The 72089-nt window shown below is 39.3% G+C and overlaps 1 protein-coding gene across 1 annotated transcript; it reads left to right on the forward strand.

Annotated features, from left to right (window-relative positions):
• Nucleotides 1-4004: 4004 nt before the first annotated feature.
• LOC124723016 lies at nucleotides 4005-42743 on the forward strand. The gene is made up of 2 exons (XM_047248192.1): nucleotides 4005-4646; nucleotides 41446-42743. The coding sequence occupies exons 1-2, from the start codon at nucleotides 4109-4111 to the stop codon at nucleotides 41757-41759; spliced, it is 852 nt and encodes a 283-aa protein (XP_047104148.1). The 5' UTR covers nucleotides 4005-4108; the 3' UTR covers nucleotides 41760-42743.
• Nucleotides 42744-72089: the final 29346 nt, after the last annotated feature.

Below are 72089 nucleotides of genomic sequence, written 5' to 3' on the forward strand. Positions count from 1 at the left end.
ATAATATATTTGTCCAATGAATACCCGTTTATCATCTGCATTTCTTCTCTGTGTAGCAATTTTAATGGCCAGTAGCGTAAATATCTAGGTATTACAATTACAAACAACGTCAATTGGAAGGAACACATAGAAAATGTGTGGGGAAGGCTAACCAAAGACTGCGTTTTATTGGCAGGACACTTCGAAAATGTAACAGACCTACTAAGGAGACTGCCTATACTACGCTTGTTCGTCCTCTTTTAGATTACAGCTGCGCGGTGTGGGATCCTTAACAGATAGGACTGACGGAGTGCATCGAAAAAGTTCAAAGAAGGGCAGCACGTTTTGTATCATCGCGAAATATGGGAGTGAGTGTCACAGAAATGATACAGGATTTGGGCTGGACATCATTAAAAGAAAGGCGTTTTTCGTTGCGATGGAATCTTCTCACGAAATTCCAATCACCAACTTTCTCCTCCGAATGCGAAAATATTTTGTTGACACCGACCTACATAGGGAGGAACGATCACCACGATAAAATAACAGAAGTCAGAGCTCGTACGGAAAGATATAGCTGTTGATTATTTCCGCGCGATATACGAGATTGGAATAATAGAGAATTGAGAAGGTGGTTCGATGAACCCTCTGGCAGACGCTTAAATGTGATTTGCAGAGTATCCATGTACATGCAGACATGTCCGATGGAAGTTGCATCGTACTTTGGAATAACACAGGCACTGCAATGTCATATTTATCCTCCGACACCGGGCAAGCGGCTTTCAGCTAAAATGTCTCCCCATACGGAAATATACATATTGGATGTACGAGTGCATGCTGTAGACGCTTTGGAACTCTGGGTAGAGCCGTGAGTCGTGCATGGATAGCCAAATGGTAAGGCAGCCGCTCGTGATCAGCAGGAAATCTAGGTTCGAGTCCCGGTCCGGTACAAATTTTCATTGTCGTCATTCCATTCTACACCTGAAGGTCCTCCATATTCGCAACTGCGAGTACATTTAACCCTTAACTCACGAGGTGTGGTGTCTCAGAGAGCGCAAAAAGTTTCGAACTCGCTCTCCAAGGCCAGTTGTGGTGGAATGCTTCTATATTCCCCCTACCCTCTTTAAATTGCCAATCCTACGATGTTTTGTTGTCAGTTGCGTTATCGCCTTCTGTGTTTATTGTTGATACGTGTTACTGATACGTGTTGGAGTCTCCTAGACCGAGCCTTGTGAACTACCTACCTGTTGTCTTCAGTACGGTACCGTATAGCTCACAATGTGTTTGCACGAATGTGTTATTTTTAACTTTACCGAGTTTGATGAAATTGTTAGTCGGTCTATGGAGGAAGGTGTCAGTGATATAGATCAAGAAATAAACGAAAAAGGCGACGATTTTACATTAGCCAGTGATCACAGTTCTGTTATCGAAAAGAGTATCATTCAGAGGAAGAACTTCAGGAAAGCTGTGACGGAGATCCGTCTGTTTCTTCAATGAAGTACTTAAATTGTCTGTTAAAATCGAATGTGTTCTGAGTTATCATAAAAAATTTAGTTCCCAACAATGAATGTCAATTTGACAGACTTTCTCTTTGTAATTATCGGGTGGAATTTCTATGCGCAAATTTAAACCTTGGAATTTAGTTTTATTTGGGAATTTATTTGCTACAGAGATTGTATAATTTTTCAGAATGTAAAATTCAACAGTTTATTTATGTGTACTATTTAAAAGAACCACACAAAATTATGTGCTTTTGTGTGATAAATAGAAAATGCTGCAGGCTTTGTTTAGTGCAATAAAACAAACTAGAAGCATTTAAACAACAATTAAATAACTGTAAAAATTAATGTTATATAGCATAAATTAAAAATTTCAAATGATTTTTGCCTTAAATCTCGGTTTAAACATGGGGGGGGGGGGGGGGGGGCAGAGACCCCAACTCGTGGTATACGTTACAGAAAAATCGCCTCGCGAGTTAAGGGTTAATGTATATATTTTTGGGTCTGGCCGTGAGTCTTGCACGGATAGCCTAAGGGTAAGGCGACCGCTCGTGATAAGTGGGAGATCCTGGTTCGAGTCCCGGCACATATTTTCGTTGTCGTCAATCCATTATACTGCTGGTGGTTGTCCATATTCGCAATTGCGAATCCATTTCATGTACTTCCTAGCGACTGTAGTCACCTCAGCGCATGTTCCTTCGGACATATATGCACGTTAGAAGGGTCATTGCATCGTGTTTCAGAACAACACAGGTACTGCAATATCGAAATTAAGCAGCGTTGGGCCCAGCTAATATTTGGATGGGTGACCGACCGAGGAAAACCGGGTGCTATTGGTTTTAAGGACACGCAAGTTGCCGAAGTGGCGTCCAATTGAAAGACTTACACCGAGCCGTGGTGCCACACGACATTTCTTTTTTGTATCTCGGTCACATCCTTGCCTATTTTAATTGTTCATTTTAACTGGGAAGTGACAAAATACACGCTGAGATAATCGGTTGACTTGAAATGGAGAAGGGAATGGTCAGTGCTAGAAACTCGTTCATTTAATACGTCATCTGATTTCTAGTCACACGCTTCCGTAATTTCTTTCTCGAGACGAGCATAAAATGTTCTTTCTAAATACATTAACCGAGTCCTTGGTTATTGCCATGAATTCTGAGTACAATTGGCCTTGGAGAGCGCCAACTTACACCATCGGCGGATGTGCTATATACGTCCATCTAGTTCTACTAGTTCTCACATAAAAGATCAATTTATTAGCTTTTTAATTTTCATATTAAGATAATTTTAGATGTCTTCTTCCCGTGTTGCAGCCGGCCGATGGTGGCCGAGCGGTTCTAGGCGCTTCAGTCTGGAACCGCGCGACCGCTACGGTCGCAGGTTCGAATCCTGCCTCGGGCATGGATGTGTGTGATGTACTTAGGTTAGTTAGGTTTAAGTAGTTCTAAGTTCTAGTGGACTGATGACCTCAGATGTTAAGTCCCATAGTGCTCAGAGCCATTTGAACCCTTGATGCATAATTTGGTTACTACTGTAACTAAGGTTTCCATACGTCCGGGTTTCACTGGATTTGTCCTAGTTTTGAGGACATCTGGGGTCATGTTGGAGGTTTTTATACGATTGCCTGGGGTAAAATCGGACCTTTTTATATGGAGATATTAGGTTGATTGGAAATAGATTTTAATAAAATCTTGGGTAAATTCTCTGAATTAAGACTGGCGCGTATTTAGTTTCTTTCATTTTGTATTAAAAAGAAAAACCTTGTCGCCGACAGACTGTATGTTTCCGGTATAATAACCCGATTTGACCGAAATGTCGGAGTTTCGGAAGTCTTTGCCCGGGGTCACCAGTTTAAATGATAGCAGGCTTAACTGTAACTAGCCGCCTGTGTGTCTAAAATTTAAACGTGTAAGCCAACTCTGAAATTTATGGGTAGTAGTGTCTTGCTTCTGAATAACAAACGCTTTTCCCGAGCATCATCCCATAAATAGAAGACGAAACTACTAGTATAATATGTACCCTTCATTATAGATCGTACGTTGGCTTTCAGAACGCAAATGGAAACGTAAGGGAGAAATATCCAGAAAGATAGTAGAAGGACATAAAACAAAGCAGCCATTGCTAACAGCCAAGTAAATTTAAAAATATATAATGTCGAAAGTTATAAGTACACACTACGGTAATACCAACTAAAAGAACGCAATGTGTTGTGTTGCATTGACCCGTAACTACCTTAAATTCCCCGGGTCGGCCTTCTGCGCAGCAAAGTATCTAGAGTCACAGATACTCCGTTCCGTAAGTCATACAACCAGACTCAAAATTATTTATTTTCTATGCTATTTGATGCTACTATATTTGCATATAGTGTTTAATAAAGATTACTTGGTTATATACACATAAGGACGACTATTATTTGACTGTCCCGTAAGTAACACTGAATTAGTCTTGCATGCGACTTTAGTAGTCAAGCGAAATCGAATAATTGTCAAACACTTAAAAGCGTATGTGTTGTGAGTAGGAGGCGCACTGGATGTCAGTCTGGTGTGTAGTGGTGGTGTACCTCGGAATGAAATTGTAACAGACGTAATCGAAAGTTTGTCTCTCGTGAGTTATTGCTGTAAATTAACAGAATGCTGGTGCGTGACAGGATTTTTCGTGTTCTGATATTTCTAAAATTGTGTTGTTTAGTATGTTGCTATAAATCGGACATTATGATCACTGATGAGGGTATTGTTACGCGCGATCAAAATTCAATATTGAAAGTTAATAGAAGCAATGGAATTTCACGAAATGTGGATAATTTGCTGGAAGAGTGTGAAGACTACTGGGTTTGCTTTACATATAGGATGTTAAATAACATAAGCGATATAATGAAGACAAATAATTTTCATTTGACAGAAAGTATTTCATTAAATCGTATACCGGTACACAGAAACAAAATGGAGAATGAAATTATGTCTGTTTACGACGAACAGAAAAAGTTAATAGCAAGTGCAGGTAAAGGCTATGGACAGCTGACGGCGGCCCTTATAAACAGTACACTAAAACTTTTTAGAACACATTTCTTAACGTGGAACGTACTACCTGGAGTGAGTCTTAGGGTTTACCGAAACCTGGAACATGATGGTGCTTGGGACGCTGCAGTGGAACTTCAAGAAAGCAAACAAGGTAAATTTTATTGCCACACAAAGAGCTTTATTTTTGTGGAAATCAGGACTTGATCGATAGCCTTTTTAGTCCAAAAGATGTTGACACAAATTCACATCTTATTTTGGTTTTCTTCGTGTAGGATTATTTCTCTAAACGTTTGCAATTTTTTTAGTATTCTATGTGCCGTGTGTTGTCAGTGTTCACAGTGACCTTTCTGTAATTTCACTGGCAAATGTTTTTCAAAAATGGTTAATAAATAGCAAAGTTTCCATATGGTGGCAGAGAGCTGCCCTATTTCTGTTGATAAACATGATTGGACAAAGTGAGTATATCTTATGGTCGTCTTTGTCCTGTTTATTATTATAGAGGTTTTATTTATATTTACTTATTTATCCATCCATCCTTCCTGTGGTAGTGATACTGAATACATCAAGGCATACTTGGATGTATTAAAAAGTATTTCGTAGGAACATTTTTAAAAAACGTAGATCCCCAGGCATTTGGAAAAGAGATGTTTTTACATTGACTTTGCAGAAGAATCTCGTGTTCAAAAATTCTGTATAATTGTATCTAAGAACTCATTTATACTGTATTAACTGGCTGAGACCAGATGACATCTTAGTTTTTGTTTGAAGGCAGACAGTGTTTTCAAGTTCTTCATACTGCTTGGAAGTTTCTTATAAAATATACATCCGTCTATTTTAGGTTTTTGTCACACAGCTTAAGTGTGTCTATGTACATGCAGCAGTTTTCTTTGCATTGAGTGCTATAATTATGTATATTTGTTAATCATAGCTGTGCGGTTTATTTTTAAGAACATAATAGCAGTGTCAGTATGTGTAATTCGTTGAATTCATTTCTGCAGGACTGCTTTGGTGACAGCTTTGCAATGTATCTAATCACTTTCTTTTGCAGTTTAAGTACTCTCCCTGTGTGTACACTAGCTGCACTGCCCCACACAGGTGTACAATAAGATACATGCAGATAAATTAGACCACAATACAGTTTTAGTAGCAGATAAATTAGACTACAATACAGTTTTAGTAAAGTGCCCTGATCAACAATCTGAGAAATATAGTTGTGCTAATTTTTTAGCATAATTTATCTATAAGTGTTTCTCGTGTAAGGAAACTCCCCATCATCAATCCTAGAAACTTCTGGAATACTTGAGTCCCCAAGCTTGATATCAAGATCTATTTTGACTTCCTTATTTGCTTGTATTCTAATGAAAGTTGTTTCACTTCCGTTCGAAAAAAGCTTCATCCCTCAAAATATTTGTATGCTCTATCCATCTTTAAATATGCCCTCATTAAGAGCCTTTCCAGATTTACTGGGGACTAGTAGAGGTGTCATCAGCATGTGATCACTGTTTCATTTACAGCTTCTGGCATGTCACTTACATATAGAATAAATAGTAGTGATCCCAATACCAAACCTTGCAATGTCTCATGTTTTACCTTTTTGAACGTTGAAAACAAATTTACCCACCTGTTGCTCACTTTATATTTTATTTCTACACATTTTTGCCTATTTTTAATAAATGTCTCTATAATACTGTTCGCTCTGGCTCTTATACCATACAGGTTTAATTTTTCTAACGGGACTATGTGACACACACAATCAAAAGCCTTTGATAGTTCTAGGAATAGACTACAAACTTGTTCCTGTTTTTCCAATACCGCGACTACATATACTGTGAAGTCTGCAGCTCCTGTCTTTGTAGATCGACCTTTTCTGAAACGGTGCTGTGCCCTATTTGTTATATTATGTTTCTCTATGAAATTTACTGTCCTATCCTTTATGGTTATTTTTACAAATTTAGACAGTTCAGAAGTGATAATGATATATCTTTAGTTACAAAGGTGCCCTTTATCTCCCCCTTTTCATGTACGGATTACTTTACATTTCTTTAAGCAATTTGGAAATATTCCTTCCTGCAGTATTAAATGTATAAGGAATTTGACAGGTTTTGCTAGGTATTTGGAACTATAGTCAATTATTTTGGGAGACATGCTATCTAATCCAACAGAATTTCTTTTAAAGTATTTAGTTATACCTATGACTGTTTCATATTGCACTGGCCTGTTGTTTGACAAGTCTGTTTACAGTAGAAGGATGTAGCATGTCATCTGAAATGCTTACATCTCCATATTATGCAGCTAGTCATTCTTGGCCTAGTTCTTTAAAACCTTCACCAGAAATAGAAACAAAAGGTCTCATATGTTTGACACATACTGCAGCACATTTTACTTTTATAATATTTTTTATTACTGTCGGTATTCCTTAAGGTATTCTGCTCAGAGATACAGCCCTCCAAAGATGACACTGTGCATATCATTTTGAAGGTGCGAATTTTGGAAAAAAATTTAAAATGCAGTATCTCTAGAACAGTTCTAGATATTTTGTTGGCTACTTTTATTTGAAAGATAATTGCTTAATAATTACAAAGAAATCCTCCATTGGACTTACCTGTCATAGTTCTTTTACTATACCATTCTGAACTTTTTTATACTTTATGCAAAAAAAAATTTCAAAAATGCAAATCCATAATTCTCCCCACCACCTGTCGATTGGTATTGTATAGTTCTACATTCCCTGAAAAGGAGAGCTTCCACTTTTAGGTTGAGGAGGTTTCATAAACAATTGAAATTTTTTCCATACATAAAACCTGTTTTATCATCACATAACAGGCTAATAAAGATCAAAACCTACCCTTATTTAACATAATTTTAGTTTTGGAAGATGACTAAGAGATACGTTTTTCAAGCATTTTAAATGGTTCCAAAATGTATGTGAAAGGTCCAAAGACTTAAAGGTTTCAATTTATAAAACTTCTGTGCACTCTGTTTTGTATTGAAATTAGCCAGTCAAGGAACTAAAAATGTGTTCAATTGCTTCAGTGTCTTCCTTTGATATAGAGTGATGTCTTCCTGTTGAACCAATAGGAACTGGAGCACTTCACAATCTTCAAAACATTGTGAAAAGGAACTGAGCACTGATGGTGTTGTTGCAGTCCTTCAGCTGGAAACCTATATCCATCAGCTGGACCATGTGGTAGCATAAATTTCACTATAGTTTCGAATAACTTCTAACTGGTGTCTCTAATCTCTGCAATCCACCAGTCAGTCGTACACACATGCCACAAACATCCCCCTTCTCACTCAGGTTGTGAATCTGAATATTATCCTGCTGTTTCTGAGGTATTCGCTGAACGAACGAAATTTCTTCTTTCTTGTTCTTTAAAGTGCGTGCAATATGAGTTTGCCCATCACTTAGAGTCCAAAAATGTGTCTTCTGAATTTCATTCACAGAAGTAGTTTGTTTGGACCATTCTTCTTTTTTTTCTGCTCACAGAATTCTTCTATTTTGTCTTAGGACAAAAGAATGAGGGCTGTGGATGTGTGAGATTTCAAGACACTTGTAAAATCCTCAGCATTCTGAATCACAGCTGTATTTGGTCTGGAAAGATTTTTTTTGTTAGCATGGTGCTTCAGCAGGCCTCCTACACCAACCCAAGGCCCCTCCTCGTGACCAGTAGCACTGTATACCCAGTCAGTTGGCACAAGCGACTTACTCAATTCCAACAGCTGGTAACGATTTTTAAAGTGACTAGGAACACCATCAGAAATAATTACCTTCTCTGCCCATGTTTGCAGTTGAAGGATTTTGTGTATTGCTAGCAAAGCATGTGCTGAGTCATGTCCTGTGTCATCACTTATAACTACAACAATTGTGGTCTTGTTCTGAAAATCTATCACTCCTGTAAAAATTGAAACCTGGTCATTACTCCAGTGATACCCTCGTACTTCGTGTGGGAGAATTACAGACCAGTTCTCAGCAAAATCACAGGGAAGCACTAAACACAGTTCTTCAGCATGTACACACCCTTTCACTTCTGCAATGTGTTTTGTTGCAATTTCTTCAGGTGTTGATGTGTTCTGCTTTCACTGACCATTTACCAAGTTTATCAGTGAAACTGTCAAAAGCAATAATTTTCATAATTAGCTTATTTTCCTCCCATGTCACATGTGTAATTTCTGCTGAGTTATCTGCTATCTGTTCCAGGCCAAGTGTCTGTAAAGACAGTCCTCCCTTTCCAGGGTAGTCATCACATTCTTGAAATAAACAAGTTTCTCCTTTATGTCACAGACGACTAATAACTTCACACGCCCGACCAAGGTGTCATATGTCACATGCTCCAGTAAGTTGTTTAAAGTTACCACACAACGTTCAAAATTCGTGCAGTACAGACATGAACAGACATCTCTAGGTGGGTGTGGAACTACCCACTTAGGTTGTAATGCATAAAATTTTAATCTTTGAATATGTGAAGTTGTATAGTTGCTCCTATAAATTGCAAAAGTTTCTTTGATACTGTGTCATGTACCTCTTCACTTTCACAACTTTTTGACCTTAAACTGTTACACGTGTAGTCTTTTTTTGTTGGTACTCTGATGGGAACAGCTCCATTTATCTTCAACATAAAGTGACTGCACTATTTGAACTTGAGCTGCTTCTACAGGATGGCCATAATATTGATCTGGTCTTCCAGAGACTCCTTTTACAGACCTCTAATTTCTTTATTTGTCTACCATGTACTTTGATACTGATGGAACATGGTTCAAAATTGTTTTCTTTGAAAATGTCTATGGAATAATAGTTAAAACTTGCACCTTTTCACTGTAGGATGCACAATATTCAACAGCTGAATTAATATTTGTGAAAAATTCCTGGCAAGAGGTGCAAGAGTGCTTTGGTCAATTTTCTCCTGAAGATGGGATTTATACTTCGAAAAGTGTGGTCAGTTTTGCTGTAGTGTATTCATCCATAGCTTCAGTAATTTGTCTGTGCTTTCTTGAGGCATAGAGCTTATGACTCGGTTTCACTGACCACGGTTTCTTAACAGGACTGACACCTACCTCTATAGTTGACAGATTCAGGGTATTTAATTCTTCCTCTATTGATGCAAAAGCTGCATCATCTGCACCATGGGAGGCTTCACCTTATTCAGATACTATCATTTTTGTTGTTCTGTCAAATCATTTAGAACACAGTCATCACTGGAAATATCTCCACTTTGAAACAGAGTCTTCAAATTAGAAGACTTATTCCCAACCTGAACAAAGCCTGTTTTTTGTCTATCACTCTTTTATGGATATGCAAATAGTCAGCACAATTCGCTCTCCTGTGGCCCCAGTCAGAAGACATTTCAAACAGTCCTTTTCACAAAACACATTGCAACTGTGTCAACTGGCAAATTCCTCACAAAAACACAAAACGCACTGGATGGTCTCAGATTTCTTACAAGGGAACCTCCCCATCGCACCCCCCCCTCAGATTTAGTTACAAGTTGGCACAGTGGATAGGCCTTGAAAAACTGAACACAGATCAATCGAGAAAACAGGAAGAAGTTGTGTGGAACTATGAAAAAATAAGCAAAATATACAAACTGTGAGTAGCCTATGTGTAAGATAGGCAACATAAAGGATAGTGTGAGCTAAGGAGCACTGTGGTCCCGTTGTTAGCGTGAGCAGCTGTGCAACGAGAGGTCCTTGGTTCAAGTCTTCCCTCGAGTGAAAAGTTTACTTTCTTTATTTTCACATAGTTATGATCTGTCCATTCGTTCATTGACGTCTCTGTTCACTGTAATAAGTTTAGTGTCTGTGTTTTGCGACCGCACCGCAAAACCATGCGATTAGTAGACGAAAGGACGTGCCTCTCCAATGGGAACCGAAAACATTTCATTGCAAGGTCATAGGTCAACCGATTCCTCACAGGAAAACACGTCTGATATATTCTATATGCCACTGGTGATGGCATGTGTGTCACATGACAGGAATATGTTGTCGACCCACCTAACTTGTACACTTGGTGAATGGGTAAAAAGATTCTTCTACCTTGCCCAATTTAGGTTTTCTTGTGGATGTGATAATCACTCCCAAAAAAGTGATGAAAACATAAGAGTTTGTCACGTAAACGGAAAATAAAGAAAGTAAACTTTTCACTCGAGGGAAGACTTGAACCAAGGACCTCTCGTTCCACAGCTGCTCACGCTAACCACAGGACCATGGCACTCCTGAGCTCACACTCTCCTTGATGTTACCTATGTTGTCCATGGACTACTTAGTTTGTGTATTTTGCTTATGAACAACCATAACAAAGAAACTGACAAGAAACTACAACAAAGTGTAAGAAATATCTGCAACAATGAAAGTGAAATGAAATAACTGCAACAAAGACAATAAAAATAAACATTGTAACAAATAAATTATTAAGAAACTACTTCAGTGAAGACATACATTACCCTTGAAAGTTAAAAATAATGATTTTTTTTTTTTTAATAAAACCTGTCCAACTTATAGGTGGAAGCTCTCCTTTACAGAGAGTATAGTACTACATGGTACTAATCACGAGGAAAAAAAACTTTTCTGGATTGGCATTTTTGAAAATCAATTTTTTTCTATAATTTTTAAGAAAAATTCAAAAGGTGACAGTAAATGAACTTTGACAGATATGTCCAAAAAGGGGATACCATTGTAATAAATCAATTATCTTTTAAATAAAAAAAGCATTTTCAAATTTTTCCCAAAATTCGCATCTTCAGAATGTTGCTCGCAGTGTCATCTTTGGAGGCCTGTATCTCAGGGCAAGAATTTTTTTTGGAGAAAACAAAAAAATACATGTTTCTTACTTACTACTGAATTTTAACATGTGCTAAATTGAATAACATCTGAGACTATGAAGGAACCCCCCCCCCCCCCTCCCCCTGCCTGAAGTGATATGGATTATGCCAGCAATTTATGCAGGATACGTACCCAGTAAAGTTAAGTCTTTTGTGTACAACCAACAGAAGTATATTCCATAGTTCACTTTTTAGACCCTCATATTTCTTCATTGTCTACACATCTCTCTGTGATAAGCTCTCAAGGGATTGTCAGTTTGTTGTAAATGTGACAATTTGTGCAATCTTCCTGAACAAATCAGTACACAGGTAGAAAAGTTAAGAAAAGAGAGACAATAGCAATGCCAGGTAACAATTACATCATTCATAAGTTCAACATAGAAAGTTAAAAATAAAAAATTATTATCTAAATTGTTGAATTTTGTTGTTGTTGTTGTTGCTGCTGCTGCTGCTGCTGCTGCTGCTGCTGCTGCTGTTGTTGTTGTTGCTGTTGTTGTTATCTTCAGTCTGAAGACTGATTTGATGCAGCTCTACTCTGTGCAAGCATCTTCATATTTGAATAACTACTGCAACATACATCCTTTTGAATCTACTTACTGTATTCATCTCTTGGTCTCCCTCTGATTTTTACCCCACATTTCTCTCTTAGTACTAAATTGGTGAGCCCATGATGTCTCAGAATTTGTACCGTCGACTGATCATTTAATATAGGCAGGCTGTGCCACAAATTCCTTTGCTCCCCAGTTCTATTCAGTATCTCATCATGGGTTACATGATCTACCCATCCAATCTCCAGAATTCTTCTGTAGCACCACATTTCAAAAGTTTCTGTTCTACTCTTGTCTAAACTGTTTATTGTCCATGTTTCACTTCCGTATATGGCTACATTCCATTCAAATGCTTTCAGAAAAGACTTCCAGACACTGAAATCTATATTCAGTGTTAACAAATTTCTCTTCTTGAGAAATGCTTTTCCTTTTACTGACAGTCTGCATTTTATATCCTCTCTACTTTGTCCCTCGTCAGTTATTTTGCTGCCCAAATAGCAAAACTCATCTACTACTGTGTATCTCGTTTCCTAATCTAATTCCTTCAGCACTCCCTGATTTAATTAGGCTTAATTCCATTATTCTTGTTTTGCTTTTGTTGGAGATAATCTTATATCCTCCTTTCAAGGAACTTACCATTCTGTTCAACTGCTCTTCTGAGTCCTTTGCTGTCTCTGACAGAATTGCAACGTCATTGGCAAAACTGAAAGTTTTTACTTCTTCTCACACAACTTTAATTCCTACTCCATATTTTTCTTGGGTTTCATTTACTGCTTGCTCAATATTCAGATTGAATAAAGTCAGGGATAGGCTACAACACTGTGTCACTCCCTTCCTTCTCAACCACTGCTTCCCTTTCATGCCCCTCGACTCTTATAATTGCCATCTAATTTCTGTACAAGTTGTAAATAGCGCATTCCTCCCAGTTATTTATCCATGCTACCATCAGGATTTCAAAGAGAGTATTCCAGTCACCATTGTCAAAATTCTTCTTCTTCTGTAAATTATTCTTAGTATTTTGCAACTTTGACTTACTACACTGATAGTTTGATAATATTCACAAATGTCAGCACCTGCTTTGGAATTGGAATTCTTTTATTCTTTTTGAAGTCCAGTGATATTTCACGTGTCTCATAAACCTTGCACACCATATAGAAGAGCTTTATCGTGGCGGGTTCTCCCAAGGCTATCAGTATTTCTGATGGAATGTCGTCAAATCCTTGGGCCTTGTTTCAACGTAGGTCTTTCAATGCCCTGTCAAATTCTTCTCAAAGTATCATATCTCCCACCTCATCTTCATGTATGTCCTCTTTCATTTCTATAATGTTGCCCTTAAGTACATCTCCCTTGTATGGACTCCTTCCACCTTCCACTTTTCAGGATTCCCATCAGTGCTTAGGACTGATTTTCCAAGTCTTGATATTCATACCACTGCTTCTCTTGCCTCCAAAGGCCTCTTTCATTTTGCTGTAGGCAGTACCTATCTTTCACAAAGTGAAACATGCTTCTTATACTTAATTGTCCTCTAGCAGCCATTCTTGCGTAGGCATTTTGCACTTAGTGTCAATCTCATTTTCTAGACATTTGTATTCCCTTTCACCTGCTTCATTTACTACATTTTTATGTTTTCTTCTTTCACCAATGAATTAAAAATCTGTGTTAGCTAAGTATTTCTACTAGGTCATGTCTTTTTACCAATTAGATCCTCTGCTGCCTTCTCTGGTTCATCTCTCGAAGCTACCTGTTCCTGTTCCACTGTATTTCTTTCCTCTGTTCTTGACAGTCATTGCCTAATGCTCCCTCTCAAACTCTGAACAACCTCTGGCCCTTTAAACTTATCCAGGCCCCATCCTTAGTTTCCTGCCATTATGCAATTTCTTTAGTTTTAATCTATAGTTAATAACCAATAAATTGTGTTCTGAATCAACATCTGCCACTGCAAATGTCTTAAAAGTTAAAATCTTTTTATGAAATCCCTGTCACACCATTGTATAAATCAGTCTGTCTTAAGGTTTCTTCCATGTGTACAACCTTCTTTCATGATTCTTAAACCAACTGTTAGCTCTACCAGGTGGCTTCCTCTTTCATTCCTTTCCACCACATCCATATTCTCTTCCTTTCCCTACTATTGAATTCCAGTCCCCCATCATTATTAAATTTTCATCTCCATTAACTGTATGAATAATTCCTTTGTCTCATCATACACTTCTTCAGTATCTTCATTTTTTGGAGCTAGTTGGCATATAAACTTGGACTGCTGTGGTGGGTGTGGATTCCGTGTCTATCTTGGTTACAGCAATGCATTCACTGTGCTGTTCATAGTGGCTTACCTGCATTCCTTCTTTGTTCATTGTTAAATCTACTACGCATTGGTATTTGATTTTGTATTTATAACTCTATATTTACCTGAACAGAAGTCTTGTTCCTCCTGCCACTGAACTTCACTAATTCCCACTATATCTAACTTTAACCTATCCATTTTCCTTTTTAAATCTTCTTACCTACCTGTCTGTTGTACGGATCTAAAACTCCACACTCCGATCTGTAGAATGCCAGTTTTGTTTCTCCTGATGATAACATCCTCCTGAGTAGTCACCAACCAGAGATCCAAATGGGGGCTATTCTACCCCTGAAATATTTTACCCAAGAGTATACTGTCAGTATTTAACCATACAGTAGAGCTAGATGCCCTCGGGGAAAAATTATGGCGGTAGTTTCCCATTGCTTTCAGCCGTCCGCAGTACCACCAAAGAAAGGCCATTTTGCTTTATGTTAAAAGGCCAGTTCAGTCAATAATCCAAACTGTTTCCCCCACAACTGCTGAAAAGGCTGCTGCTGTTCTTCAGGAAGCACACATTTGTGTGGCCTTTCAACAGGTACCCATCCGTTGTGGTTGTATCTACAGTACGGCTTATTGTATCATTGAGGCATGAAAGCCTCCCTACCAACAGCAAGATCAACAATTCAATCTTAAGTCATACATATATTTTATATTAAAGAAGAGTCTTTTCATTGTGTCTTAAGTATCTCATACAAACTGTAAAATGACCTTTCCAAAAGAAATTGCCTTAGTGGCTCCCTAAACTTGGACCAGTTATCAAGCATACGTTTATTATCTAGTGGGAGAGCATTCAAAACTCTTGGGCCAATGTACAGCACACCCTTGTCAGATTTTTGCGGTCATTGTGTAAATCGTGCTTTCACCTTGTATTGTGTCCGTGATAGGTACTACTACTTTTATACAACTCAGAATTTTTACTGACAAAACACGTAAGTGAAAACATGTATTGAGAAGTAGTAGTAAGAATTTTTTGTTTCGAGAAAAGGTTTCTACAACTAGCTCTACAGTGTACACAACACATTATCCTTATAACATGTTTCTGGTCCAAAAATATTTCCTTTCCTTGCAATTGGTTTTAACAAAAGATAATGTTGTATGTCGTTAAAGAATGGAAGTATCCATAGTATGCAGCCTTCACAGTGTTAAAGTTCCCACTCTGAGGTAATACGTATGGCAAAAGTTAATGACTTGAGTTTCTTGGGAAGGTTTATTATATGACGAGACCAGTTTATTGTGCAGTCTGTTGTAACACTTGGGAACTTCGTTGTTTCAACTCATTCTATTGTCTGTGTAGCACACTTAACTGTTCTCTCTTCCTGAGTTCAGGCAGTTGCAGTTAGTTTTTATTATAGTTTAACAAAAGTATGTTGACACTAAACCATTTACCAAATCAGTGAGATTGTCACATGTGCAACCATCAATCAAAATGTTTGTGTTGTAAAATTTGGCTATAGCTTTGTATATTGCTGCAGGTCATTTAAAAATACAAAGACCAATAAAGGACAAAGAATGGATCCTTGTGGCACTCCATATTTGATGCTTTTCCATTCTGATGAAACCAGACCATTACAAAAATTGTCTCTGCCATCTAATACTACTTTCTGCTCCCTACCTTTGAGAAGGTGACATTCTAGTTTGGATAGTAGTGTATAGGCCTACTCAAGGAGGAGGGGGTATTGTTTAAATCCATGGTGTGGTTAATCAGTGAACCATCATAAATAACTAACAGTGCAGCCTTTTACTCTGGTAGTTCAAAATAATGATATTTATATTCCTACATAGTGTTGGTTGAATCAGTGACTAACAACACAATCGGAAGAAATTATTTGGTTTAGTTGGTAGACAGTCTCCCCCCCCCCCCCCCCCCATTGGCTACAGGTTTCATTAGCTACTAACAAGGGAACCTCCCCATCGCTCCCCCCCTCAGATTTAGTTATAAGTTGGCACAGTGGATAGAACTTGAAAAACTGAACACAGATCAATCGAGAAAACAGGAAGAAGTTGTGTGGAACTATGAAAAAAATAAGCAAAATATACAAACTGAGTAGTCAATGCACAAGATAGGCAACATAAGGAATATTGTGACCTCAGGAGCGCCGTGGTCCCGTGGTTAGCGTGAGCAACTGCGGAACGAGAGGTCCTTGGTTCAAGTCTTCCCTCGAGTAAAAAATTTAATTTTTTATTTTCAGACCATTATCAAAGTTTGGGCACTCACGCATAATCAACTTCGCTCTCCAAAATTCCGGGACATGTTCAGATTTGCTTGGACATATGCAGGATTTGACGGTCTACACACGGAAAAATTTGAAAATGTTAAAAACATATGTTTTGACAGAGCACAGGAAAAACTGTGCGACTCTGAAACTGTTGCATTCATTTGTTGCAGTTTATGTGACGAACTATTATGTTTCACTCACTTTTTTGTGAGTGATTATCACATCCACAAGAAAAACTAAATCGGGCAAGGTAGAAAAATCTTTTTACCCATTCGCCAACTTTAAAAGTTAGGTGGGTCGACAACATATTCCTGTCATGTGATGCACATGCCGTCACCAGTGTCGTATAGAATATATCTGATGTGTTTTCCTGTGGAGGAATTGGTTGACCAATGACCTTGCGATCAAATGTTTTCGTTTCCATTGGAGAGGCACGTCCTTTCATCTACTAATCGCATGGTTTTGGGATGCAGTCGCAAAACACAGACACTAAACTTATTACAGTGAACAGAGACGTCAATGGACGAACGGACAGATCATAACTTTGCGAAAATAAAGAATGTAAAATGTTTCAGTCGAGGGAAGATTTGAACCAAGGACCTCTCGTCCCGCAGCTGCTTACGCTAACCACGGACCACGGCGCTCCTGAGCTCGCACTGTGCTTGATGTTGCATATCTTGCGCATGGACTACTCAGTTTTTATATTTTGCTTATTTTTTTCATAGTTCCACACAACTTCTTCCTGTTTTCTCGATTGATCTGTGTTCAGTTTTTCAAGGCCTATCCACTGTGCCAACTTATAACTAAATCTGAGGGGGGGGGGGGGTGCGATGGGGAGGTTTTCTTGTAAGTACAGGCCATCCTCTGGCTTGAAGTCGTCATGCTCCCTTCCGAAGCAGGTCTGTCATATAGCCTGTAGGCAAAATAAAGAATTGCAACTATAATCTGAAGCAAATAATTTTTCATAACGATATGGTTCATTAATTTCTGCTTTTTAAGCAAAATGTTATATTACTGTGCTTCATTGTGTGTAATTTGAGGAGAAAAAAATCTTCTTTGTAGTTTTAACCCTTTCAGACCTGGTGGTGACAATTGTGTTGATAAAGTTTGTTCACTAATATTTCGCTAACAAGAAATGTGAGGTGCATCCAAACTCACTTTGCACATTTGTGTATGTTTCTTTTAGCCATGCACCAGCTGCTGCTGCTCTCTTGTGAGCAGTCTATGAACCACAGAGCAAAATATGCTCTCTGGCGTTGTTTCACTGTGGGAAGCCATTACATGTTGACTTTATTGCTATAATAATCACGTTGTGAGTTTTGTTTATGAATGTTTTGTGTGGTTTCCTTCTTTTGGAATCATTAGACATTCTTTCAGTGGAATTTTCATTAATTTTAATGAGTTCATATTTGTGTTATGTATTAGGCAAGATTAATGTGCACATTTGTGTACAACAGGTCCTTAATGGTGTAAAATAGGAAAAAATAACCTAAAATGTGTGTCAGCTATATTTGCATGGCTATGGTAGTTATGTATGGCAATTTTTCCATTAATTTCAGTACCAGCAGCAAGAAAGGAGAATAACTGACCTGTACATATGATTTTATTTTATATTGCTGGCTTTTGACTTAGAAATACAGATTATCTTTCTGTGAGGAAAAATTGGTACTTGATTGTGGACATAATTGAAAATGGTGGCGTTTCTGACATTAGTTTGAGAGGAGATGAGGGTGACAGTGTACCACTTTTTGAAAGGCAAGCTCCACAAATCTGAAGATGAAGATGATGGAGAGGTGGTGGATGCTGAAATGAACTTTTTATACAATGAAAACAACCCAGAATTGAATAACCTGTGTGACAACATGATGGTGACACCTAAAGAATCCATAAAATGGAAATGCAAGCCACTAAGTACCATTGCAGAAACATACAACGCTCCAAATTTTGAAGAATCTCTCTTGTGTTCTCCAATGCAATACTTCAAAAGATATATACCAGATGATTTGTACACTAGCATGGCAGCACATACTCATATTTATGCATTACAACAAGGCAAATCCTCATTCAAGCAGACAACTCCTCAAGCACAAGAAATGTTATTTGGTTTGCATATATTGACTGGCACCTTGAAAATTCCCAGATTATGAATGTATTACCTGAATGTAATTGTGTTTTGGGAAAACATGTCACGAGACAGATTTTTAGAATTACGAACAAATTTACATTTGGTGAACAATCTGGAAAAGCCATCTGAAAATAAAGATAAATTTTACAAAGTCAGGCCAATTTACTCAGCCATTCAAAAATGCTGCAGTGAACTTCCTATAGAAGAGAATGTTTGTGTCAGTGAAGGAATTATTCCTTTCACCGGGAAGTTTTCTGCAAAGCAGTATATCAGGGGGGAAACCAAGTCCATGGGGGATCAAAGTCTTCATGTGAAAAGAGTGGAATAGTGTATTATTTCCTTTTGTATCAAGGTGCTACAACTGGACTAAATACAGCATACTGTAAAAAATTTGGATTAGGTCTTGCTGTTGGTTTAGAAATTTCTGTTCCACTCTCAAAAGGTTAAAGTCATAAATTATACTTTGACAACTTCTTTTTACCTTATCATCTGTTTCAAGTTGTGAAATCTCAAGGCATCAATGCAGCAGGTACTGCCCATCAAAACAGATCTGGAAAGAACTTGACTTTTTCAGATGATAAAACAGTAATGAAACAAACCAGAGGTTACTGAGAAGAAATCACTAGTACTGATGACATTACAATGTGTAAGTGGTTAGACTATAGGCCAGTTGTATTGTGTTCAAACTTTGTTGGTAAAGGCTCTGTGGATAAAGTTGAGTATTGGGACAAAAACACCATAAATATGTGAAAGTAAAAAGACCTGAAATAGTGAGAAGATATAATCATGCAATGGATGGTGTGGAACTATTTGATCAATTGATAAGCTACTACAGAGTTTTCATCAGATCTTGAAAATGGGCTTTCCGTGTGGTTTTTCAGTTGACTTTGCCATCATGCAAAGTTGGTTGGCATGCAGACAATACGCAGACAACCTATCTATCCAAAAGAAGAAGCAAATGGACCTTCTTTCCTTTCGTATCAGGGTAGCAGATGGATTGATACTGTGCCAGAAGAACATGACTGAAAAGAAGAGGGGGCATCTGTCTAATGAAGAACTGGCTTCAGACATGAGAGTCATACCAAAAAGAAGAGGAGAATTATGACCAGCTACAGAGATACAGTTTGATTCCATTGACCATTTGCCTTTGCATGATGTAGGAGCTCCAAGTCGCAGCATATTTCCAAAATGTACAGGGCGTTCTAGAATTCAGTGCAGAAAATGTAAAGTACATTTAGGTCTCCAACAGGACAGAAATTTTTTTTGCAGTTTCATGCGAAACTTTAAAATCAGTGTTTTGTCCATTGTTGTTTAAGTAAGAACTGTAATTTGGAATTATTTTTATTGTTTCTTCTGTTTTAAAGTGAAATAAAGAGTGGCATACTTGATCCATAGTGTTAACTTCCATAATGTATGACATGAAGCTTGATACCTGATGAACACAATTGTGTACATTAAATATCTAGAAAACTAGAGATCATATCAAATTTTTTCTTAGAAAAATGTTATCAGGAAACTGACCTGAATATAAAAATCATGTCAGATATTTCTGTAATAAGTAAGTAAAAAATCAGGTCTGAAAGGGTTAAAGCTTCCTTGTACATCTGAATATGTATTAGAGGCCAAAGTGCATATGTTATGGCAGCCTTAGTTGTAAAGGTCAAGCCAATCCTGGTAAGAGTTACTGTATGTAGTGCCAGCCCATCCCACCCTCCTCCCATTGTATTTTTCATAGTTCATGTGTGATGTATGTGTTGATAAACACCAAATTAGTTGTTGCAATGTATTATTTCATACAGTTTTTCTGAATTTACCTTGCAGTTTTAGTTTTTATAATGGAAAGTGAGTTAAATGTGGTGTTTATGTAGGCACATGGCCATGCTACAGATAACTTTGTTACAACAATCTTAGTTTCAGATTCACATTTGTTGGCTTCACCAGCTGACAATCAGATTTTTTCCTTCCAAGACAAGACTTTGGGCTGCACTACAGATCAGTGTGTCATCACCTGCAAGATTTCGGGGCAGGGTTTAAGAGTTGCTGTCACACTGTAGTCCAGTTTCTTATGTTTTCTCTGGTCATCACCAACTTTCTTGTTGGCTGGTTTATAAATGCTTCAGATGCAGTCTGTTCAGATACAGGTTGTGAAAATAAATTGCCATATACTGTTTTTCACAGAGAGACAAAACAAAATTTTGTGCCATTCCAAATTAGACAGAATACTGTAGGCATAATGCATCATTTGTACTGATAAAATTTTACAGGCACAGTGAAAAAGCACATTAGCATTAACATGATTTCAACAATTCTGTTCACTGTTTGAGTGATGCCCCTGTGCATTATGAAATTTATGTACAGAATCTTGTGTCCATTTGCTACACCGCAATTCTCCTGATCTAAAATATTGTGCAATTATAATAGCAAAGTGAAAATAGTAGTAATAAGGGAAGTGTCTGTGTCTGATTAGGGAAGTGTCTTTGTCTGATTGTAACAGTGCAGTGCAGGTTTGATTTTTATGTTCTTGGAAATTAATAATGAATACAGTGACACCTGAACAAAGCAATAAAAGATTTAGAAACTACGCAGTAAAAACATCATAAGTGAGAAAATTAAAGTAAAAAAGAGTGCATTTTTTTTGTTTTGGGATATAGCAGTTAGGATTTCAATTGATTGAAGTACCAAATGTGACAGAGCAACAATGGAAAATAGATACAGGAACTCATTTGTTGAAATTGGGAATTAAATTAGATGTTAATGGTCAGTTTCATGTTATCATTTCCAGGTTGTTATAACACAGCATAACACACTGCAGCTATGCGTAAGGACAAAATTGCAAACAAAGGATAAATCAAATTAACTGTAGGGCTCAAAGTTGTGCTGTTTCAATAAGTTCTTCATGAGCTTTCACAGTACCATTCATTGCTTACAACATTCTTGAATAGGACACAGCCTCCTGACAAATGGTTTCCTTCTCTGGCATAAAGAACCACCTGTTTGTGGTGCATGTGACAAGCTGATTACATTTTGTTACATTTTAATTGAGTGTGGTTTACGTAATGACAAGAGGGTGGAAGCCAGTTTATTAGCAGGACTACGCACACTTCTAAGTGATGGTGAGATGAATGTGGCACAATAATTTGTTTTGTCTGACCTGCTGCCTAAGCCGTTAAGGAGGCGATTTTAGTGTGTGTGTGTGTGTGTGTGTGTGTGTGTGTGTGTGTGTGTGTGTGTGTGTGTGTCAGGGATAGTTGGCTCATCCAGTCATTAATTATTCCAACCATCTGTTCTTGACTTGCTTCTCTGTGGCTTTTATGGTCTGGTACCAGTATTTTAATACGTTAAATGTATTTGCAATTGTGAATATGGACCACCATATGCTGTAGAATGGAATGACGCCAATAAAAATTTGTGCCAGACCGGGACTTGATCACGGATTTCACACTTATTATGAGCAGTTTCCTTACCATTTGGCTATCTGTGCATGACTGACAGTCGGACCCAAACTTCCACATGTCATCAACCATGCATCTATAACCTATACTCGTGCATCTATTATGTATATTCCCTTTCAGGTGAGACATTTTACTTGAGTCACTTGCCTGGTGTTGGTGAAAAAATGCGATATTGCAGTGCCTGTGTTATTCTGAATTATGATGCAAATTACCTGTGCATATGTATGCATGTCCAAGAGAATTTTGCATTGTAATTCAGAATGACACAGGCACTGTAATATGTTTTAATAGTCCATCTTTTGTCAGTTTTAACTTTTGTACATTAAGTGTGACTCTGTGCTGATGTGAGGAAGAGTTCAAGATGGCAAATATGATCCTGCTTAGCATTTTATCATGCCTGCATTTTTTGTATTTTTATTCTATTAATCTTGTGTGGTAATTGTAAGGCTGCTGATAACAAAGATGTTGATTGCCCAACAGCTATATCATTTATGACACACAGTTCATGCATCATTCTACAGACAGTATTGTGTGTGTTACAATTTATAGTGTTAATTTATTAACCTCTCCAGTGATGGATGTTCTCTTTCCACTGATACTCATTACCTATGTTAAATATCTGTCATGAGCTGTAGGGTTTGCCTGGCCAGCTGTAAGTTCCTACTTGACATTATACTTCTTTAGGATAGTATTATATTGTAGGTTGAGGGCACTTTAATATTCTTCATTGTCTCCAGGGGAATACTTCTTAATCTGAGCACACAATATCTGCAGTTCATGGTCTTGTGGTAGCATTCTCGCTTCCCGAGCACAGGGTCCCGGGTTCGATTCCAGGCAGTGTCAGAGATTTTCACCTGCCCAGAGGTGAATGGGTGTTTTTGAGTCATCTTCATCGTTATCATTCATCCCATTTACAATCGGAGCAAGGCAACGGCAAACCGCCTCCATTATGACCTTGCCTAGTACGGCGGTGCGGGTCTCCCACATCGTTCACCTATGCTCTGTCAAGAAGCATGGGACTTCATTTACATTTCCAGCCAAAGAAGAGATCTCTGGTATCATTCTCCTCCTCCTCCTCCTCTTCTTCTTCTTCTTCTTCTACTGCAGTTTGTCTCATTCCAAGCAGTTTCAATCCACCGAGCATGATCAGAATTTCTCCACATGGGCGTTGTATATTTTTCTGTGGTGAAACACAAAACCAGGAGTGTTGTGCATTAGAGTGTCTTATCAGTAAGTATAGTATTTTTTTTTTTCCTCATTGCTGACGTCTTAATCTGCTGTTAGATCAGTAAATACCACACTTGTGTGCTGATGTCTTACAAATCCACTCGTGGAAAAACTCAGCTGGATTTCAGACACCTGACCAGACATCTCTATGAGCAGAATCCATATTGCACCTGTTTAAACATAGTCATTGTCCACTAATGGCAGTCACTATACTGAAAAGTGCATGTGACCAATCATTGAATTTACATCAGTCGTAGGCAAAGCAGTTAGTGTACTACTGCACTGTGTATTGTATCTAAAAGTGTACAATTTGCCTTTATGATGTGTGTTAAATTGGTTAATCTAATGGTGCTTTCAAATGGTTTCCATAAACCATAATGGGAATATAAGCAGTGCACTATCAAGTGGCAATTGCTTGCTTGACTGACAAATCTGTTGAAGTTGGTCAATAGCACTTTCTAGTGAAATTTCAACCACTAGTAGACAGTGAGTAGTTTATAGGGGCTGTGGGCTTATACAATACGAAACTTTTTAGGAGAGCTGAACCAGTACACTTGGCAGGCATGCTTAAGGCCCATTATTTTCAATAGTGTGTATAGAACTGACACTAGTGAAAAGCTATTTGTGTCTGACAGGGGAATTTCGAGATTTTAGTAAGAATAGTTCCCCAGTTTCAGAGCTGGGTTAGGTGCAGGATTCACTTTTGATTACAGGCTTTAAAATTTTTGGCTGCTGTACTTGCAGTTCACTTAAGACCAGCGCTTTGTAATTCTGCATTTAAAATGCAGCAGTTGCAAATCCAGTCATGCTAAATGGACTGCAAGACAGTCATTTGCTTGTGTGTATTTCTGGAATTTTCTATTATCTGAACTTTTACTAATTTTCTGTAAAACTTCAACTAGTGAGCTGTCTTCTGTGCAACTCTGCTTACAGCTGTTAAATTTTATTTCCAGCTGTATCATAATTAGTCACCACTTCTCTCTTGTGGAAGATTAAACAGCAATGTTTTTTGTGTTGTGCTTTGTAAAAGTTGGATCAGTTCATAAAATGAACAATATCTGGCTTTGCAACTGCCTCAGTAGCACAAATAATTGGTCAGTGATAGGGATATTCAACTGCTCGACAAAATTTGTTCTTAATTTGTATATGTAGCTTATAATTACTGAAAAAGCTGCTGCCCATCTTCAGGAACCATGCATTATACATGTATATGGTCTCCACAGGAACACGTTCATTGAGACTGTACCTCAGTAAAACCATCTGTATTGTTGCAGCATGCAGGCCATTCCCTCTGTACATGATTCATGGGAGGAAAAAATGATACATGGATTTTATCCAAATTTTCATGTACCACTGTTGAAAGAACATCTCCAAATAATTTGTAAGCATCAGTCCAGTGTTCAGTACTGTGCTTGTAACTAAAACTGTTATTCTGTTACTTTCATAACACTCACACTGTCATACTTAACATATGTTTTTGCGTATATTTATTCCCAACTTGCTGCTTTCTATTATATATTGGGAATCAGTCATGTCTAGTTAAATACTAAATTTAAAGCCATGTCTGACTAGAGTAACATGTACTAGCTGTTATGTACCCATACGGCTGAGCCCTCTGACAACACAGGGATCACACTACTGATACCTGAGTTGTCCCTCCCCATGTATGCCAAGGAGTGGTTGCTTATCCTCTTGGAGAATCAGAACTCCCAGCAATGGCTGCCGTGCCAGTCGACCCTTGCTGTGGCTGGGAGGCACCCATGGGGAGAGCCCCTGGCCGGAGTGGATGGTATCAGGGCAGATGCTTGGCAAATGAAGGATATCAAGCTGCAAAAGTCTAGCTGTTCTCAAATGGCTGTCTCTTCAAATGGTGAAGGATCATTGAATGCTGCTTTGTATGACCCGACAACCTTTCCTTCCCTGGCTACACCGTGGGAGGAGGGCCAGGCTCACCGTCTTGGGGTGAAAATCTTTCCCCATTACCTCATCTGTACTAGGACAGATGGGGACGCATTCACCGCCACAAACCATTGTTTTTCGAGGAAAATATCGAGGACATGTTTCGTGAAGTGGAGTCTTTTAGTAAGATACAGTTGGGCTCGCTTTTGATCAAAGCTTCTTCTTACACCCAGTCCACAGCTCCTCGTACCTGTGATCGTCTTATAAATGTCCTGAGGTCTATTACTCCTCACCAATCTTTGAATTGGTACAGGGAATGATTTTTTATAGGGACCTCATCCTGCAAACTTATGAGGAACTCCAGGATAATCTGGAGTGGCGTGGCATTCATTTTGTTCGGTGTGTGCAGAAGGGTCGCAAGGACAACCTTACCAATACTGGCGCCTTCATTCTGGCTTTCGAGAGGGGTACCCTCACAGAGAAAGTCAAGGTTCTGTGCTACAGATGTGACGTGAAGCCGTACATCCCTCCACCTATGCGGTGCCTTTGGTGCTTGCGTTTTGGGCATATGTCTTCCCGTTGTATGGCGAATCCTCTGTGTGGTGGCTGTGGACACCCACTCCATGAGGGAATCCCCAGTGTTCCACCACTGTGTGCCAATTGTACTGGCCGCCACTCCCCTCGCTCGCCAGATTGCCCGGCTTACAAGAGAGAAAAGAAGACTGAAGAATATAAGTCACTAGATCGCCTGTCTTATGCTGACGCTCGCCAAAAGTATGAGAGACTTCACCCAGAGTCATTATCTTCAACTTTTGCCTCTGTTACTTCATTTCGTCTTTCCTACCTTTTCCTTATCCCAGCCCCGTTTCCCCTGCCGCTCCCCCTCCCCCTCCCCCGAGTATCGCAGCCGTTCATAGGCACTTGCAGATTGTCTTCGGCGACCTGGCAATGAACAAAAGAATGGGGAGTTGTTGGGCGAGGCGCATGTCGTCATTGCAACAGGGTCGCACAAACCAGTCCTATCTCCCGTATGCCGTGCGGCCGCACACAGCTGTGACTCCTGCATGTTGGAACGAGCGGTCACACTCATTAGAGGTGATTGACGGATCGCAAACAAACACCTCGCTGCACAACTGGACGTCTCTCCTGGCAGTGGTGATACACTCTTCCACCAGTTGGGGTACTCAACGGTGTGGGCCCGTTGGGTTCCTCGCCGCCTAACAGAAGACCATAAAGAGCAACTGACGACCATCTGTGCAGAACTACTTGCGCGTTACAGTGCTGACCGTGACAATTTTTTGTCGAATATCGTCACAGGCGATGAAATATAGGTTCATCACGTTCGAACCAAAAAATTGTAATCTGTGGAGTGACGCAACACCACCTCCCCTCCGAAGGAAAAATTCAAAGCCGCATCCGCACCCAGTAAAAAATATAGCGACGGTCTCCTGAGCCTCTGAGGGGGTTATTCTCTTTGATGTTCTCCCTCTTGGTGCAACGATGAACTCTGAATTATATTGTGCTACCCTAGGTAAATTGAAGGAACGACTTCAGCGTGTTCCTCGCCAAAAAATACACTCCTGGAAATGGAAAAAAGAACACATTGACACCGGTGTGTCAGACCCACCATACTTGCTCCGGACACTGCGAGAGGGCTGTACAAGCAATGATCACACGCACGGCACAGCGGACACACCAGGAACCGCGGTGTTGGCCGTCGAATGGCGCTAGCTGCGCAGCATTTGTGCACCGCCGCCGTCAGTGTCAGCCAGTTTGCTGTGGCATACGGAGCTCCATCGCAGTCTTTAACACTGGTAGCATGCCGCGACAGCGTGGACGTGAACCGTATGTGCAGTTGACGGACTTTGAGCGAGGGCGTATAGTGGGCATGCGGGAGGCCGGGTGGACGTACCGCCGAATTGCTCAACACGTGGGGCGTGAGGTCTCCACAGTACATCGATGTTGTCGCCAGTGGTCGGTGGAAGGTGCACGTGCCCGTCGACCTGGGACCGGACCGCAGCGACGCACGGATGCACGCCAAGACCGTAGGATCCTACGCAGTGCCGTAGGGGACCGCACCGCCACTTCCCAGCAAATTAGGGACACTGTTGCTCCTGGGGTATCGGCGAGGACCATTCGCAACCGTCTCCATGAAGCTGGGATACGGTCCCGCACACCGTTAGGCCGTCTTCCGCTCACGCCCCAACATCGTGCAGCCCGCCTCCAGTGGTGTCGCGACAGGCGTGAATGGAGGGACGAATGGAGACGTGTCGTCTTCAGCGATGAGAGTCGCTTCTGCCTTGGTGCCAATGATGGTCGTATGCGTGTTTGGCGCCGTGCAGGTTAGCGCCACAATCAGGACTGCATACGACCGAGGCACACAGGGCCAACACCCGGCATCATGGTGTGGGGAGCGATCTCCTACACTGGCCGTACACCACTGGTGATCGTCGAGGGGACACTGAATAGTGCACGGTACATCCAAACCGTCATCGAACCCATCGTTCTACCATTCCTAGACCGGCAAGGGAACTTGCTGTTCCAACAGGACAATGCACGTCCGCATGTATCCCGTGCCACCCAACGCGCTCTAGAAGTTGTAAGTCAACTACCCTGGCCATCAAGATCTCCGGATCTGTCCCCCATTGAGCATGTTTGGGAATGGATGAAGCATCGTCTCACGCGGTCTGCACGTCCAGCACGAACGCTGGTCCAACTGAGGCGCCAGGTGAAAATGGCATGGCAAGCCGTTCCACAGGACTACATCCAGCATCTCTACGATCGTCTCCATGGGAGAATAGCAGCCTGCATTGCTGCGAAAGGTGGATATACACTGTACTAGTGCCGACATTGTGCATGCTCTGTTGCCTGTGTCTATGTGCCTGTGGTTCTGTCATTGTGATCATGTGATGTATCTGACCCCAGGAATGTGTCAATAAAGTTTCCCCTTCCTGGGACAATGAATTCACAGTGTTCTTATTTCAATTTCCAGGAGTGTACAAACTAACTTCTCCGTGACAACGCAAGGCCTCACACAAGTTTGTGCACCCGCGAGCATCTCACAAAACTTCATTGGCCTCTGCTTTCTCATCCATCCTACAGTCCGGATCTCGCGTCTTCCGACTACCATGTGTTTGGGCTCAATGTGGAATGCACTCTGCGGGAAGCAGTACGTGGATGACTGGGAGGTTATTGATGGAGCAAGACGTTGGCTCCGACATAGACTAATAAGGTGGCGGCGTAAGTCCGTCGCACTGAACGGAGATTACGCTGAAAAATTGTTTTGCAGCCGGAAGAGTGGGGAATAATATGGTATTTTGGGATCCTGAATAAAAGCAACCTGCTTTCAGAAGAAGATCTTTTGCATTACTTATTGAACGCCCCACGTAGTATTTAATGTCGGCTGGCGGTTGGAGTTTCACAATGGACACCACTTGGTATGTAACAACAAAGTGAAAGATCGCTGCTTTTATTTGATTTAATTTAATATGTCTAATGTGCGCAGTCATACAGCGAAAACACAACGAACTGCTGCTAAAGTAGGGGACTCCATTAATTACGCGAGTTTGTTGACTCCCCTCTGCCCCGTTGGGGAGCTGTAGCGGGGACCCTTCCCCTCCCCCTCACGTGAGGTGTCCCCTTGAATGTTTAATATTAATAATTAAATTTGATATGTTCAAGTTTTTGCTTTGCACCATACCTAAAGCCTATCTTCTATGCACTACATTTTTCCCCCCCCGTGAATTAGAGGTGAAAATGATAACTCATTAAGGTGCACTATAACGAGTTTGATTAGATTAATTGCCATGAAAGCTGCCAACTGACCGTTAACACATGTGGTTTTTGCAAATAATTTTCGCAAATAAACACAAAATAGGCTTCGAAAACACCTTCCCCAATACACCCACTCGATGGACATTAATTCATTCCTCTATTGTAATAATTGGACATACGACTTCCGGTAGTACAGGAATACAGTCATTAGACGTATTTACATCCGTCTCGTGCAGCGACTGTACTCTATCCTCCACTGCGCACAGCGGCGCCTCAGCCCGACTGGTGGCCACACGTGTTAGTCGAACCCTGACCACAGGTGCTCGCTGGGATACATGCAGCGCCAGCCTATGTTTCTGCAGCTTCACACACGAAGCAAAGTACACTGAAGAGCCAAAGAAACTGGCATATCTGCATAATATCATGTAGGGCCCCCGCGAGCACGCAGATGTGCCGCAACACGACGTGGCATGGACTCTACTAATGTTTGGAGTTGTACTGATTGGAACTGACGCAATAAATCCTGCAGGGCTGTCCATAAGTACGTAAGAGTACGAGGGGGTGGAGATATCTTCTGAACAGCACATTGCAAGGCATCCCAGATATGCTCAATAATGTTCATGTATGGGGAGTTTGGTAGCCAGCAGATGTGTTTAAACTCAGAAGAGTGTTCCTGGACCCACTATATAGCAAATCTGGACGTGTGGGGTGACGCCGTCAGAATGCACAATGTACATGAATGGATGCGGGTGATCAGACAAGATGCTTACGTACGTGTCACTTGTCGGAGTCTTATCTAGACGCATCAAGGGGTCCCAATTCACTCCAACTGCACACGCCTCCACCAGCTTGAACAGTCCCCTGCTGACATGCAGTTTGTCTCCATACACGTACACGTCCATCCGCTCGATACTATTTGAAACGAGACTCGTCCGACTAGGCAACATGTTTCCAGTCCTCAACAGTCTGTCAATGTTGACTGGCCCAGGCGAGGCGAAAAGCTTTGTGTCGTGCTGTCATCAAGGGTACACGAGTGGGTCTTCGGCCCCGAAAACCCATATCAATGATGTTTCATTGAATGGTTCGCACGCTGACATTTGTTGATGGCCCAGCATTGAAATCTGCAGCAGTTTGTGGAAGCGTTGCGCTTTTGTCGCGTTGAACGATTCTCTTCAGTCGTCCCTTGGTTCCGTTCTTTCAGTATATTTTTCCGGTCGCAGCGATGCCAGAGATTTGATGTTTTACCGGATTCCTAATATTCACAGTACACTTGTAAAATGGTTTTACTGGAAAAATCTCCACTTCTTCGGTACCTCGGAGATGCTAAGTCACATCGCTCGTGTGCCGACTATAACACCACGCACGTTCAAATTCACTCAAATCTTGACAACCTTGCATTCTAGCTGCAGTAACCGATCTATCAACTGCACCAGGCACTTATATAGGCGTTGCCGACCGCAGCGCCATGTTCTGCCTGTTTACGTATCTCTGTATTTGAATACGCATGCCTATACCAGTTTCTTTGGCGCTTCAGTTTATAATACCGGCAACAAATAGTTTCTCTGACGTGGCCTTCATACCAGTGTTCATCGGTCAAGTCGGAAACTATAGATAGGCTTTCCTGCAGCTTTATGTATTCGGCAGCGACTTTGTGCCCTTCGATTAATACCAAGCTCAATATTTCGATAAGAATCTCCCGTGTTCTCTGAAAGTTCCAGTTCTAACGTGGAATTCACAGTTTTGTCGCTGTCACTTACATCCGATCCATAAGAGTCGTGAGGAAGAATCTGGCCTGTTAGTTCTCGGCTCAAAGGAGCATTTCTACTTTGTTAAAAGCACTTCTCCCCGGGCATTGGTCACTAAGAATATGGTGTCAAAGGCGTTCTCTCTGAAGTGGTTTAGAACGTGTGCGATCACTTTATGGTAGCAAGGATTTTCATACGACCCAGAATCGCATGAAATAATAAGAATAGGCCTTACTTGGCCTTGACTGCCCTTCATAGATGCTTTAAAGGCCTCTCAAGACGAAAACCTATTGAAATCATCAGCGTAACATGTCACCATGAACGAAGAGTGCTTGGCTCTGCGTGTAACTATGAACGCCGGCCCACTGTAACAGCTTCAGGGTATCCCATCTGACTAGGTTTAATTTCACAGGTAGCGACCACTCTTGGAATTAATTTATGTTGAAAAGCAATCACGAAGTCTTGATGCGGCGGATAAACTTGGTATTCCAAGTGCATAAGCAATGATGCATGTTTGTTTGATGCTGTTAGTCCAGTGGGAACTTTTGGAAATTTGTGGTAAGGTCTTATGGGATCAAACTGAGGGCATCGGTCCCTATGCTTACACATTACTTAATCTAACTTAAACTAACGACAACACACACACACACACACACACACACACACACACACACATGCCCGAGGGAGGACTCGAACGTCCGACGGGGGAAGCCGCGCGGAGTCCATTAGGAACAACCGCTTTACCATACTGCGAAAAATAAATAACTTTATCTGGACCGAGAACTGCAGTTACCGACTCCAGAGACCTTATTGAACACACACAAAAACGCGTTTTTTGGTGCAAAATATAATTGGCTTGAGGGCGGCTGAGCTTTGTGAGAACTTGCACAACGTTCCTCTTCGCCTCGGACGTGTTACTTTTCCTGGGGAGCAAGTGAATATATATGCTACTTCTAAATTTACTGAATCAGAGTTCTGTGAGCTTCGCTTACAGAGCAGATACGGTATGGCATGTGCGAATAACTTTACACCGACGGCGCTCTTAAGTAGGAGCACCGAAAATAGCTGTCTACGATAGTCTTAAGATGATCTGATTGTGTTCCTCAAAGCGCGAGCGCCCAGGGGCAGACCGTAGTGTCAATGATTTAACTACACCCAGACTCCGAGAGCAAACTTCTTGCAATTTAGTTTTATGAGATTCCTAGTTCTTTTTTCTTTCTTTAAACTGTCTGCATTTATTTCTTTTTAAAAGTTTTTTCACACTGATCGATTTACCATAATTTTATGTTCTGTGCTGTTAGCAATGTTAGAGAATTTTTGCGACGCCGTGCAAGATCAAGTTTCGTACGAATATGAGAAATTTTCTCCATGAGCGCGTCTTTCGCCAGAGTATGGTGTTTTGGAGCTATTCATGACGAGTCGGTTTCATTTTCGTCACCGCTAATTTGAATAGGTTGCGTTTTATGTTTGTTAGAACCTGAAAATTTAAAAATGTAAAATGAAGACACTGATTTATTTGTGGTGTGAAAATTTTACATGGGTCCCCCAACCAGTCAACCTGAGTTAAACGTTAATGCAGAAATGTATAAAGAAACAAAGTCGACTTAAATGCAGAACCCTCTTCACTTTAATTACCCATGTGCATAAGGTCAGCTGATGCAAAGGTTAAAAGGCTTTTCTTTAATAAATGTTAACCCAGAGGTCCTAGCCTGATTTTCATTTGTACTGCTTGATGAAGAACCTTTCTCCTGTGATCGAAAATCGTAAAATCCATGCAACCACATATATTACAAAAAGTGTATGTATGTTCCTCATCTCTTAAACCACTAGACAGATTTCAACCCAGTGTCGCCCCCCCCCCCCTTCCCCCCCCACCCCCACACACACACACACACACACACACACACACACACACACACCATCCCTTCCTGTCTGGAAAGACTAGCCGTGGTGATAAGAACCACCTACGTATCAGATGGGTTGGTGGTGATAAAGAAGTGTAGCCCACGACGCGCGAATAGCCAGATTTTATTTATCCAGTATTTAAGAATGAGGCACTTAGTAACTCACAACGAAATTAAAAAATGATTTCAAACCCTTACGAAACTTTTTCTCGCAGAAAATTCCCACAAAATGATGAAAAGAAAAAAAAGTTAACCGTTCACTACATTTTCGCTGTACTAACACTATTTGCAACACATTTTCGCAGAGTGAATGTACCTGCAAAATTATATCATTGTACGACACACAGTTCAGGAGAAATGACGTCATAAACACTGAGCTGCTTGAAAACGAAAATGAAAGGCGAAATTTGCTTGAGACGACGTACTGTATGTACAAAACGTGTGAAATATGTGTAAAATGTAAGTGACATGTGCGTACGCGAGCAAAATCGCAGCTAAAAAGCAGCTCCTAAAATCCTTGAATCGATTTCAGCCAAACACTGTACACATACTACTTACTACCTGGAAAAAAGCACTATGGAGGTAAGAATAAGCAATCTCCTATTGGGGTAGGGGTGATAAGGTGATGAGAGTAGGATGTAGGAATCGACAGACAGAGATAGAGAGGGATAAGGAGAAGATGGTCAGTGAGAGGGGAGGGGAAAATGGACGCAAAGGGAAGAGGAGGAAATGGACAGTGTGGGAGGAAAAGAGAGGTGAGAGGAGGATATGGTCTAATCGAAGACTGGAATAAGTAGATACCCGCGCAACGTCGGGTACTCAGCTAGTGACAATTATAAAAATCGTAAATTGATTCGTACTTGTTTAGTTCGTTTTGTTTGCAAATATACACACATCATAAAGAGTTTTGCGTCACCCCGGTTCCCAGAACCCCTGAAAATAGACGTTGACTGTAGATATTGTATCACAGACACAGTCCCTTTGACTGTTCAGAGATGTCACTAAACCCGCCCAAAGATGTAAACAACCATGCATGAGAAGCGCCTATTAGACGGAGGGGGTCCGACAGCCGATCAGTTCGTCGTCCACCAGGATGGAGGTACACGGCTCTTGTTGTCTGTAGTTCAACCATGCCTAGACGGTCAACATCGCCGTTCGATCTCGTCCGCTTTTACTTTGTGCTAGGAAGGGCTCTCAACAAGGGAAGTGGCCAGGCGTTTCCGAGTGAACAAAAGCGATGTTGTTCGGACATGGAGGAGATACAGAGAGACAGGTATTGTCGATGACATTCCCCTACCTACGGATTATGGCTCAGAGGAACCCTGACAACAACGCCACCATGTTGAATAATGCTTTTCGTGCAGCCACAGGACGTCGTGTTACGAATGTGCGCAGTAGGCTGCACGATGCGTGACTTCACTCCCGACGTCCATGGCGAGGTCAACCTTCGCAACCACGATACCATGCAGCGCGGTACAAATGGGCCGAAAAACATGCCGAATAGACCGCTGAGGATTGGCATCACGTTCTCTTCACCGATGAGTGTCGCATATGCCGTCAACCAGACAATCATTGGACACGTGTTTGGAGGCAACCCGGTCAGGCTGAACGCCTTGGACACACTGTCCAGCGAGTGCAGCAAGGTGGAGGTTCCCTGCTGTTTTGAGGTGGCATTGTGGGGCCGACGTACCCCGCTGGTGGTCATGGAAGGCGCCGTAACGGCTGTCCGATACGTGAATACCATCCTCCGACCGATAGTGCAACCATATCGGCAGCATATTGACAAGGCATTCATCTTCATGGATGGCAGTTCGTGTTCCCATCGTGCACATTTTGTGAACGACTTCCTTCAGGATAACGACATCACTCGACTAGAGTGGCCAGAATGTTCTCCAGACATGAACCCTATCGAACATGCCTGGGATAGATTGAAAAGGGCTGTTTATAGACGACGTGACCCACCAACCACTCTGAGGGATCTACGCCGAATCGCCGTTGAGGAGTGGAACAATATGGACCAACAGTGTCTTGATGAACTTTTGGATAGTATGCCACGACGAATACAGGCATACATCTATGCAACATGACGTACTAGTGGGTATTAGAGGTACCGGTGTGTACAGCAAACTGGACCACCACCTCTGAATGTCTTGCTTTATGGTGGTACAACATGCAGTGTGTGGTTTTCATGACTAATAAAAAGGGCGGAAATGATGTTTATGTTGGTCTCTATTCCAATTTTTTGTACAGGTTTCGGAACTCTAGGAACCGAGGTGATGCAAAACTTATTTTGATGTGTGTGTATATTAAGGGTGGTACTACAGATGGGCCTTTTACATAGAACGACCTTTAAGAGCCCTACTTCTTGTATAATTGAAATGTAATGGAAAATGTATAAATAAAAAAACTTGAGTTATACAAAAAAAGTAAAGTGTTGTTAATGCTTACAATATAAGAAAGTTCGTTCAAAGTGTAAAAATTTTAATGTTTTAAACATTGTGTATTAAACAAAAGTAAAACCCACTGTGCACACGTGTCTCGGGAACTTGTATTTTCCGTTTTGTAATAATATTGTATTACTATCATTTGGCGATAGTCTCGTCTTGATATATTGAATAATTTCTGAAATACGAAGGCTGTGTCGATTTATATCACGCTACAGTTTGAATTAGCGTGACAATTTCGGGTGCAACGTGCACTGTTTTGCAATACACCGCCAAAACTATATGTGCTGCATCGAATTCCGCAGCACCAGACTGTAGATCTCAAGACGATGTACATAAGTCTCTGAGAGCACATGTTTTTGTCTTTTGTGGTTGATCCACAGTCACCATTTTTAACTGCCGTCTAAATCACCTGGCACAGCGACTGCAAAACAAAAGAATTGTGCTGGTGACTAAATCATATAAGATAAAGCTAAGCTCTCGCAACTAGATACAGTGATCTAGCCCTTGCGATTTACACAACGTAATGCAAGAGTGTGCACTGGCGGCAAAGTTTTTTTTAAATTTTGTATTCGTATTTAAGTTATTTCCCTTGGTCGCATCGTCATTAAATAGTCTAAATTGTTCGCTGGACTGTTACGAAGATGATTTTAAAAAAAAGAAAAAAGGAAAAAAAAAACTCGGTAGGTTCAGTAGTTTTAGAGTGATTGTGAGACTGAGACACACTAATTAGTAGTTACGATTGTCTTTGTAAGAATTAAACGTATTTACATAGATCATGTACATTTTTGGAATGTGTTCATTATTAGACCTTTTATTTGACACCAAATGTTTCTCTTCATTTTATCAGGGACGATCAAAAAGTTTCCATTTTGGGGTGTTACTGTAACAGCAAGATTCCACTGCGTGTATATAAGCACAGTTCGTTCGGGAACTTGAACTACGGCGACTGTATTACGAAATGCGTCCAAACGGAACCATTCTGCTGCTGTTCTGTTCTTGGCTGCCGAACGACAAAGACATCCATCGGAGAACAAAGAATGTGTATGGGCAGCGTGTCGAAAACCACCATTGTGGAATGGTGCCCCAAGGGACTGCTGCTTCATGATATGCACGTCATCGTATAGCAAACGTAACGCAGAAGTTGGAGCAACTCGAGTGGGAGACATTAGAGCACCCACGATATAGTCCTGATCTTTCCCCAATGCAATTATCACGCCTTAGGTCCCGTAACAAAGGTCTTGAAGGGTCGACAGTTTCTGTCGGACAAAAATCTGCAGCGAGAAGTTGCTGTTTTCTTCACCCAGCGAGATACGGTGTTTTAACAAACGCGTATCATCAACCTGGTGCGTCGGTAGGATGATTCCCTCAATGCTTCCGGCGCTTTAGCCTGATTGGCATACCCATTCTGAACTTGTACGGCCTTCGAACGGAAACTTTTTGATCGATCGGCCCGTAAATTTTTTTTAGATGTGTGGAATTTATTTTCAGAAATCCCCGCCATATTGAATGCAGTGCGACGATACGTAGCCACTCACGTACATACGGGAGGGTACCCCCCCCCCCCCCCCCTCTCCAAGAAAAAACAAAACCGAAATAACATGGTCGTGGTAGTACGCATTTTTGCCGCTGGGCATGTACTGTATAGCGCAACTCCTTGCCAGTTCAGTGCCGCCTGCGTTGTCGACCTGGATTGTTCTGTTCATCAGCAGTGATTGTTGTGATTGTTTTTGCTAACGCTGTTTTCTTCTTGTTTAGTTTTTACTATGGCAAGTTTAAGTGAACAATGTGCAACTGTGAAATTTTGTATTCTGCTCGGTAAAATGCTGCTGAAACTTTCAATGTCGAAAACAGCTGACCAAGATGACGCCATGGGAAAAACTCAAGTGTAAGAGTGGTTTGCTCGACTTAAAAATGACGAAATGTCTTTTGATGGCAAACCTCGTCCTGGTCGTCCATCAGCTGCCCGAATCGACGAAAATATTGAAAAAATTCGAGAGCTTGTGCTCACAGACCGTCGACAAGACGATAGATAAACTTTCAGCGATTAGTAGGTTATCTTGTAGCTCCGCTCAGCGAATTTTAACGGAATATTTGGGAATGAAAAGCGTTGCAGCAAAGTTTGTTCCTCGGGTTTTTACTGGACAATCAAAAGGAACGTAGAGTTGAAACATGCCGTGCTTTGAGACAACAGTTTGAAACTGATCCAAATCTTCTGTCAAATGTCATTACTGGTGATGAGTCATGGTGCCATGGTTACGACCCAGAAACAAGCAACAGTCTAGCCAATGGAAGACGTCACCGTCAACTCACCCAAAAGAAGTCATAAAGTCGGATCAAACACAAAAAATCATATTTGCGTTTTTGATGCCAAGGATGTCGTTCCCCAGGTCAGACTGTCAGTCAAACCTTTTATTTGGATGTTTTAAGAAGTTTGCGCAACAGCGTTCGTCAGAAAAGACAGATTTTTTGCCATCTCCGTTGGACAGGATGGTTTTGGCCAAAAAAAAAATGCCATGGTCCGCTGTCCCACGCACCTCTCTCCCTTCGCCTGGCTCTGTGCGACTTTTTCTTATTTCCACGTATGTAAAGGGGCACGAAAGGACACCGATTTGAGAACACCGAAGAAGTCAAGAAAATATGAGACAGCAGCTGTCAGCCATTTCTAAAGATAACAAGAAAGGATTCGAACAGTGGAAGCACCAGTGGGACAAATATATTACTTGTAATGGAGAGTATCTTGAAGGGGTAGGGCTAAGGTTGTTTTGTAAAAGATTTAAAAATTATTCCTTTTTTTGTATCACCTTGTACTTACGTAGACTCCTAAATTCATATTATAAACCTTCTGTCGGCTTTGCCATGGTCAGGTAAAAATACGTAAAAAATAAAGATTTTTTATTTGTTTTAAATATTGATTAAAGCACTTAAATATGTGTTCTATTTAGAAAGTGTATTGAATGGTGTTTTTCGCACTTGATTAAAAACATTTTTCTTTAAATATGCCAAATATTGAGTAGTATTCAGACAACTGAACGAAAAGCTTCCGTGATAATAGTATTAACCATTTTGACGGATCCCTAAAAAAAATTCACCTATTATTGGTATAAGATATACTTTATTAAATGTCATTGCACCTTTACTTACTTTGCAGATGAAAGACAACATTCTCTGTAGGGCCTACCTTTCTTTGAACTGCATGATTACGTAGCTTTTCAGTCTCTTGATTTATAGGAATTCTTGTTGGTGAATTCAGCTTGGCTTCCTTCCACAAATGATTAACTTCTTGCTGGCATGGTTGTTTGACTCATCGGCATACTGCTTAAGATAGGCACTGTAAAAGTTTTCATACAAGATGTGAAGACAATAACATATGATACTTGTGCTGCATTAATTTCAGATCAGGAAATCCCAGGCATGCCACACATGCAAAACATTCAGTTCAAAGAGCCCATAAAGATCTGTGGCCACTTTTAATATTGCCTATGTTCAGGATTAACTTTATGAAACATAATGATATCTATTATTATAATGTATATTCTTTGAATTGAAAAGTTGACGTGAGATTTTCCTTGTCTCCCCCCCCCCCCTCCCCGCCCCCCCTCCTCCATTTTAAATTAGATTTTTGTCGGACACCACCGTGGCCATTTTCAGCTCATGTAATTAATGGACGTACCCTTATATGAAATACACTTATTTGTTGAAATGACTCGTGCTCCTCCTGTTACAAAATATACTGAAGAGCCAAAGTAATGGGTACACCTGCCTACTCATGTAGAGCCCTCGTGAGCATGCAGAAGTGGAAAAATCACGACGTGGCATGGACTCGACTAATGTCTGAAGTAGTGCGGGGGGAAACTGACACCATGAATCCTGCAGAGCTGTCCATAAATCCGTTAGAGTATGAGGGAGTGGAAATCTCCTCTGAATAACATGGTGCAAGGCATCCCAAGTATGCTCAATAATATTCATGTGTGGGGAGATTAGTGAACTGCGGAAGTGTTTAAACTTGGAAGAGTGTTCTTGGAGCCACTCTGTAGCAATTCTGGACGTATGGGGTGTCGCATTGTCCTGCTGGAATTGCCCAAGTCCGTCAGAATGCATTATGGACATGAATGAATTCAGGTGATCAGACAGGATGCTTACGTATGTGTCACCTGTCAGATTCATACCTAGACTTATCAAGGGTCCCATATCACGCCAACTGCACACGCCCCACACCATTACAGTGCCTCCACTAGCTTGGACAGTCCCCTGCTGGCATGCAAGGTCCATGGATTCATGAGGTTGTCTCCATACCTGTACACGTCCATCTGCTTGATAAAATTTGGAATGAGACTCGTCTGACCAGGCAAAAATGCTTCCAGTCATCAGTAGACCAATGTCGGTGTTGAGGGGCCCAACCGAGGCATAAAGCTTTGTGTTGTGCAGTTATCGAGGGTACATTAGTGGGCCTTCAGCTCCAAAAGCGCATATCGATGATGTTTTGTTAAATGGTTCACACGCTGACACTTTTTGATGGCCCAGTATTGAAATCTACAGCAGTTAGTGGAAAGGTTGCACTTCTGTTATGTTGAACAATTCTCTTGAGCCATCATTCATCCCGTTCTGGCAGAATCTTTTTCTGGCTACTGTGATGTCAGAGATCTCATGTTTTATAGGATTCCTGACATTCATGGTACACTCGTGAAATGGTTGTATGGGAAAATCCCCACTTCATTGCTAACTCAGATTTGTTGTGTCCCATCGCTTGTGTGTCAACTATAACATCATGTTCAAACTTGCTTAAATCTTGATAACCAGCCATTGTAGCACCAGTAACTGATCTAACAATTGCGCCAGACACTTGTTGTCTTATAGAGGCATTGCCGACCGCAGTGCCGTATTCTGCCTGTTTACATATCTCTGTTTTTGAATACACATGCATGTACCAGTTTCTTTGGCACTTCAGTGTAGATGTACTAGTTAAGAAAACTTCATGGTGTGTGCCCAACAAGTAACAACAGTTTCATCACATTGGATGAATGGTAAAGGAAAGCATACGGGACTAACAAAAGTGTTCATTTTTCTATAAATAGATTCGTGAAGGCCCTGACTATATGTTAATCTGTTAAAACAATTACAACAATTAAATAATCAGTCTGTAATATTTTATTCTGTATGTTAACACAGTTTGTGAGTACTTCCAAGAGCAAAATGTGCTGAACTGAGCTACATTACGTTACCTATCTGTTGACAGTTTCACAGTATTTTTTCCTTGTTCTACTTCCAGTAATGAAGTTTGTAGGTGCATATACAATGCCTTTGCTTTGATTAGTGTGATGTTGTATCTTAGTATTGAGTTCAAGGTTGTAGTCTATGCTTAGAAGAATAAAAATAAAAACATAAACTTGAAGGCTATGATGTCGGTAGAAACACACATAATTGAGATACTGCACCAAAAACAGATCTATCACATACTGTCTGTCATGTTCATATCGAGACAGGTCCATTATTGATTTATATACACAGGAGATAAAGAATTACTTACATTTGTGATTGAGAGCGAATCTGTTCTTGCATGGTGTTTCAAGAGGGAATCTATTCTTTGCATGGCATTTCAAGAAAAACTGCAAAAACTTCTGTGAAGGCTAAACATCATAAATATATTTTATTTTCATGTAGTTGTCAATTTTTTTCTGTCAAAACTGGACAGGCAGTTACCCAAATTCTTTTTTATAGAAGATAGACGTATTTTCCACATGTTTGTCACTGTTTTTATTATTTCAAACTGACTGGTTTTGGGCAGTGCCGCCCATGCCTATCTTGAGATCATTTCTCATAGTTGTAGAGTAAGATTAGGTACTCCATAACTACGGGAAATGATCTGAGGATTGCCAACACTGCCTGAAACTGGTCAACTTGAAATATTAAAAACAGCGATCATCAAATATAAAATAAGTCCCTTCCCAGTTTCCTTTTCTTTTTCTTTTGCAGGTGTTGATAATTTCCCCTAAGTTGGATGAATGAAAATGCCCCATTCTCATATTTCAGTGTCAGATCAGAAGATTAACACATTTTGCATGGGAATTTAAGTTTAAAATTTATGTCTGTTAATGTTTGTATGATAAATTCCATTTTTTCCTACATTTTTACATTTACCTTGTGTAGTGCCTGTAGTACCTGTGCAGATTTGCTGGATGCTCCTGTAAAAAGAACTGACTTCACTGAAAGCCATTGGATGTTCACCAGTTAAACTGTCTTTTATTGTTAAAATCTCCTGAATAACATTGTTTACAGAATTTGGAAAAAAGATGCCAGCTGGAAAATATGTAGTTTACATGTTGAGTTATTGAGTAGACAATGGCATTTCTGTTTCTTTTGTGTACTGGAGGGGCAAAAATCAGCATAGCATTAAGGAAAAAGTTAAGTAGTTCATTTCACTTCCTGTATTTTCATAAGTTTTTGTTTGTTGTTGTTGCAGGAAGTCGGACGTTCGGAGCACGACGTAGGATTATGATGGCTCTACTGCCCATGATGTACAAGATGGGAGTTATGACAACAATGCTTGGTGGCCTCATAATTCTGGCATTTAAGGGCCTCACAATTGGTGTCATTCTACTCCTGCTTGGATTTGGAAACTTCTTCCATAAATTTAAGAGTCAGGGACCTCCTTGGTATCCTCATCACCCAACCGATATCCATGTTCATGTCCATACAGATGGACATAAACAAGCATATAGTGGCTGGCACTATGGCCCTGTGTCAGCAGATCATTCAGAAGTGTACGGAGAATAACTTTCTTATGTCGAAAAGTGATGCCATGTGAGTGACTTTAAACAAAGTTTGAAAAAAAAGAAAAAAAGAAAAAAAATATTAGTGTCTCGTGGAGGACTCAGGTTTTTCCTAGGAAAGAAACATATGCATTATCAGTTGACAAATATCAAGTAAGTCACGTGTACTTATCATAAATGGACGCCTTGATACTGATGTATTCATGTACATTTTATCAATCTTATGAGTGTTTGATGTTTGACATTTGTTTGATGATCGTGGATTTTATTTAAAATACATTACATCTGCAATTTGAATATAATTAAATGTGACTGTACGTATGTGACTTTCAGCATTTTATCTGTGGGTTTCTAGAGACAGGTTTTGTTGAAAAACATTTATCCAGCATTCATTTACTATCCACCTCATATTTGGTTGTCTTTCAGAGGTAAATCTCTGTTTCTGAGGCAGTTGTTCATACTAATAAGGGGAGAAGTGCACTATTTGTTTCAGCCAGGAACTTAACACTGAAACTGCCAAGAGGGGCATCTGTTGAATGAACTGAATAACAAAAATAGTATCCAATAAAGAAAAAACATCTTTAAAAAGTCCTCAGATACATTGTCACTGTAGTTCTCTGTGGTATTTCATTTTTATATTTATATACACATTGCAGTTAATGTAACAACCAGTAGTTTTGTGCGTATGTACATGTAATTTAGATGTTGCTTTGCATGGTGCTGTAACTGGGATTGTTGCATTCATCTTATGCACACAAGAAACTGGTTTTGCTCTCATACTGTAAACTACTTAATAAGATTGTCACAACTAATTTTATTTAAATGTACTGTTCATTTCTGATAAGTTGTCTGTACTAGTCATACTTGTAAGTCTAAAGAGCTTCAGCATAGAATCAGCTTTGTGGTGCTGCAGATGTGATTTTTATATATATCCCTGTTCTCACTTCACATGTAATGAAGCTCTAGGTGTCTTGTTATCATCAAATGAAGACTTTGGTACATAATTCTATTATGCATTTTATTACAGTTATGAACTGTGATTCGGATTTACATAATAATGTAAATAAGTTATTTATTTATTTATTTATTTATGCAATTAATTTTCAAGTGCAAACTCTTATACAAAGGGAAAAAGACTATCAAGGAACACCTACATGTTCAAGTTTTTGAACAAGATATATTTTTCCTTTTGTTTATGAAGTTTTAAGGAGTTTCAGGCTTTAATGAATGTGCTGTAAAACAGCATTTCTTTGCAGATTTTATACCAGAATTATGCAGATGAACATTGTAACAATAATACAGGCCAACAAAAATACTTTCATTACTTTTTGTGGGTGTTGGACACTTAATCCCTATCCTTAGTACTTTTATTTATTTATTTATTTATTTTTTTATTTATCTTTTTTCCAATCACTTCCTGTTTATCACAATATGATTTCATTATAAACTAGAACATTAGTAAGACATATATAACGGAAATGTGAGAAGTAACTTAATTTTTAAATATGAACCAAGACTGAAGTCTAAATAAATACAGCCTAAGTGGGGAAATGTTACTTTCACATCTTTATTAGATACAAATTTTGTGTCCATTGGATTATATTTACTTTCTATCTTCTCGTTAAAGCATCTGATACAGCATTTTCTCTGGTGAATTAGCCATTGTACAGCTCTGTGAAGTGAAAATCAGTAGTCTCCTGCATTACTGGTATTGCTGAGTCTCTGATGCCATCATTCTGTAACTTCGAAATTTAATGAAAGCGCTCCCTTTGTTGCTCACTGATACCACACAAATTAATAGATGACTGGTCAAAAAGATAATCTTGATGATTGTCAAACAGCTTAACTTTTTAAACTTTTTCATCATGTTGGCTACAACTGAAAGATAGTGTGGATCCTGTTCGTTGCTTAAGCTCTTAGTAAAAATCTCCTTGAATCATACTCCAACATCTTTTTTTGAATATGTGGTCCAACAAACTCACATTCTTCCAATTTAGCTTTGGATAGATGAAGAGGTGCCTTCCAATCTTTGGGTATGGCTTTCACAAACTGTTTCATTAAACACAAGCTTAAGGTATAGAGGTAGAAATAAGATTTTTTGGGTCCATGAGGTTCTCACAGAAAAAATGAATGAAGGGCCAAAGAGCTTTTTGTAGTAGTTACAGTATATATTAACATGTGTAACGACTACCACTGAAATTTCAACTTCCAGTTATTTCTAATTGAAATGGTATATGAAGTAAATATATCATTAAAATTGATAAAATGCATGTTCTAGTAATGAGTGCTAAGTGTAAAAACCAAATGATGGGTGAGATGCTTTTTTTCGTATTGTACTAGAATTCAACTCAGTAAAAGCCTTGAGAATAAGCAACTTTTATATATAATTTTTTTTTATTTGTAGGCCTCTGTAAACTGTCCAAATTTATGTTGTTGCTCACTTTTTTTGTTTTTAATTTTGTGCTGCTATTTCACAGTTAAGTTAGTAGACAAGTATTTCATTTATACTTAATGATCGATTGTGTGTTAAAAATTTCAACGTGATGAAAATGTAAATACTGTATCAATTACAAATTAATTTATCATAAATTTGCTAAACTTCACATGTTGCTGGACTGCTTGCATTGTACCAACTGTGAAATCTGAATGTATTCTTAACCTAAAAAATTGTGGTCATCATTTTCATATATGTACCTGTAGTGCAGGTTTCGCTGTCCAACGAAGTAGATGATTGAACAGTAACACTAGTATCCTATATACATGATGCTGAAGAAATTGTTACTGATGAATCATCCATGTCATAACATAGAATAATTGTCTTCCAATTTTTAAAATGTACAGTTGATGTTGTCGTGACTTTTTCACATAGGCTTGAATGCATGCTTTTGTTGTTCAGCTAATGTTAATTGTATTGCAGAAGATCAATGTTGTAGCACAGTGAGGTATCTGACAGCACGCTGGGGGAATGAGTTTTCAGCGAGGAGTAGTTGAGAAAGTATATGAAAGAAGCTGTAAAAATAAATGTTCTTGGTGTATATATCGGAGAGTATTTTCTGACTCGTGGAGCTGTGTAAAGCAATTTTCATTTAAACTGAGGAATAGAACCATTAACTCATCATATTTTTACCTCAGGGGTATAAGTTTCAGCATATCCACATATGATAGTTATTTGATGGGACCATCCATACTTACATATTTTGCACCTCCATAATTATTCACATTACAATTTTATATACTTTCTTATTGAATAGATTCAGCCATCTAGTATGTATATAAGTTGAGACAATTTTTTTTTCCTTACAAAATAACCGCAATCGGTGAACATTTTATTACAACTGCAGTTACTTTGTGTTGGCTGCAAGTACATATTCATTACCCTAAATTATGCATTTGGTTGTATTAACGGATATAGTGAGAGGCAAACGGTTTAACTGAAACATGATTGCTGTTCAGATAAAGTACACAAATCGGCCTAAGAAAATCGAAACCTATCCTATGGATAGTATTTCATAGTAGCTGCTGTGCATTTTTAGTGTTATTGTTGTTGTTCTTCAAATCTGTTAGACACAGAGTTCCATTTGCTCAAAAAATTTTCGTGTCCCCTGAGAGCTTAGGTGATTTGATATAATTACAATAAGAACAGGAAAGTGGGAAGTTGTCAACACCTGTAAGTAGTTAGTAGATGATACTTGATTGCAGATAGAGCACAACTTAGCAGACAAAAATATACACCATTTCATCTAATATCAAAATAATGACTAATAAAAAAATTCAATTCGGCATCTGACTGATTTTGCAGCTTGATTGTAAGCTCATGTGGAGTGATATGGTGCACTGTTTGAGGCACTGGAATAACATTTGCGAGCAGCAGAGTTCAAAACCCTATATTCCCCTCCAGATTTGGTCTTTCTATTTTGTCCCTAAATTGACTAATTGTGAATCCCAGGATAGTTTTTTTTGAAAAAGATATGGCAGTCTTCCTTTCCCAGTCTGGTACAACCAAAGCTCTTGCTCCAACTTTATCTCTTCACCAACAAGGTGTTAAACCACACTCTCCAGTTTTTTGCTCTGAACTCTCCACACTGGCACAGAATCAGCATGAAATTCATGTAAAAAGTACTATGTTGTCAAATGTGATAGGTGTACTGTTGTAATTAATTGGCAAGATCAGTCTTCCAAGTAGAGAAGCCACTTAAGTATTTTTACTGGTTCATGACAGAAAGGACTATCTTTGGTAAATTTATCTTTGCAGAAATGCTATGTATTTTCTACCTCGCAAGCATTCAGTTGCTGCTATACTGAAGCTGATCTCTCATATATTGGCCCTTTCAAGAGCAAACTGAACTGTAAATGCTAATTTGATATGTATTTTAATGCTGAATAAGATTGATAAAAGAGAACTTGAATTTGTTACATATTTGAAATAGATCAAACAATGTGCAATGTCATAACTAGTCTAATGGCCACCTGGATAATTGCCTAAAGAACTATACTCAGGTTTCTTAGTACCAAAATAATTTATGCTGTTGAAATAGATAATTCAAATTTAAGTGTTATGTGATCTCGCCTTATGAAGAGAAAGTTACATTTATAATTCTTAAAATGTGTATACATCAGAGTGTAAGTACTTGGAAAAAATGTCACACTTCTTAACTTGTAAAACAGTGAATACTTACGTCAAGTTACACACATTCAGTTCTGTCGAAGATTTTTCTGGGTATTTAATATTATTACAAACTAAACATTGTTTTACATGCCTCCCTTCCATTATATGTACCCTGAAGGACATTATGTTTTGAAATGTTAACTTGTTAAGAAAACTAAAACTAATTATCATTACTTTCCTTATCTGCTTAGCTTGTCGGATGTAGATCATTTCTGTTTCTCATATTTCATTTATGTATGTTTGTTTAGCAGTTACTGAACTTGGATCTGCTGCAATTTTGGAATAATTTTACATCAGTCAGTTTGGGAGGGTAAATAATGTAGTGTGTGATATCTGTTCGTAAGAGGGATAAATGATTTTGCGTTCTTGTATTTAAACTGGTGCATATTGAGTATTTTAGGTGAGAAAGTATGTCTGCCACTATTGTCTGAATAGGTGTAAGGAAACAACTGCACAGTCGATGCCCACATTACCTGCTGTGCCAGTTCATTGAACATTAGTGTGTCAAGTATATTTGGCTGAATTGTAATCATCTATCTGAGTAAAATAAGTGTGCTCAGCATTACACTGTTCAAGCAGGTCAGTGTATTGTACACTTTCAAGATAGCCAACCTTAGTTTTGCTATTATACTTTTAATTTTATATCTTACTTGTAAATAGATGTTGGTTGTATTGGAATTTTACATTCATTTTTCATGCTGATAGGGCCTGGTTATTAAATTGTGCTTTGGAAAAATATTCATTGTGTTATACCTTTCATTTAAATCACTGTTTTAATCTGAAATGAAATTGTCTGGGTTTTTCTATTGTGTCCGTTTCTTCTCTTAGGAAATTTTATGTTCACTTGCTGATACATTCTTCTATATAGCGGCCCCGTACTAGAGTGTAGAACAATCGAGTGGAAGTGCAGTGATGGGATCATGTGGTGAGCTGAGGCACTATTGAGGCATCACTCGGTTAACAGTTATTTGTTTCCAAGAGTGTGCAATCACTCAGTCTTCTTCCCAGTGAAGCCTAGCAGCGGCTGTGCTGAGCCAGCTTTGCATGGAGTTGCAGCATCCGTCGGAGGCCCCTTGCACTTTCTGGGGTCAGTACTGTAGCGTCAGCACAGGAGGGTGCAGCAGCCAGCACGTCTCTGCAGCCTGGAATGGCTGTGGACATCTGGAGCCTCAGTGCTCTTGTTGAGTGAACCTACAGTTGGGCTCTGCCAAAGAAATGTGCATGACCCTTTCATTGAGACGATGTGTAGGTAAAAGATAAAACAGCAACATGAAAGACAGCCCGAGAGGCGGTCACAGCATATGACTAGCAAGGTGGTACTTGCACTGCCCTGGAGTGTCGGCATAGGCACCCTGCTCCCAAGCTGAACAGCTCATAGACAAGCAGATCAGTTCTTCATCTATGGAAGATTGGGCCGGTCCTCATCTTCACTCAATCACAGCCAATCACTGTGGTGACTGACAGGGATGCAGTGCGGAGAGTTGAAGTTCTGTCCACAGTCGGACGACTGTGGATTCGTAGTAGTGGATTCCGAGCTGACAGTGGCTGTAGACACCAGGCCATCCTGTAACTAGTAGAGTTGACCTTCCATCAGTATCAATGATGCAGACAGAATAGTTTTGTCATAAAAATGAGTGTGAGGAGACTGAGGGTTTTATAGTATTTGATGACAAGATTCCCTCCTGTACTGGTGCCTGAATGTGTTCCAATTTTCGCAGCCTGTCATTATTCTAGACTGGCCTGATGTTTAGTTTCAGGGCATTTCTTAACGCAAGTTTGCAGCCTAAAAGGCATTCTTGTGTCAGCCCTAGGGTTTCAGTTCTGTTCAAGTACAAGATGTTCACTCAGATCAATATCCAAAATATCAGTACCTGAAGTGTAATAAACAGTTTCAGCATTTAGAATTGGAACATAGATTGCATCCATTGAAAATTTTGATTTTATGGTGGAAGTTAGGAGTGATAGGGCTGGGTTGAGAGGTGTGCAACAACATTCAGGAAACATTTTTATTAATCACCTAAAATCTTAAGTGATAAATCGAAATAAAAAGGCATGTGATCAAAATCTTCAGAAGGTTCAAATAACTTAGGGTTTGCTGCCAGGTGATGTCGTCGACCATCACCAATATTTCAACAAGAGCACACACCCTGCCATTCTCAAGGCACAACTGCTATCTTGAGAATGGCAGGTTGTGCTCCTGTCGAAATATCAGCGGTGGTCGACGACGTCACCCGGCAGCAATCCCGTAAGTTATTTGAACATTCAATTCGCCAGGAAAAGTTAAGGTCTCTTCAGAAGGTTGTTGTTATTTGGGTACATGTCTTTGTTGCATAGTTACCGTGCTTCTGCGGCAGATGGAGGTCTGTGATCTTTCATAGATTTCCTTCTCCATAAATATAATTCAGGAAGAATATCTTCTACTCTACATTCCATATCCTCAATGTAGAATTCAATTAAGGTGTTGAACTCTTCTTGTTGTTGGCTATTCAAGAATATTTCGCCAATTGAAATTGGGAGTAGTGAAGAAAATCCAGACAGCACTTTCTTATGTTCTGTCAACTTTAACTCTGTCATAAAGCAATCTAAAATAACTAGAACCAAACTATTTATTGATTATTTAAATGGTAGCCCCCCCTAGCTTTAACGCTTTCACTGCAGTGGATGAGTTACTTCTATATCTCAGTGAATAAAAAAAGTTTATAATGTTTGTTACACAACATTTGTTCCTCTCTGCATGCTGTCACGTGCAAGAAAAAATCATTTCGATATCGTGAACTATTTATGAGATGATATGATTGTTTCGACCACATAATTCCTGGTGTGCATAAATGGAATCAACAGTGTCGTGCACAACTGTCTGCCAGGTATAAAAATAGACTATCATTCTGCTCTCAGTATTAAATAAAATTTTGGTACTTTTCCTACCCAGCAATGTATGATCTAAAATCAACCATATGCAAACCTACACAGTGCATTTTTACCTCCACAAACTCTTCAACATTTTGTGCAATGCTTTACGTAATATGTTGCAGCACAGTAACTATGACAAATAATGAAAGAAATTCAGTCCATTATCAAGCAAAGATATCAGACTGTAAGATACGCAAAAATCAAATTTTTCACGGAATAGTTTTCTTAAAATTGGATAATAACTATTTCATAGCAGCCTGAACACTGTCTCCCAATACTGGTAGCAACATTAGGCGAGCAGTATAGCAACAACAAAGCTGCGCTTGTTTCAGAAAGCAGAGTCCATATCTACAGCAGTCAAGGGTTTAATATTAAATGGATGATACAAAAGCTACATTTACTATTGTGCAAGGTTAGCATTATTTAACAACAAATCACTCTACCAAGCCAATGCCAAGTTAAGCTACAGCCGCAGTGGAGTGTGCAGTGCAGGGAAATTGGGAAGGAGAAGTTTGTCACCATGCTAAGGAGGGACATAAGAGGGGGAATGTTGTCTGTCTACTATAAAATGATGCAACTTTAGGCATGCAGATAATCAGCTATGGTATAAATTACACACTGAAGTAACAAGGTTGTGTGAAAGCATGTTATAGTGTTGTTCATACTCAAAGAAGGTCATTATGCTATTTGTTTTTCAGTTTACATGAAACAAGAGTTCACCGCCCTGCTGTAATGCTACAGCTGTTAGATCATGTAAGTTGGCAGCAGTCACAAACATAAGATAGTTGACCTGAAGTGTACCAACAGCAGTTAGAGAACCGAAGCTCAACTTAACATTGACAGTTTCTCCTCACCCCCCCCCCCCCCCCCACCTGTTGTACCTCTTGTTTCCTCCTCTTCTCCTCATTTTTCTTTTTCCATGCACCTATTTTGTTTCCTAAATACAAACACATCTAGGGATTACAGGTGCTTAGCAGTTTTTAATAATAAAGCTGATCTTTGGGTGAAAACTGTTATAAAGTCATGAAATTTATATGGTTTCTTCAGCCTTTTATGACAAAATCAGAAGAGTGTTGTCAACAAGATAATCGGTTCATTGTCTTGCCATCCCCCCCCCCCCCCCCTCTCCGGTATACCTTCCCAAAACAGCACACACATTAAACTCTTCCTAAACCATTCCGGACAATGAGAAACTGCAGAAAATCCTCCTTTTTATGTGGGCATATCACAGATATTTATCATTGCTCAGCCAGATGTGCAGGTAAGTGTTTTGGCATGTAAATCAGTGTTAGTAGCTAGTATGTTATCAGAATGGCATGGTGCAACCATCCAGAACATTTTCTTAGATAAAAGTGGCTATGAAAAACTAAAACATTCACAAACATTAGTTTTTAGTGGCTTGGTCCCAGATGTAACAGCAACGGGTTACAAGGCAGCAATATTTAGTATCTGGTATCATCACAAACATTAGTTTTTAGTGGCTTGGTCCCAGATGTAACAGCAACTGGTTACAAGGCAGCAATATTTAGTATCTGGTATCATGTAGGATGTTGTATCATGTATGAGATAGAGATGCACATGATATAAAAATTTCTAAGTTTAATTTATTGCTGTTCATGAGAGAAGACAAATACATAAGTTGTGATATGCTGCCTGTAATGAACTTTTGATAACAAGTCTATGTAATTGTGCATATATAACAGAATATATTTGTTTCTAAAAAATCTCCTCATTTATAATTACAAATAGATGGAAAAAACATGAGGACACATTAGCTGTTAATGCATTTAATTTGTATATCAGCCTTAAATGGAACTGGTTTATGAAATTGTTAAGATGAAGCTGTGAGTCCTTTCAAATGAATTGTTTCCTGTTTTTATAATTTTTAGTATCTCTTTGTGTGTTAGTCACTTAATTGTCACTAAGACAAATGGAAAGTGTTTACCAACAGATATCTGCAATAGTTAACTACACATTTATTGTAACATCAGTATTATATGTGACTGGCTATTGAAATTGCTCAAGTAGTCACACTGTATTTTTCAATTTTTTCTTCTGTTGTGTAGTTTTACTGCAGCCTCATTACCTATATTGTTTGTATACAATCATAAATATTTGTACAGAAAGATTGTTTTTATAATGCACAAATAAAATATATGGAAAAACTGAAAAAACGTATGTCTTGATGTTTTATTGTACTAATTTGAATATGAGAAACTGTTTATCTGGAACATGTGAATGATATTTTTATGAGATTGCAAAACTGATAACTGATTTCATGAAGCAACACTGAATCATTGGATATTAGCAGTTTCTGTAAGCATAGCCAAGAAAAATTAATGTTCCCATTTCTGTCAGTTTTAGTGTCAGGATGTAGTACCATGTCATAGTGTATAAAATTTTCCAAAGTCTAGCAAATATTCAGACATATAGATGTCCATTAAACATGTGTAATAGTTTGAAAGGCCTGTCTCTGTTGCTTGGTATACATGTGTGTGTGTGTCCAATTCAATTGCTAATGAGTAGGGACCTGACAATGTAGCATCTATTCTTGGCAAAATTTGCATGTAATATATTTTAATGATTAGCCATACACATCCAGAGTTTGTCACAGTATGTGCCTGAAGATATAGGCTTAGTGTGTTGAGACTAACTAAAAAAGTGTTTGGAATGTTTGCCTTTCAAACACATCACCTTATTTCCAAAATGTCCTTTACTTGCTTTCTCATTTGGGCTCTGTTTGTGATTCCAAAAAATGATTGTGTATGTTGAGAATCAACAGCATTTACCTGCCGGTGAACAGAATGCTTCTGATTTAAGATATTTCTTGGCATTATTTTTCTCTTCCCACACAAATAACTGCAAAATAGGCAGAAGTTTTTGTGGCCATTCATAGCCATTTGACCCATATTTGACAACGCTACAGATGGAGCTGATGAGGTACTGAGCATAGAATTAGAACAGAAAGAATTCTGTTTGCACGTTAGAAGACTTTCGGCGTGGTCAAAATACTTCAACAGGTTCTGTTGCTCGGTTCGAATAGTGCAGAGTGCGAGAACTATAAACTGCCAGATGGCCATGATTGTAAACAAACTGGGATTATGAACATCATAGGGGATTGTCGTAGTGATTGCCGACCCCTTCTGGTGTTCCGAGGGGTCGTAATCGATCACAGAGATTAGTCTTTTTTTCATTCATTTCATAATAAGAAAGGAAAACAATTAGCAACACAAAGCATTTGCTAACAGCTACCACACAGCTGCTTGCATAGGCCGACTTTGTTGTTAATGAGGTAGTTCAGACTCGACCTCTGAGAATATTTGATGCAACCACAGTTCAAAACATCCGCCACCTAAAACTGGTGTATTACAGTTCCACATTCACTATGTTTACATGGGGCTCCCAAAATTATTTCGTAAAACTGATTTCCCAATCCTGCAATAGATTTTCTCTCCCATGTAAACATACAATTATTTTTAAACATTCTTAGGTTATCAGGTTATAACTTGTAGATAAGTTTTGGCTAATGTTGATGGAGAATTCTTTCAGTGAAGGAAAGTATCAGTTGTCTACCTCTAATATTAATTAAAGAGTATAAGCCATTGTACTGATTAAATCGGAAACTGAAACAGCTGATTTCCAAATCCAGTGTAGCAAAACCACTTCATTCCTTAATATGGAAATAATATGACAGCGAAAAATGATTTCTGAAATTCGATTTTTGCATTCTGGAAGTTGTCTCGTGTAAACATAGTGATTATACCAATTTTTAAACTTTTGTTAGTAGACAAACGTACATGTTTCTTTGTTCTCAGATGAAAGGTCCTCTGGCCGAGCCCTGTGGTTTATTACAGGACATATAGAGACCATTCAACCACCCACCCACAATATAGACGCTGCACCAGAGCACTACTGAACCGATTCATCATTTTGTTCATGTAATTCTTAGTTTGCAAACATGTTATTGTGCATATTATTAAACTATAATAAAATAGTTAATTTGGATAAAATTCTCATGAAAAAGCTTTTATTAGGACATTTCATGTTTTCACATTTTTTAGGAAGAATTGGCATTTACTGCAAAATGTGAATGTTTCAGGTCATTACTAATGAGTGATTATGTTGCCTTGTCACTAAAGCTGCTTTTTCATGTCATGTACTAGCCAGACTAATATGCAAACAAGAACATTTTATGCAGATAACAGCTGTTTTTGTCTTTCATACCACTTCTGATGAAATGGTATGAATGCCACACCTAAAGCAATTAAATACCAAAAGTTTCCAGACATGTAATACCCTATAGTGCCCTAGTCTATGAGGGGAAAACAGATCACATCTGCCCCAATCCTACATGCGCTCAAATCCTTATTGTAAAATAGTGTAACTTTCAATGCACATTGTATGGTTGAAAAGGATGTACAGATCACAAAATAGATGCTAAGCACCTTGAGAGTAATAGGTTGGTTCAGGTGTTTTGAAAACCAGCTCTACTTGCTGCCTCAGTGTTAAGGTTACACCCATAGCATATCAACCATGAGAATTTACCATCAAATTGCAAGTTGTTATGCATAAATTATATTCTCTCTCTGTCATGAGAATTTCATATGATTTCTTGCTTACCACTGAATTTTATTTTCATGAAGTATCTGAAAGCAATGAGATTATTTCAGTTGTGTACAAAACAAGACATTAGGATACTTTCTCCTCCATATATCCTTTCTCCAAAATACAACTATAGTCTACATGCTAGTCCACTTTCAGCAACGAAATAACAATTGTGTGGCCTTTCAATAATCAGATCTCCCTGTCTTTTTGCACGTATGCCTTTCACTTGTATTTAAACCACAACATTCTCTTGTATTTATTTGTCTATTGTTTTCTTGAGTTCCTGAGAGGAAAGTGAAAGGAATGTTAAGAAAGGTTGGAAAATGTTTTATTCAGCAGTTGCAACTATAAACCAGTCACTTATCCTGTAAACAAAAATGAGAAAACTCAACAAATTACATGTAGCAGACCAACACAAGGCACTTAAAAACACGTAGCTCAGAACTTGTTATACTTCGAGATATCTTTCTTTGTAATGTAATCACACACAGACACTGGAACTCTCTCACTCAGGACTGCAACAAAACTGACTGACTAGTTGCTCATTCAGAAGGGAGTGACAGGAGAAGAAAAGTGTGGTACAGCTAGATGTATACATCCTGAAATTTCCCTTACTATAATAAGACTAATTACTTGTGTAGACACCAGCAAACATCAGTCTGCAAGGAAGAATCTTGCGTTCCAATTCATTTGTGTTATGTTTTAACAACTGTGTGTTAAAGATTGTGTGGAGGCAGGGAGAACTACATCAAATTCACTTGTAGTCATAGCTTTACTCAGAAACAAAATCAAAGCATGATCAAAATGTTTGTAAAGACAGTTGTCAGATATGTCACTATGATGAGATTTCCATAGTGAAAAGACAAATACAAGATATAAAGCTATGGAAACAATCTAAGAGTATTCCCTTCCTTTATAGAATGTATGATTGATGTGATACATAGGTAAAGCCTCTGGGCTAGACAGAATTCAAAAGCTAATGCATAAAATAGCTCCTGTACAGACTGAATTTTATAATGGATGTCTAACTCAGGTCTGAAGGTGAGTACAGGTTGTTCGTAGAAAAATAACAGATAATGATCTAGTGGACCAAAAGTCCTATCACCCTATATTTGTATTCAGTGTGATGGGCAAAAGAGAAGAGAAATATAATATGGCAGAATCTCATGTAATGAAATACATGGAATTAACCAGTGGCAGTTAGGATTTTGATTAGGTGTGTCGACAGAGGAAGCAATAAACGAAGCAGGCATATTAATCCTTATATCAAATATTAATATAAAAAGTGGTTACAAACAATCTGAAAACCTCGTAAAGGTGTTGCAGTGTAGGTTGCACTGAGAGATAGCTGTAAAGAAAAAAATTAAATATGTTGTGCCATTTCAGGGTTAATTTGCATTGAAGTTGGCCAATCTGGCTGTTGCATGTGCCAATTTGAGCGACCCGCCAGAGGCAGTGTCGCCAAATGTGATCTTTGTCCAATTTCCTAAAATCAAATAAAAAAGCAATACAAAAATTGGACATGGGACAGTAATAAGGACTGAACCCAAGCCAAAGGCTGAACAGTTCCATGCACTATTATCTACAATATGAGAACTGACACTAATTGCATCTGGTAGGTACCTTGAATTTGCCCCCACAACTATTTTTTTCTTAACAGTTATTTCTCAGCACAATCTTCCCTGCAACACACTTACAAGCTTTTCAGACTGTTTCTGACCACCGTTTATAGTAGGAAATATGCCAGATATTTCTAGTACTTTTGACAAGCTTTGGTTGTTTTGTATGTTCTTTTTGTTATGGGAGACATAGTGTGTGAGGATTTCTATGATTGTTTCAAAGACTATTGCAATAATTGCATTGGGAGTGTCATTTCGAAAGAACATTATTACCAAAGTATAAAGGAAAGCTTGTCCACAGGTATGTATATGTATGTATGCCGTATGTGGAGCTCATCTTTTTTACATCATTATGAAACCACTGTTGTAAACTAGAAAATGAGAATGCTTCCCCTTGGAACATTATTTTGTACCAAAGACTAACATTTGTTTGGTGGTAGCACAGTGGTATAAAAGCACAAAACCTTTTATTGTTACCAAAGCAATCGATTTACATAATGCTAAAAGGACGTTTAGTGTATCCCAGGCATGAGAATACAAGGCTCATCTGTGCAAAGTTGGTCTTAAGCTAGTTGCCTCGGGATTTGTTGGAAGGAAAAATTGTATTTCACCTACACATTGAAAAAATAAACCAGTCAGTTATGTTGTTGTTCAATGAACATATTGGTGCTTAACCTACTGTTACAAAAATTTATCATAATAGTTTCCTTGCTTCAGTAGTGGTATTGACAAAAACGTATGAGCCCACACATCTGACCTTTTAAAATGGGTTGCAATAGAAAAGTCAAATGAGAGATCATTCTCCTAGGTATTCAGATCTCCCCACTGCAGACACCACTAGTAACATGAAGGGTTTGTCCATTGAACTTGATAATTAAGAGTACTATAACACACACATGGCAGAGATAGTAGGAAACTTCTCATACATGCCCCAAGCCTTTTGGAATGTTTATCTGTGATTAAGAGAGATTAAAACTACAATTTTTCCAGCCCATATATATAGGGTGGTGGTTTTCCTTACCAGCCATGGCTGCTACCAAGCATATTCACATGAAGCAAGGAAAAGGCATATACACTGTAGTGAAATTGGTGCTCCTGGATGAATGAAACATAATGTAATATATTAGTGGACAGTATATCTGCAGATGAGATATACAGGAAGAAAGTCATTGACATATATGAGAGGAATAGTCTGAGAAATACATGAATGAAGTATACTTAACAAGTCAGTAGAATAAGTATCTGATGGCATTAAAATTATGCAAAAATAAAACTGCCAATGGGAAGATACGTGGGAGCTTCATGGCATTCCCTGAGCTTCACTCACTGAGGAGAAAAAATAATACAACCAATGACTGGGAGTCTGGTGTCACCAGTGATGTAATGGATCTGACTGCTGCTATGATCTGTTACCACAATGTTAATTTCCTGTGATAACATATATGGGCCTGCAGTCAACTTACAATATTATATAGTTATAGCACTTTGTTTAGAAGTAAATTTAAATTATTGGTAGGTTATTAGACTGGATAAAGTAGTATAATAGCTGTAATCACTGGAGTATCCAACATGACATAGTATATATAATTGTAACTTTAAGAATAGTCACATGATAGATACACAGAGCTACAGACATATTGTATTGGCATCAATTTGTAATGTAGTAGTGAATTGCATATTGTGCATACAAATGGTGTCTTTTTTTTTTAAATATAATAATTCATATGTAGGATCCAAAATGTATTGTGCTAGTAGCTAATCTGCATATCATCTTACAGTGTTCACGAGATATAAAATTTTGTAGATAGTAATTACTAGGTTGATGCCTGTTTCTTGCCTTTTCTATTGTGAACTACATGTATTTATGGAGAAAATGTATTACTATGATGTAGACTATTTTGCAGGTACAAGGAAATATGTACAAATATAAGCAATAATGTAAAGTCTTTTTCCTGCATATGTACACATTTAAGGGCACAAAAGTATTCAAATGCAGTATTATTAACACTGAGAGCTTAATTAAATTAATTACAGACATTGACAAAAGTAAGTCTGTGAGGGCAGATCATGAGTCATGCCTGGGTAGCTCAGTCAATAGAGCAGTTTCTGGCAAAAGGCAAAGCATCTAGATTTGAGTCCCAGTCTGCCCCAAAGATTTAATTAGCTAGAAAGTTTAAAACTACTAGGAAGTGCATGTTTAATGAAAACTGGTGTATAATTAACTCATTTTAAATAATTCAGAATCAATGAGCCTATCTATTGTCATCTGTAGCACTGAAGATAAATAACACTTGACTGAGAGTTATCCATGTTGATGTATTACAGTAACGAATGTCAAAGAATAAAAGAAATTATGTACTATTTATTTATTGCACTAGTAGCCTAATATGGAAAAAGATAAACACAGTTATAGGAATTGGCATAAAATATTACATTAGTAAACTCCTCAAACTGAATGTAAGACAAAACATAAACAGTTTCACATAAAATGGGAAATATAACTGACATGTTATGCAAAAAATTAGCAACAGTCTATTACTGCATTCAGTTTCAAGCCATTTATCCACTGACTTACAGAATTTAAAACAAAATGAGTGGTCAAGATGAAGTTCATGATCTTCATGCTGTGAGTAAGAACTATTCATGTGGACCCACTGAAATTTAATAATTGCTAATTTCGTATTGTGTGGGTATTTCAGGGAGACAACCAATATTTGTATCTGTAGCAAGCCAGTAACTTTAGTGTTAATGTTATATGGTATAAGAGGGAACATATTAGATTGTATCCTATCATTCCTGATCAACAGGAGCCAACACACAGAAATCACAAAGATGACAGAAGAGAAAATAAGATATGAAGTGAGAATTCTAGATTCTCTGTCCCTTAGGGATCCACTTTTGTCCCATTGCTTTTAATTTAATACACAAATCACATCCCAAGCATTATTAATTATGGAAATATACCGGGTGATCAAAAAGTCAGTATAAATTTGAAAACTGACTTATCGCGGAATACTGTAGATAGAGAGGTACAAATTGACACACATGCTTGGAATGACATGGGGTTTTATTAGAACCAAAAAATACAAAAGTTCAAAAAATGACTGACAGATGGCGCTTCATCTGGTCAGAATACCAACAATTAGCATAACAAAGTAAGACAAAGCAAAGATGATGTTCTTTACAGGAAATGCTCAATATGTCCACCATCATTCCTCAATAATAGCTGTAGTCGAGGAATAATGTTGTGAACAGCACTGTAAAGGATGCTCAGAGTTATGGTGAGGCATTGGCACCGGATGTTGTCTTTCAGCATCCCTAGAGATGTCGGTCGATCATGATACACTTGCGACTTCAGGTAACCCCAGAGCCAATAATCGCATGGACTGAGGTCTGGGGATCTGGGAGGCCAAGCATGACAATTGTCATGTGCAGTCACTGACGTTTTGCTGTCCAGCGCCATCTGTTGGACATTTTGTGAACTACTTTTGTGTGTGTGTGTGTGTGTGTGTGTGTGTGTGTGTGTGTGTGTGTGTGTGTGTGTGTGTGTGTGTGAGCATTGATTTATATCAGTGGGGAAACCTAGAAATATTACTCAGTTTGTCTAAATTTCAAATTATAAAACCTTTGCAATGAAAATATCAACTTTTGCATAAATGAGTGCACAGCAGAAAACTCCAGGTACACAAAATTGCTTTGAATAATGATACATGAAAACGTAAACTGGGATAAGCTCATCGAATATGCAAGTAAGAAACTCATCTCAGACCTATATGTGCTGCACAAACTCAGCTACCCAAAAGTGAGAAATATTGTGAAACATGATATTGATTACTGTATATATCTTTGACATTAAGTGTTGGCATAATTTTGTTGGCAGGCACCTCTAAAACAAATATTAACACAGTATTCAAATTACAAAAAAGAGCAGTAAGAATGAAGGCCAACCTTAAAAGGAGAGAATCATGTAGGCCAGCATTTAATGCACTTAAGAAACTAACAGTACCCAGTATCATCTACACAAATTCTTATGCTGAACAAACTTCAGTGTGCTGCTGATACTCAAGATGATAAGGCACAACACAACTATGACACAAGGAAATAGAAACTCTTCCATGAGCCGATAAGTGATACCATGAAATACAAATTAAAGCTATCATACGCAACACCAAAATTCCCAGAAAAATGCCCTTCAAACTTGAGAGAAATAGTAAATAAGAAATTTTTCAAAAATGTCAAAAACTTTCTGATAGAAAACTGTTACTATAGTATAAGTGATTTAATGTGCACTGCAGTTTAAGACAAATTGCAATGTAGTTACTATATCAAAAAGAGATCTAATTTATATGTACAAGTACATATAGCATAAGAAATGTAAAGTTTTCCCCTCTTCCTCATCCTCACATTCAGGCAGCATGGTGTGGTGGTGGGGGAAATATGAAGCAAGGGTGAGAGCTTTGACACTCGGGCCTGAGCACGGCCCGTGAGCCAAAATCTTGGTAGCCCCTGCCCTAAAGATTTTAACATTCACACACTGAAAGTGTGTGCAGACCATTATTCCAGCCCATTTGAAGATGAATGGAAAGTGGGTTTGGTAAAATGTTTAATTCTGTTGTGAGTGCATACACTTTGGGAATCTGATGCTTTTCTCTGCCTCGTGGTGACTAGGTGTTGTGTGATGTCCTTAGGTTAGTTTGGTTTAAGTAGTTCTAAGTTCTAGGGGACTGATAACCTCAGCAGTTAAGTCCCATAGTGCTCAGAGCCATTTGAAGCCAATCTGATGCTACGAATTTTGGGGCTGTTGATGGTCACCAGTGTGCGAGGTGCACCCTGTATTGTGAAGATCTGCTCCAAGCCTACCACAATGGCTGCTGCTGTTGTCGCCAAAGACAGATGACATACAAGAAGTAAGAAAAGGTGTCTGTGATGATAAACCACAGAACCTCAAGAAAGGGCGAATGAAGCTGGTGTGAACTTGGTTTCGTGACTGTGTCAGATTGACCAGAGAGAGGACAACTGTGGTGAGGGCCAGCTGGTGTGCCCACAAAATGCCACACTGTCAAACCACCCACACAACATCATCATCCATTAAATGTCAATAGATGTAGCAGTGTGCCAGATACTTTGTTCTAGACACCCTTCAGTGGGATTGATGCAGTTCGTGGAGCACTTGATGTTGTGTTGGCAGAAGAGCCAACACCGTGTTACTATTGGAGGCCAAAATGCACGCGTTTTAGCTCCCGCAGGCTGGCGTGAGGAGGGAAGGACTATACTGACATGAGGTATGGAACATGACAAGGAATCAAGGAATTAGAATTCAGAAAGCGGACGTAATTATTTTGATACTTAACTTTAATCCATTAATGATAAACGTCGCTCTTGACGGTACATGATTCACAATATTGTCTGTTCAGAATTCATTCTAATTACTGAATATGGCACCTTGCTAGGTCGTAGCAAATGACGTAGCTGAAGGCTATGCTAAACTATTGTCTCTGCAAATGAGAGCGTATGTAGGCAGTGAACCATCACTAGCAAAGTCGGCTGTACAACTGGGGCGAGTGCTAGGGAGTCTCTCTAGACTAGACCTGCCATGTGGCGGTGCTCGTACTGCAATCACTGATAGTGGCGACACACAGGTCCGACATATAATAACGGACCGCGGCTGATTTAAAGGCTACCACCTAGCAAGTGTGGTGTCTGGCGGTGACACCACACATGATATGGCATGGATGGTGTTAGCACCATCAGGCACTATTCATCACCTTCCATAAGGAGCACCACACCTTGATGAACCTGAAGCTCTTGCCTAAAAAAAGGAAAAGAAGAAAGAAAGAAAAACAGTAAAAGGCCTGCATATGAGAGCTTGGTAGCAAAATTGATTGGACATTTCTCAGAAATTTAAATGGATTTCACCTAGTGATTGTTCCAGTTCGCTGTCTAACCGAAAACAAACTGTCTCCCAGAACTCGAATTCAGGATCTGTACCTGCTGGAAAGTAAGAAAGTGCATCTGCATTAAAGATTAGAATTATGAGTAGGGGAGGGGGGGGGGGGCGGTCATGAATGGAGTATTGAAAATTTGGCAAACAGAGAATTGTGCTGTACCCTACAGAAATTTTGTCTAAAATCAAAAAAGTGACAAGAGTAGTTAGTGGTCGTCAGAAAGAAAATTAAATTTGTGACCACATAAATTAAATGCAAAATCTATGGACATCATAAATGATGGCCAACACCTTCTCTATGAATAATGTTCTCAAACTGCGGTAAGCATTTTTCACAATAATACAACAGGATTCTCCATACCCTCCTCCAACATATGAGAGAGAGCAGTCCTGATGCTGCATGGGGATGCATCTGTTGCCAACAGAGGGACTGGTAAGTCACAAGCAGAGTGCTGATCAGAGAGACAGTTTTAACTTCTGAAAAGCCCCATTGAACTCTTCAGACTATTGAAAAGGAGCTCCAGTTTACCAAAGTTGATTTAAAGGTGTGGTTGAGGAGGCTGCTTTGGGAATAAATTGTGCATAGTAATTCAATTTTCCTAGAAAATATGGCAGTTGTATTAGACACTCCATAAAACAACCTATTATCTCTTTACAGTCTCAATGGTGTGTAGAAAACTGAAATCTTGCTTGAGTCTTCATCAAGAAGCAACTGAAAATATATGTCAGTCATATCAATTATTGAAAAGAATTCTTCCTGAAAGTTTAGAAAAAAGATCAGTCAGAGAAAGCAAGGGATAAGAATCAATGTCTGCTTGAGCATTAATGGTTTGCTTAAAATCTCTACAGCACTGAAGAAAATCCTCATGCTTCCTAACAACCACTACTGGTGAAGCCCACTGACTGTGAGAAACAGGGGACGTTATCCTTGATGACCAATGTAATTGGGGGAGCTTTACAAAATCTTGGATTGGCTATTAATATGAACCTGAAAGCCCATTGTTTTCCCCAAACTAGGTTCAATCAGTGGCACAATTTGCATATGAAATGTATCAGTGGCAGAATAGGGTACACATGAGACATAGGAGTACACTTCACTATGTAATGAAAATCCAAAGGCACAATACATACCAAAGCCAAAAGTATTCTTGACAAAAAGATTGGCCGCAACCAAATATGGCAACATTTAAGGTACCTGATTGAAAGTGAGCAATGATTGTACGTAATCTAATAGTGGTACCTCAAGGTGGTTGTATGCCTACAGCTTTGATTGCACCTCACTGAGTGAGGGAGTGCCCATGCTCACAGCTGTGTCCAAAGTTCAAGCAACTCCCTTCACCAACTGAGTCCTCCTGCAATGCTGTGGCCATATTTTCTACTGAGGTCAGATCAATTGTTTTCCTCGCTCTGCCACACTGTACTACAGAAGAAAACCTGTCTTTTTGAATTCCATAATCCTTGGACCAACACCTTTTCTCATATGCTTAAGTGTCCAGAACTTCTGCAGAGCTACGGTGGTGTTAGTCACCATTCTTGTAAAAGAGCTTTACCAGCTGTACCCAATCTTGCATTGAGATATTCATGCTGAGCATCTCAGACACAAACTGAGAAACAGTCATGTACCCTGTGTCTTATTTTGCATACACTGCTGCTTACAGTTCCATCTTGTGGTAAAGTATGTGTTAATTTTTTTCATAATCTTTCCCCCTTCTTCAATAATATTGGATTTAAATTTGATGTCATTCTGAGGAGTAGTTCTTTTTTTACAGTGTTTTGAAAGTGGAACTTTAATAATGATCACCATGTACTTAGACTGGTTAGTGACTAGGCCCAATCCACCAATATAAAAAAGAAAGGTCACCAGAAAATTTAGCACTGTTGCATGTAATAAAATTTTATGAGGTGTCACTGCCTGAAATGTTATTAACTTGAATCAGCTGGGGCCGAGGCCTGGTGTGCTTAGGTATACTTTTGCAGTATGACTTTGATGTAAATGCTTACATCACTTGACCTCAAAATGTGGACATTCCCGTTTGGAATGTAAGAAACAACAGTCTGGGTAACTTATAAACAAAGTGTATGACTGTGAATGACACCTGGTGTTAGCCCAGAATTGTGGAGGGTGCAGCTGTAAATCACTGATGAACAGAACCTTTTTACGACTAGGGAATCTCTGATGGCAACTTTTCGCTGCACTCTAGCACTATGGCTCTGGGTCACATGTGAAATGACAAATTCTGCTGGAAACATTTGTCTCATCGCTTGCAACATTTCAGGTGTTCATGAAATTCATAGCATTTCAGCCAGCAAGAGGTCAGACTGCCTTAAGGTTAGCATCTGGACATCCTTATCCAGGGCCAAGCAAATCATTACATCAGATATTGAACTTTCTAAGTGTGATCTTCCACACTCACACCTAGAGATTCATTGAAATAATCTTAAGGAAATGCAGTCCAAAAACAAACGAAGTAGGTTACAGTATACTTGTACACCCACTGCATGAATACTGCTCACCGGTGTGAGATCCGTACCAGATAGCATTGATAGAAGAGAGAGAGAAGATCCATCGGAGAGCAGCGCGCTTCATTACAGGATCATTTAGTAATCGCAAAAGTGTTATGGTGATGATAGATATATTCCAGTAGAAGACTCTGCAAGAGAGGCGCTGAGTAGCTCAGTAAAGTTTCGAGAACATACCTTCACCGAGAAGTCAAGCAGTATATTGCTCCCTGATACGCCAGCTGAACCTGCTGGGCAGAGCAGGTAATTAGGATTGTGGAAAGGGCCAAGTAGGATGGGTTCAGTTTCATCTTCTAATTGTAATTTATTGTAATTTAATAACACTTTTACATCCAAAGCTGCACACAGCCGGACCTTTACCAAACGCAACTCTTTCACGGCTGAAGGCCTCCAAGCAAGAATCTTAACAATATAAAAGTCCAATTAAGATAGCAATAAAATAGTTTAAAAAAAACATCACAGCAAAATAGATAGAACAAACATATGCAAGGTGCAATACCAAAGGCTGAAGGCCACAATTAAGTTTCAAAATTTTAAAATATATTACCATAGACTTTCAAAGGCAGAAGGCCACAATGTTTAAAAACAAGAAATCTTAAAAATCAACAAGACAAAAATGCAATTAAAAGGCAAATAAAAAAAAAAAAAAAAAATTATCATGGCTAAGTGGAAAGCCTCAAGGCAAAGCAGATAGAACAACATATGCAAGGTGCAATACCAATGGCTGAAGGCCACAAATAAGTTTCAAAATTTTAAAATATATTACCATAATCTTTTAAGGCAATGTTTAAGCTTGAAAGACAAATTTAAGAATTAATTTTGCAAAATTTTTAAGAAAAAAGAAAAATAATCATAAGCCTTAAATTTTAAGTAGCTGAAAACAGATAATTAAACACCGGCGGTGCTCAGAAGCATCCAGGGAGGTCAGTCTGCCCTTGTTCAGTTAGGCAAGACAGGTGGTGAGCCCATCTGCACTTGATCCATCAGAACCCAGCCAGGGTACAGCCACGGACCAACCGACAAACAACTTGCTTGCCACCAATTGGTACATGAGAATTCAAACACAAAATGGTTACAAACATGATAATCCACAATGGAGTATGTATTAACTCTCAAAATTACACACCATGTTGGACAGCAACAACAGGTGAGGAAAGGACGCTGCCTGGATTTACATTAGTGGCCAGGGCAGGTAACCGGAACATTAACGGCCACTAGGCAGAAAATTCCACTGGTGCACTCGAATTGTAGTCAACCAAAATAGTTAGTTGAACTGCATGGTGGCTAAATTTCAGCTGTAGAAGCACTTGTTGTTGCTCACAGGAAAACCTCCCCAACAGCAAACCACCAAAACGAACCACTACGACATGAATAGACGTGGCTTGGGTAGCTGAAACTGCTACTCAACTTTGACATCCTGGATCGGTGAACCATGAAGCTCGTAGCAATCGAACAGCTCCATCTATGCTCCGACACTGTGCAAGGGCTGCCAGTGGACCCAGCCGACTGCATGGTGTGGAGATAACTTCCCTTGTCCCCAACAACGGACCGACTGCCTGCTGGTCCGTCGCGACTGCTGCTCCATCGTGACTGCACTGCTGGTGTGTCTCCCACTCACTTCCAGACACACAACAGTGGAAATACAGGCTCAGATCCAACCATGCAGAGGAAACACGCCCACTGGCTAAACGACATCCCTGCACCAGGAAAGGGCCGACCCAAGTTCCACAAGATGGTAATTGAATGGGCCCAGAAGTGCTCTTAGAATGAGTTACACATTGCCCGATGAGACGACCGACCTCTCAGAGGCAGTACACCAACAACATTTAAGATAACATGTCAAGGAAATAATGCCAACTACACACACAACCTGACAAACACTTGCACGGAGACTTGAACAATACCCAACAGTAACTAAGCATGCATGAAGACGAATTGGGAGTCGATGCACACACACACACACAGCTGACTCACGAACGATCGGCAAGCCAAAATGCGTCATCTGGTAGGATGACCGACTGACGATCCACCAAGACAGTGGCCTTGTTCAAGTGTTGCGTGGTGGCAATGGTCGGGTGGGCCATGTCAATGAAGAGCTCACTGCTGCTCCAACCCAACTGCACTAGTGTCGCATTGCAACACCCTGACTGGCAGGTCTGGACTGTGCTCCAGACGCATTCCCACTGACTGGCAGACCACTCGCAACCCGAACTGTGACCAACTCACTTCCAACAGGGGAAGTAAAAGCAGTCGAGCAAAGATACTACAAAAGTGGATATATCAATATGCACTGCTAATGCTGCTCATGGTAAGGCAAAGCAGCAACTCAGTGACAGTAGTAATTTAAATTAGCTTAGTGAGATGGAAGTTCATTAAAAATAGGGTGTAAAATACATGATGGCAGGAACACAAGCCATGCACAACTCACTCCTTCCCACGTATATCTCGCGAAGACCATGAGGATAAAATCAGAGAGATTAGGGCTCACACAGAGGCATACCGACAATCTTTCTTTCCATGAACAATACGAGACTGGAATAGAAAGGAGAACCAATAGAGGTACTCAAGGTACCCTCGACCACACACCGTCATGTGGCTTGCGGAATATGGATGTATATGTAGATGTAGATGAATTTACATGTTTGACTCAATCCCTGCAAATCTGTAATGTGAAGTGTGTAAGTTATAGTTTTTAACTTATGGTATTGTAAGAATTCAAGCCCTGCAGCTACCATGTGTATTTTGTTGGAAAAGTAACTGGATAATATAGAGAATATTTAAGATACAAATAAAACAGATGGGTTGAACACTGGGGATAGCCTTTGAACCAGTAATATAACTGTGGATTCATAGACAACAGAAAGGCCCTTGGCAACCCAGACATGTGATATCACTTACCTTGATGTGTTGCATGAGGCATTTTTGATATATGTCTCTATTCCTCTTGAGCTGTGTTAAATGGTTGAAATGTCAGCACGGCTGACAATGCCTGTGACTGAAGTCACATTGAATTAGTGCCTGACTCGTTCCTGGTCCTAATTTCGTTGCTGCTACCATAGCTTAACAAATTTTGCGTCCATGGCGGTGCTTGGTGAGCCAAATTTTGACCTCCTCATAGAAATATTGTATATCTCACTTTAGGGCCAACAGTGTTTAGTGAACACAAATAAACTTTTATAATGACAAATTAAAATTGTCTCTTAGTCACTGAAACCAAACAGTAATAGTTTTGGGAGGAACTTAATATAAGTCAAAATAGAACCCAATTTGAGACAGTTTCTGTAAAAGGCCAGGCAATACTAGCACGCTGCACATGTATTCAGAATGTCTGACATTAAACAATGTTCCATTAATCCTACCAGTGTTGGAAACCACACATTCTTAATTCATATCACTATGCACACACATTTGAATTGGAACAGGTAAAGAGTCACAGTGGTTGGAGTCCATTGGTAAAGTAAGTTGGATTACAGCAACTGAGGAAGAAACTGCTGCCAAGTGACCTTATCTTTACCCACTCCAGAAATTCATGTTACTGGCTGTTATCGGGAGTGCTGCTGCTGCAGACACCCTTGCTGGATGTGGGTGATTATGCATATCACTGCATCTACATTTTCCATTTCTACATCTGGTGGGATTAGTGATGATTTGGTGTTTTCTCTTTTTTCAACAAAATCCCTAACAATATACTTGGATGTAAATAATGTATCTGAAATCTCTCCTGAGGAAGGTTTATACTCACGGGTCCACACACTATCATGTACCATCTACCAATCAAATAAGAATGTTTATATTTTAAATAAACCAGTGATGAACTCTGAAACAAGTATTTGACACTACAAGTAATTTTTAGTTGACTGGAATATCCATCTCATGTTTGGCAATACTCCAAGTAGAAACCAAGGTGTAAATCTGTGTTTGCAGCCTGAGTCAGCATAATTTATGAGACCCAAGTTTTCAAAAAATTAACACCACTTTATATCTTCTTGGTGTGAATTTCCTCCACTACACCATACGCAGTAACGAAACTCACAACAACAACAACTAAATTCTCTCCCTTACTGCCTCTGCAGCTTGGGTATACATATCATTTTAAAAATCAAGTAAACAAACAGTAATTATTGAAATTGCCAGATACATGACTTACAGTTAAAAAAGTGAATTACAAAAGTTCCTGCTGTTGTAGTTTTGGGTGAAATAAATTGGCAGATTGATACGTAGTGGTTGTAATTGTCAATTTTGTAATTTACTGTGTAGAATAATTTTTCATATCTGATCCAATAATGCAAAATATAAAATATTGATTTCCTTCATAATTACAAACTGTCATTTGTGGATAACATTTTCATGAATTCCAGACATATTGCTTGATACCCTCATTAAGCTGTGTTTATCTTTTTTTTTTCTTTTTTTAAGTGAACAGATTTTGACAAAATATGAAAGTATTATATCTGTTTACAATACATTTTGTAAGCTTGTAATTAAAAAATCAATTACTTAAGTTTGTATTACTGTAGTGTTACATGGAATAAATCAACAAATTAAGACATAATATTGATTATCTTCCATTTCGTGAGTTTCTGTAGAAAATAGTATTTTGTGTCGAATACAATAACGCAAAATATATGATGTTGAGTTTCTTCTTAACTACAATTCATATTTTGTAGTTTACATTTCCTTAAGCTCAAAATATACTGATCAGGAAAAATATTATGACCACTACCCATTACAACTTTGGATGTCACCTGGTGTTGTTTCGGGTACATGACACAGTAACAAAAGTATGTAAGTGGAGCAGACATGGACAGGGGATCATCCTAGCAAAGATATAGGCCACAAATGGGGAAATACATTGAGATAAGTGACTTTGACAAACAGCAGATTATTATTATGCACAGCCTGTGAATGAGTATCTCAAAAATGGTAAAGCTGTTAAAATTTTCACATGCTACTGTCATGAGCATCTATATAAAGAGGTATACGGACATTGGAACTACCACTAGGCAGTAAATGGTTGGATGTCCATGACTCTTCACAGAACATGGGGTTCAGAGGCTTGTCTCCTCTGTAAAGTGGGATAGATGGTGATCTGTGGCATCTGTGCCAAAAAGAGCACAATGCTGGTGCATGCACAAGGTGTTTTAGAGCATACTGTTGAGCGTACATTGTTGAACATGGAGCTCTGAAGCAGACCACTCCTACGTGTTCACACATTGACCCAACAACATCATCAACTACAATTGCAGTGGGCACAGCTCCATTGGGATTTGACCGTCGATCAATGGAAACATATCGGTTCTTCGGGCGAATCACATTTTTGCTACACCAGATCAATGGTCATCTCCACAAATGCCATCATCAAGGCGAATGGCAGCACACCACTGATGCAGGCCAGTGGGAGTAGTGTTATGCTATGGGAGATATTCTCCTGCACTTGTAAGGGACCTGTGGTAGAATCAAAGACACGCTGACAGCTGCGAACCACCTGCATCCCTTCATGCTTGATGTATTCCCCGTCAGTGATACCATCTTTCAGCAGTATAATTGTCCATGTCCCAGAACCAGAACTGTGCTACGGTGGTTTGAGGAGCATTATAATGAACTCATGTTGATGTCTCTGTGACCAAATTCACCTGATGTAAATCCTGTGGAACCCACCTGGGTTGCTATCGGGCACCATCGCTGCATTCACAAATCAGCAGCCTGTTATTTATGCAAATCACATGACATGTGCATAGACATCTAATGCCACATATCTCCTTAAACCTACCAACAAACTGTTGGATCCTTGACACGCAGAATCAGTGATGTATTTCGCTCCAAAGACAGACAAAAACAGGCTATTAAGCAGGTGGTCATAATTTTTGGCTCATCAGTTTTTTATGAAATGTACAGGTTTTATCAAAATATGAAAATGTACTGTTTGTATACAGTTCATTTTGAGAAATTACTTTTGAAATACTACTTTGTTACTTGATCAGCTACTCAAAGATTTACAGGTATCATTAACATTGCATCCCACCATATAGTTTGTGCAATACATGTATTTTAAAATATATAGAGATGTGAGATGTTTGATATCGGGTTGTATGCTAATATGTGGTGCTGTAATATTCAGTTGATCTATGCGGTTGGTTCCATTACAACACTCATGCTTTACTAAGTCCATTCAGTTGATTGATTTTGATAGTAAATATATTTATGATGCATTGTGTCTGCACTACAACTTCATTTACGTAGTGTTATGCGACATATTATATTCAGTTTGGTTTCTGGAAAAAAAACAGAAAAGATTGTCTCTTTGTGACCAAATACAGATGAGTATCTGGTGCTCTCAGATTTCAGGTTTTAATGCATTTTGTCAGAAATTTCTATTAGATGTGGAATTAATGAAGCATTTCCATATTGCATGTCTTTATGTCACCACATTTTGCCCTCCATGAGATTTGATAAATAATTCCAGACTCACTGCTCAACATATCTACTATAACTGCATTCTTCTTTAGTCTGTGTCACACACCCTAATTTTTAGCTTCTTCTTAATTTATTTCCCCTTACAGCGGCTTCCATCAGTGAACTACTTGACCCTGGATGACATGGAACATATCATGAAATGCTTCCTCTTCTTGTGATACAATACTATCATCCAGGAAATGTAGTGACCATTTACAACAACAAAAAGTATACACAATTTAAAAAAAAAAAAAGGTGTGGTCACCAGCCAGGTTAGCCGAGAGCACTAACACACTGCTTCCTGGACTCTGGTAGGCGCACCGGCCCCGGATTGAATCCGCCCGGCGGATTAATGATGAGGGCCGGTGTGCCGGCCAGCCTGGATGTGGTTTTTAGGCGGTTTTCCACATCCCCCTAGGTGAATACTGGGCTTGTCCCCACGTTCCGCTTCAGTTAAATGGCTCATAGACATCTGAACACTTTCGCACTATTCCATGGATTACACTAGTCACAGACAGTTGGGGTACACTAATCCCTTCCCGGGGAGTACGGGGTGGCAGCGGGAAGGGCATCCAGCCACCCCTTAAACTAACATTGTCACATCCGATTAACGATGCTGACCCTGCATCTCCGCGGGAAACCAGGCACAAGCAAAAGAAAGAAAAGAAAAAGAAAGGAGGTAGGTGTGGTCCTCCTTTAATGGATCTAGAGCTCTGTAGAGTGAGAGTTGGCATACACTTTGGTAATTAAAGTCAGTGTAAAATATAAAAAGTGAGACACTATTCTGATGTTCTGCAACTATTATTTTTTTAATCAAAAACCTGTTTTAAGCTTCTTAGGCCATTACTAGGTACACTGTCCAGTCACATTAATGTAACCACCTTTCAAAAGCCTAACAAGCACATTTTACAGCATGGAGAGCTGCAAGAAGTGCAGGAAGGAAATCAGTGAGGTTCTGGAAGGTACTGACAGGGATGCAGAGCCATTCTGACTCCAGTGTCATGGCCAGTTGCACTACATTTCTCGGTTGACAATCCATGGCATGAACAGTTCAATTGAGGTGGTTCACCGAGTGGGGTGGCGCAGTGGTTAGCACACTGGACTCGCATTTGGGAGGATGACAGTTCAATCCCATGTCCGGCCATCCTGATTTAGGTTTTCCCTGATTTCCCTAAATCGCTCCAGGCAAATGCCGGGATGGTTCCTTTGAAAGGGCATGGCCGACTTCCTTCCCCGTCCTTCCTTAATCCGATGTGACCGATGACTTCGCAGTCTGGTCTCTTCCCCCAAACAACTCAACTCAACTCAATTGAGGTGGTTCCACAGATTCTCAGTTGGGTTTAAACCTGGGGAGTGTGGTGGCCAAGGAAGTCCTGTGAATGCATCCTGGTGCTCCTTACACGACACGCATAAACTGTGAGCTGTGTGACACATTACATTGTGCAGCTGGTAGATGCCATCATGCCAAGGAAAAATGAACTGCATGTAGGGGTGGAAATGGTCCCCAGGGATAATGCATACTTGTGTTGATCTGTTGTGCCTTTACAATGATTATATCTCCCAGGGAATGCCACAAAAACATTCCGCAGAGCATAATGCTCTCTCCTCCGGACTGCA

This window comes from Schistocerca piceifrons, chromosome X (genome assembly GCF_021461385.2).
Source record: "Schistocerca piceifrons isolate TAMUIC-IGC-003096 chromosome X, iqSchPice1.1, whole genome shotgun sequence".
Lineage (NCBI taxonomy): Eukaryota > Metazoa > Arthropoda > Insecta > Orthoptera > Acrididae > Schistocerca > Schistocerca piceifrons.

Bases quoted from the DNA above. Each gene is read 5' to 3' on its own strand.
- LOC124723016 (XM_047248192.1), top strand. From the start codon at position 4,109: ATGCTGGTGCGTGACAGGATTTTTCGTGTTCTGATATTTCTAAAATTG. The intron at 4,647-41,445 runs GTAAATTTTATT...TTGTTGTTGCAG, and splicing joins ACTTCAAGAAAGCAAACAAG to GAAGTCGGACGTTCGGAGCA.